Below are 72089 nucleotides of genomic sequence, written 5' to 3' on the forward strand. Positions count from 1 at the left end.
GCTACAAACTCTTGGATGGTGAGGTGCGGGAAGGTGTACACCATGCTCCGGGCTGAATCCTCTCTCTCCAAAAGTTCCATCAGGAACCCGGACAGGAACTGGGAAGGCTGCAGATTGTATTTGATCAAATCTCCATCTGTGAACACAATCTTCTTCTCATCCACTCCAGTGAAGGCCATCTGACCAACCCTCAGTAACACCTCACGGAGGTTCTCAATCTCACGGCCGTGGTTTTTCAGGATGTTGTAAATAAAGTAGCAATATAGTTGTGTGATGGTCTTGGGAACTCGATGCGGGCCCCGGTGAGTTTGTGTGAAGAAGGGGCCCAGTGTCAGGCCGAGGATCCAGCAGTAGGAGGGGTTGTAGCTCATGGTGTACAGGATCTCGTTCTCCTTCACGTGTTTGAAAACAGCTGCTGCCACCGACTGATCTTCAAAATACCTGGTGAAATATTCCTTCCGTTCCCCACCAACAAATCCCAGGATTTCAGCCCGGATACTGATCTCTGCCTTTTCCAGTAAATGTAACGCAGTGGGGCGGGTGGTCACTAACACTGAACACCCTGGGAGCAGCTTGTGCTGGATTAAACTGTACACAATGTCAGACACTTTACACCGGGATTCAGGATCTGGGCACTGGTGCTGAGGTTCTGTGTCTCTCCCACTGTCAGCAAAATCAATTCTGCCCTTGAATTCATCCAGACCGTCGAATATAAACAGCAATCCCTCTGGGTTCTTCCAGACTTCTCCTAGCATATTCCCAAAGTACGGATACTGATCCAGAATTAGTTGCCTCAGGTTTATACTGCAGTCAATCGTGTTTAAATCCCGGAATTTGAAACTGAAGACAAACTGGAAGCGTGGGTATATTTTCCCCGTGGCCCAGTCATGAACAATCTTCTGCACCATTGTTGTTTTTCCAATCCCCGGGACGCCAGCCACGGCTGCTGAACTCCCAGCTTTGTGCTCAGACCAAAATCTCAGAATTTTCTTGAGGAAACTTTTCTGGAACAACTGATCAATTCGTATTTTTTCCAGTTCTCTCCGCAGATGTTTCTCTTGCCATTCCTCGTGGTCCCGACCTCTTGCCAGCAGCTCATGTTCCACCTGTGTCCGATCTCGAACGGTGGAGATGATTGTGAGCTCAGCGTATCGATCAAGCAGCAGGAAATTCTTAACCTTCTCCTTCATCAGGATGGTGTTCCCTGTGCTCAGTGTTTCAGTCTGTTCCCGCAGAGTCTCCTTGTGTTGCCGTTGAACATCTGTGGACATAGAGACAGCATGTCTGTATCTATTCTGGTGAAGGTGGAACAGCCAACATGTGTTCAGCAAAAATAGTAGGGGGATGTTTTAACTGAACCTTTGAGAACTCAAAATTAGAGAGGTTGAAAATTAACAATGGCCGGGAATACGGGGCCTGAATATGGGCACTTGCCTTCACTGATCAACTGAACTGGGAAACACAGCGGAGGGTAACAGTGGACGGGATCAATTACAATGTGTTGGGCTTCATATGGATTCATTTAATTTAGTTTTACTTTAGTTTAGAGGAAACAGGCCATTCGCCCAACCAATCCCACACAGATCATCGACACCTGCACGACTACGTTTCTTCGCACTCGAGACAATTTGCCAGAAGTGAATTGGGAGGAAACCGAAGCACCTGGAGAAAACCCACGTGGTCACAGGGAGAAGGTACAACCTCCATACAGACAGCACAGATAGTTAGTATCGAGCTGGGGTCTCTGGCGCTATAAGTCAGCAACTCTGCGGCACTGGTAAATCCCAGGGGGGCCGGGGTGGAGGGTGTCTGTCCCCCAATGTTTTGAGAGGTGGGGAACAATGCCCCCCATGTTTTGTGAAACATGTTGTAGTAAAATCGCCTTGGAATTTTACAATTTTAAAAAGCTCGAGTTTAATGAGAACTACAGAAAGATTGTAGTCATTTATCACTTAATTCCTCTGAGACAAAAATGATTTGTTAACTACTACTGTGAGCACTAGTTAACAGCCAGTAGTTAACAAGCAATTATACAATGTGTCATCAATACATCGATATGCATTCCTCAGTAAATGTAATTGTCTTGTGACCTTCAAGTATTACTGACGCCGCGTTCCTTTGAATAAAATTCGCGGGAGAATTTCTTAAAACTGTCACTAACGGCTCTGGACCGCGAGCATGGGCTTCTTCCTAGCGTGCATGTACAGTTCCTCATTCAGCTACGTTATTTAGTAATTTTTACCCATCATTTAGGGATGTTTTATGAATTTAAAACATTTATGTTTTTCTCACCTCAGTCTTAAATTGCTTCCACAATCTTAGAAATAAGGGGAGGCCATTTAAGACTGAGGTGAGAAAAAACTGTTTCACTCAGAGTGTTATGAATTAGTGGAATTCCCTGCCACAGAGGGCAGTGGAGGCCGTCACGATGGATTTAAGAGTGTTAGATAGAGCTCTAGGGGCTGGTGGAGTCAAGGGATATGGGGAGAAGGCAAGAACGGGTTATTGATTGGGGACGATCAGCCATGATCACAATGAATGACTGTGCTGGCTCGAAGGACCGAATGGCCTCCTCCTGCACCTATTTTCCATGTTTCTATGCATGTTTATTTTTGTTAGTTTATCAAAATTTTCTTTATGTTAGTTTTATTCATTTATGAAAAGTTTGTGTTATTTTTTTTCTCTCTCTCTCTCTCTCTCTCTCTCTCTCTCTCTCTCTCTCTCTCTCTCTCTGTTCTTCTGTTTGCTTTTATTTGCTTCAGTTTTATTTGGTGTTATTTATCACGTTGTGGTTGTAGAAAGATTTAAATGGGTATCGGATATTTTAAATTCATATAACATCCCTAATTATCTAAATGGCGTCGTTGGGAAAAGGGGAAGTACAACGGGATCTGGGGATCCTTGTACATCAGTCTATAAAAGTAAGCATGCAGGTACAGCAGGCAGTGAAGAAAGCCAATGGCATGTTGGCCTTTATAACAAGAGGAATCAAATATTGGGGCAAAGAGGTCCTTCTGCAGTTGTACAGAGCCCTAGTGAGACCACACCTGGAGTATTGTGTGCAGTTTTGATCCCCTAATTTAAGGAAGGACATTCTTGCTATTGAGGGAGTGCAGCATAGGTTTACAAGGTTAATTCCTGGGATGGCGGGACTGTCATATGCTGAGAGAATGGAGCGGCTGGGCTCGTACACTCTGGAGTTTAGAAGGATGAGATTATTGAAACATATAAGATTATTAAGGGCTTGGACACGCTGGAGGCAGGAAACATGTTCCTGATGTTGGGGGAGTCCAGAACCAGGGGCCACAGTTTAAGAATAAGGGATAAGCCATTTAGAACAGAGGCGAGGAAACACTTTTTCTCACAGAGAGTGGTGAGTCTGTGGAATTCTCTGCCTCACTTGACACCACTGCTAAAATGGCACTGTTAAATGCGCAAAGTTCAAAAAAACAAATGAACTGTAGACTTAAATTGTACATTGGATGCTTATTTGGATAGATCATCAACTCAAAGAAAACTAAAATCCCAATCAAGTGAATTTCTAAACTCATATATTAATACTACCAACATTAAGGATGTTTGGAGAATTGAAAACCCATCGGGTCGAGAATATTCATTTTACTCACCAGTACATAAAACCTACTGAAGTCAGTTGTGAGAAGGCAGCTTGTGAATGGACCGATTCTAACCAATAGCTCATGACATCATGGTGTTCACCAGTCCATTTCCTGGAATATCTGGACTGGAGACGGGATTGGATTTATTGTACCTGCTCCGTGTGTTCCAATAACAAGGCCACATGACATTCACCTCTGAGTTTCTCCAGCATTTTTGTGTACCCTGACATTCACCTCTGCCCAACCCCTCAGCTCATTGTCCATGCTGGTCTAATTCTGTATTCATCTCCTAATGTACTTTAGGGCCTTTATCCAGTCCGTGTCCACCACACCATCATGTAAATATTTTATGCAAAACCCAACTATTCAATTATATTCACTTTATCACCTTGTTACAGGTTCTCCCGTCGATCCATATAGTAGGTATGTTGCAAAGCCTACCTGAAGCGTTGAAAATCTGCCGCTGCGGGTGTGCGCGATTTTGGCGCCGTTTAGAGGGGGGCGGGTTTAAAACGCGATTTTCTCTAGGCTGTTCAAATCGAAGATGTTCAGCCTAGTTAATTATTAACGAAAAATCGCTGGAAGACCCCGTCGCAAAAGCTATTATTAGTTTTAAAGGCCTTGTATAATAGTTATAGTAGTTTAAAAATCAATCTCTAAACCCGCGACCACCAGCAACCGCAGGGTCTCATAGAGCAAATAAGTGAAGGTATGCTGTATATTTTTACAATAAAAAGGGCTTCTTAAGATCCCTTTATACAAAGTTTAATATTGCGAGGAGCTCATTTTGAGCCCATTATATCCCGCAGTATTTTTCTGGGCATTTGGGGCACAAATCTACCGCAATGTGAACGTTCTAAACCAGCGCGTTCCACAGGGACCCACTGGAAAGCTGATTTAAAATGGGCATTTATTTACAGCAATTGAACACTAAATTCCTTCCATTTGGCCTATAAATTAATGTTAATGAGATTTAAAAATCATGTTTTATTGTGAATTATTTGTGAATATTATTTGGACATTTAGGCTATTTAAAAATGTTAATCATTTATTAAGAAATGGATAGATGTTTAGATCTAGTAATTGAAGTCTGAAATTAGCTACAATTAGGTAACTAACTAATTATATGCTTTAATTTCAGGTCATCCAAGTAAGATTATTTTATATTTGTTTCAGAATGCTTCAATCTATGATAACTGAAAATTTCATTCAGTTCTCTTAATTTTTAAGAAAGTTATGGGCTTTTGACTGTTCACGGTCACAGCTTTTTTGTTATGTCCATAGAAAATCAATAGGGAACAAGATGCTCATTTCCGAGTATGAAAATGGCCATAACTTTTTAAATACTTGAGATATGAAAGTGAATTAGGTGTCAAATTAAACTTATTTTTATGCTTTATCTGATGGGATAAATTACAGACTTGATTTTTAAAATCTCAAAATTTTGTAACATTGCTACATATAGAGCCAGCGCCATTGAACACAGTCTCTTTCCTTCTCTAGGCTGAGCCAGTGTTGACTCTACAAACCCCCATCACATTCCTAATCTGCATCACTGCGGTCTGCTCTGTACATGGCAACCATCATCTGAACGCAGGCAATTCCCCAGGAACTCCAAGCAAGTCCGGGTTCTGCTGTAGAACTCCACATTGCAACACTTCTACGCTGCAGTTGGAGGTTCCGATGTTTCCTTCGGTCGAGTACGTTTTGGGAATTGTCAGGATTCTCCGGCAGTGCTGCCGAGAGTGGAATTCGGTGACTTGCTGACTGACAGACAGCAGCCGGTCACTGGATTCCCCATGGAGGAGTCTGATTAAACATCGAGACTCCACAAAATGACCGAGGATTGTGACAAAAACAAATAGTTCCCCATCCACCAGACCCAGCAAGGAAGGCCCAGCGCCCAAGGTCTGACAGATTGTGATCAGGCAGCTGAAGGCAGACATTCAGTTTCAGAGTGAAAGACAGGCGGCTGTGGGAGTCCCATCCCATCACTTACCTTTCAGGTGAGTGGGCACTTCAGATAAACCCTGCACCGTGTCCATGTAGGTGAACTGGTCTTGACCTGTTTAAACAGATTAACCTATTAACTTGTGAGCTTACACCCCAGTGGTATGAATATTGACTTCTCTAACTTCAAGTAACTCTTGCTTTCCCTCTCTCTCCATCCCTCACACATTCACAGTTCTCCCACCAGTCTGACTGTCCTTCATTACATTTTATCTGTTTGTTTTGTTGTTCCCTTCTCCTCGCTAACAATGATCTATTCCAGTGCTTCTTAAACTAGTTCAGTATCATTCACCCTTGAATCTTTATCACAACATTTCATTCACCCTCCACTAAATATTCTTATGTTTTTTGGTAATTTTCGTCTTATTCTCCCTTGTATATAAATAGCTGAATAAATTAAGTCATTCACCCCTCTAGTTTCATTCATCGTGAAACAATTTCATTCACCCTTGGGTGAACCATTCACCAGTTTAACAAGCACTGATCTATTGTACAATTTCATTGATCTCATTCCTCTTTGTCCGTTTTCACACCATACACTTCCTTATCTCTGTATCTTCCACTCCCCTGACTCAGTCTGAAGAAGGGTCTCGATACGAAACGTCACCCAGTCTTTCTATTCTGAGACGCTGCCTGTCCCGCTGTTACTCCAACATATCTTGTGCTTAACTTGCATGGTCCTTTTTGTTCAATACTGTAAGATCAGCAGCATTTACAGCTGAAGTTTCATAGTCTAATGTTGCCGTACCTTGAGCCAGTATCTCTTTCAATAATCTGCTCAGCTTCGGTAGTGTTTGACGTATTTCCGCAAGGAATTGCCACATCACCCTTCGTGCCCCAGAACCCTTCTCCATCACCAGATTCAGGAGCAGTTTGGAGCCGGCTGCTTGGTTTCCCTTCTCTGCGAGTTCAGTCACACTCTGTAATGAACAATGGTGAACATATTGAGGAGCGGAGGAAGGCAAGCAGCAAGCGGGAGGAAAGGGCCAACTCCGAGACAGGGCCTTGAGCGGCAATGTCAACATGCAATCATTAGGCTGACAATGACCCACCCTGAACACTGACTGACCCAGCACAGTCTGACTACCACAGGGTCAGTGTTGAGCTTCCCCAGGGTAAGTGCTGATTAACTACAGGAAGAGCACACTTCACTACTGGGCCCAATGAGGGGTCTGGTGTCAGCTGGGGAACCGGTAGCGAGGAGAAGCCAGTGACCACAGGACATGTGCGCAGGGAGAGAGTCGTGCTGAAGCAGCAGTGAGGTAGTGAAACATGTTTGAAGTGGAACAATCACATGGGGAATGTTATGGTTAGGTTGGGTTTGTATTTTTGGGGTCATACAGTTTGGGATCATACATAAGGACCGTGATCACCAGTCATTAATTATCTCCGCAGCTGCCTTCCTGGTATGTATTGTTAATAATTATTCAATAATGTTAACCTTCCCACCGCTGTAATTATAAAACTGCTTTGTGGTGTTTGATCCACATGTGCCCCTGATATTTCATTCTCCAGCCGTCCCTTTACATTGGTTCTCTCATTCTGTGTTAAATGTATAAACAACACAAGATCTGCATCTCTTCCACTTACATGATACTCTTGCCCAGTGAAGTGATCCGCGCCAGTTAGCTTCAAGCCAAGTCCATCCACAACCTCTTCAATCGCCTGCTCCAGTCGGTCCCAGTAGAATCTCGTCAACTGTAAGAGCTGGTGATCGTCACAGTTTGACAGGAAAGTGGAGATTGCGGAGTTTATATCTGTGAACACAGGAGGGGAAGGAAAACATCATCTGAGAAATCGTTCACCATTGGCCCTCAGTTCACACTTCAATGAGTACATTCGAAAAAACTGCAGTTTTAACATCACGTATTCACAGTGAACGGTTCCCGCTCCCACACCATTCATCACACCTGAAAATGCTCTCTAGCTGGGTCACGGGAAATAGATAGAAGGATAGTCTCATCATCACCACTGTGCAATAGCCCAGGAAACCAGAATTAAATCATCACATGGCCTTCTAATCTGATATTGAAAATACATGTCTTTCTGAAAATACTCCAATCCTTCACAATTTAATAGATTTAACATCTGTTTTCCTCAGTGGCTGTTGCAGGCATTTTCCACATTGGGGCCTGGCTCGGGCACAAAAGGGCACTTCCTGTTCCCTGAACTGTCAGTTTGGAATTTTTGTGCAGTTCAGATCCCCTAATGACAGTAAGCATATAGAACTTTGGAAATGGTGCAAAAGATGTTGGCCAAATTGTCCCCTGGATTAGAGGGTGTTAGCTATAAGAACAGGTTGGACAAACCTGGATTGCTTTTTGTGGAGTGTGAGAGGTTGAGGGCAGAATTGATAAACATTGTAATACCTGGAATTTGCTGCCAAACTTGGTGGTGGAGGCAAATATGATCGTTCCATTTAAGCAGCTTTTAGGTGGCCACATGGATAGGGTGGGATACGAATCACATGCAAACATAGGTGATTAGTGGTGTAATGTATTCATGTAACCAGGGGCCACAGTTTAAGAATAAGGAGTAAGCCATTTAGAACAGAGACAAGGAAACACTTTTTCTCACAGAGAGTTGTGAGTCTGTGGAATTCTCTGCCTCAGAGGGCGGTGGAGGCAGGTTCTCTGGATACTTTCAAGTGAGAGCTAGATAGGGCTCTTAAAAATAGTGGAGTCAGGGGATATGGGGAGAAGGCAGGAACGGGGGTACTGATTGGGGATGATCAGCCATGATCACATTGAATGGTGGTGCTGGCTCGAAGGGCCGAATGGCCTCTACTCCTGCACCTATTGTCTATTGTCCTTTTATTGAATTTCTTCAACAACATAATGGTTGAACATAAACTCAAAACGGACGCTAGTGTCGGGTTGGCGGGCGTAGGGAAGGGTAGTGGGATATATCTCCGCTTCTCGTTAGTTCAGGGGGGTTTCTCTTTTCTTTTTCATGTCTTTTTCAAAATTCTTGCTTTTCTATATCTTTTCTTCTTTCTTTCCCTTTTTTTCCTTTTTCCCTATTTAGTTATTAGTTTATAAAATGTTAAAATAGCAGCAGTACAAATATTGTATAATTGTTATGTCGATTACTTTCTCCTTGTACAATTGGTTCTAATAAAATAAATATATTTTGTTAAAACTTTGGCGGCAACTCAAATCATTTGTATCCAAAAGGAGTGCTGATTTATCAGACAATTCCTGCATCTGTGACGTTGCTGTCTCTGTAGATGTCAACTCTCTGTGCTCAGCCCCTTCCCTATTCTCACTGCCGTGTGAACCTCATTGCTGGCATCAGGTGTACATGCAATGTCAGGGCAACATCTATATTTCACTGAAGGCTCACAAACCTTTTTGTTCCTTTGATGTACAGGCAACTGAATCACCTCCCCTGTCACCACCTTCAGCCATGGTGTCGACAGATGTTCCCAAATTCTGTAGCTCTGAATACACAATATTAATAGAACCATCAGGTGACAATTGAATGTGAAGGAAGACAATGCCTTGTGAACCAACAAACAGCATTACAGTGCAGCGGAGATGTGGAAAACATCACATCCAAACAAGGTATACCCCTAAAAGCAGTAGACCACATTGCTCTTCATGTCTGCATTTGTGTAAATTTCATACTTCCACTCATATACTCAATAGTCCCGACTCGTTAGGTCTCATTTCATTATTCAAATATGTACAAAATGCAATCTATATTGCAAATGCGAAATGCCGAAATTATCCTTTCCTCTAACAATCATTCTGCTGCAACTTCTCCTGTGATCACAGTCCCCGCTGTGACCAGAGGGTGATAAACGTGCAACTCTCCATACAGGAGGCTCAGAAAGGCCTTTACTCTGGCAATTGAGGACATTGCTCACAAAAAATAACTGAAAACGGAAATAACAAGCTATGCTGTGCCTGCATTTAGGAGGGGCTGCATTGTAAACCATGGGAAGTGTAGAGCGGTGAATCTAACGGCTGTGGTATACAAATTATTGGAGGATATTGAGGGGAACGATATATCTATATGTGTTGGATTGGGCCGTTTATGGATAGTTAGCATAGTGTTGACTCTACAAACCCCCATCACATTCCTAATCTGCATCACTGCGGTCTGCTCTGTACATGGCAACCATCATCTGAACGCAGGCAATTCCCCAGGAACTCCAAGCAAGTCCGGGTTCTGCTGTAGAACTCCACATTGCAACACTTCTACGCTGCAGTTGGAGGTTCCGATGTTTCCTTCGGTCGAGTACGTTTTGGGAATTGTCAGGATTCTCCGGCAGTGCTGCCGAGAGTGGAATTCGGTGACTTGCTGACTGACAGACAGCAGCCGGTCACTGGATTCCCCATGGAGGAGTCTGATTAAACATCGAGACTCCACAAAATGACCGAGGATTGTGACAAAAACAAATAGTTCCCCATCCACCAGACCCAGCAAGGAAGGCCCAGCGCCCAAGGTCTGACAGATTGTGATCAGGCAGCTGAAGGCAGACATTCAGTTTCAGAGTGAAAGACAGGCGGCTGTGGGAGTCCCATCCCATCACTTACCTTTCAGGTGAGTGGGCACTTCAGATAAACCCTGCACCGTGTCCATGTAGGTGAACTGGTCTTGACCTGTTTAAACAGATTAACCTATTAACTTGTGAGCTTACACCCCAGTGGTATGAATATTGACTTCTCTAACTTCAAGTAACTCTTGCTTTCCCTCTCTCTCCATCCCTCACACATTCACAGTTCTCCCACCAGTCTGACTGTCCTTCATTACATTTTATCTGTTTGTTTTGTTGTTCCCTTCTCCTCGCTAACAATGATCTATTCCAGTGCTTCTTAAACTAGTTCAGTATCATTCACCCTTGAATCTTTATCACAACATTTCATTCACCCTCCACTAAATATTCTTATGTTTTTTGGTAATTTTCGTCTTATTCTCCCTTGTATATAAATAGCTGAATAAATTAAGTCATTCACCCCTCTAGTTTCATTCATCGTGAAACAATTTCATTCACCCTTGGGTGAACCATTCACCAGTTTAACAAGCACTGATCTATTGTACAATTTCATTGATCTCATTCCTCTTTGTCCGTTTTCACACCATACACTTCCTTATCTCTGTATCTTCCACTCCCCTGACTCAGTCTGAAGAAGGGTCTCGATACGAAACGTCACCCAGTCTTTCTATTCTGAGACGCTGCCTGTCCCGCTGTTACTCCAACATATCTTGTGCTTAACTTGCATGGTCCTTTTTGTTCAATACTGTAAGATCAGCAGCATTTACAGCTGAAGTTTCATAGTCTAATGTTGCCGTACCTTGAGCCAGTATCTCTTTCAATAATCTGCTCAGCTTCAGTAGTGTTTGACGTATTTCCGCAAGGAATTGCCACATCACCCTTCGTGCCCCAGAACCCTTCTCCATCACCAGATTCAGGAGCAGTTTGGAGCCGGCTGCTTGGTTTCCCTTCTCTGCGAGTTCAGTCACACTCTGTAATGAACAATGGTGAACATATTGAGGAGCGGAGGAAGGCAAGCAGCAAGCGGGAGGAAAGGGCCAACTCCGAGACAGGGCCTTGAGCGGCAATGTCAACATGCAATCATTAGGCTGACAATGACCCACCCTGAACACTGACTGACCCAGCACAGTCTGACTACCACAGGGTCAGTGTTGAGCTTCCCCAGGGTAAGTGCTGATTAACTACAGGAAGAGCACACTTCACTACTGGGCCCAATGAGGGGTCTGGTGTCAGCTGGGGAACCGGTAGCGAGGAGAAGCCAGTGACCACAGGACATGTGCGCAGGGAGAGAGTCGTGCTGAAGCAGCAGTGAGGTAGTGAAACATGTTTGAAGTGGAACAATCACATGGGGAATGTTATGGTTAGGTTGGGTTTGTATTTTTGGGGTCATACAGTTTGGGATCATACATAAGGACCGTGATCACCAGTTATTAATTATCTCCGCAGCTGCCTTCCTGGTATGTGTTGTTAATAATTATTCAATAATGTTAACCTTCCCACCGCTGTAATTATAAAACTGCTTTGTGGTGTTTGATCCACATGTGCCCCTGATATTTCATTCTCCAGCCGTCCCTTTACATTGGTTCTCTCATTCTGTGTTAAATGTATAAACAACACAAGATCTGCATCTCTTCCACTTACATGATACTCTTGCCCAGTGAAGTGATCCGCGCCAGTTAGCTTCAAGCCAAGTCCATCCACAACCTCTTCAATCGCCTGCTCCAGTCGGTCCCAGTAGAATCTCGTCAACTGTAAGAGCTGGTGATCGTCACAGTTTGACAGGAAAGTGGAGATTGCGGAGTTTATATCTGTGAACACAGGAGGGGAAGGAAAACATCATCTGAGAAATCGTTCACCATTGGCCCTCAGTTCACACTTCAATGAGTACATTCGAAAAAACTGCAGTTTTAACATCACGTATTCACAGTGAACGGTTCCCGCTCCCACACCATTCATCACACCTGAAAATGCTCTCTAGCTGGGTCACGGGAAATAGATAGAAGGATAGTCTCATCATCACCACTGTGCAATAGCCCAGGAAACCAGAATTAAATCATCACATGGCCTTCTAATCTGATATCGAAAATACATGTCTTTCTGAAAATACTCCAATCCTTCACAATTTAATAGATTTAACATCTGTTTTCCTCAGTGGCTGTTGCAGGCATTTTCCACATTGGGGCCTGGCTCGGGCACAAAAGGGCACTTCCTGTTCCCTGAACTGTCAGTTTGGAATTTTTGTGCAGTTCAGATCCCCTAATGACAGTAAGCATATAGAACTTTGGAAATGGTGCAAAAGATGTTGGCCAAATTGTCCCCTGGATTAGAGGGTGTTAGCTATAAGAAGAGGTTGGACAAACCTGGATTGCTTTTTGTGGAGTGTGAGAGGTTGAGGGCAGAATTGATAAACATTGTAATACCTGGAATTTGCTGCCAAACTTGGTGGTGGAGGCAAATATGATCGTTCCATTTAAGCAGCTTTTAGGTGGCCACATGGATAGGGTGGGATACGAATCACATGCAAACATAGGTGATTAGTGGTGTAATGTATTCATGTAACCAGGGGCCACAGTTTAAGAATAAGGAGTAAGCCATTTAGAACAGAGACAAGGAAACACTTTTTCTCACAGAGAGTTGTGAGTCTGTGGAATTCTCTGCCTCAGAGGGCGGTGGAGGCAGGTTCTCTGGATACTTTCAAGTGAGAGCTAGATAGGGCTCTTAAAAATAGTGGAGTCAGGGGATATGGGGAGAAGGCAGGAACGGGGTACTGATTGGGGATGATCAGCCATGATCACATTGAATGGTGGTGCTGGCTCGAAGGGCCGAATGGCCTCTACTCCTGCACCTATTGTCTATTGTCCTTTTATTGAATTTCTTCAACAACATAATGGTTGAACATAAACTCAAAACGGACGCTAGTGTCGGGTTGGCGGGCGTAGGGAAGGGTAGTGGGATATATCTCCGCTTCTCGTTAGTTCAGGGGGGTTTCTCTTTTCTTTTTCATGTCTTTTTCAAAATTCTTGCTTTTCTATATCTTTTCTTCTTTCTTTCCCTTTTTTCCTTTTTCCCTATTTAGTTATTAGTTTATAAAATGTTAAAATAGCAGCAGTACAAATATTGTATAATTGTTATGTCGATTACTTTCTCCTTGTACAATTGGTTCTAATAAAATAAATATATTTTGTTAAAACTTTGGCGGCAACTCAAATCATTTGTATCCAAAAGGAGTGCTGATTTATCAGACAATTCCTGCATCTGTGACGTTGCTGTCTCTGTAGATGTCAACTCTCTGTGCTCAGCCCCTTCCCTATTCTCACTGCCGTGTGAACCTCATTGCTGGCATCAGGTGTACATGCAATGTCAGGGCAACATCTATATTTCACTGAAGGCTCACAAACCTTTTTGTTCCTTTGATGTACAGGCAACTGAATCACCTCCCCTGTCACCACCTTCAGCCATGGTGTCGACAGATGTTCCCAAATTCTGTAGCTCTGAATACACAATATTAATAGAACCATCAGGTGACAATTGAATGTGAAGGAAGACAATGCCTTGTGAACCAACAAACAGCATTACAGTGCAGCGGAGATGTGGAAAACATCACATCCAAACAAGGTATACCCCTAAAAGCAGTAGACCACATTGCTCTTCATGTCTGCATTTGTGTAAATTTCATACTTCCACTCATATACTCAATAGTCCCGACTCGTTAGGTCTCATTTCATTATTCAAATATGTACAAAATGCAATCTATATTGCAAATGCGAAATGCCGAAATTATCCTTTCCTCTAACAATCATTCTGCTGCAACTTCTCCTGTGATCACAGTCCCCGCTGTGACCAGAGGGTGATAAACGTGCAACTCTCCATACAGGAGGCTCAGAAAGGCCTTTACTCTGGCAATTGAGGACATTGCTCACAAAAAATAACTGAAAACGGAAATAACAAGCTATGCTGTGCCTGCATTTAGGAGGGGCTGCATTGTAAACCATGGGAAGTGTAGAGCAGTGAATCTAACGGCTGTGGTATACAAATTACTGGAGGATATTGAGGGGAACGATATATCTATATGTGTTGGATTGGGCCGTTTATGGATAGTTAGCATAGTTAGCATAGCATATCTCACAAATGTGATTACATTTTCTGAGTAACAAAAGATTGATGGGACAAGCTGTAGATTTAACTTATATGGACTTCAGTGTATTTGGTAATGTTCCACATGATAGGCTGCTTTGGAAGGTTTTATCACAAGTGATCCAGGGAGAACTAACTGACTGGATAGAGAATTGACGATGAAAGGAAGCAGAGGGTGAGGGTGGAAGTTTGTTTTACAGACTGCAGGCCTGTGACTAGTGGTGTTCCCCAGGGATCATTGCTGGCCCCATTGCTGTTTGTGGTTGATATCAAAGATGTGGATGAGAACACAAGGCATGATTATCAAATGATGCAAATGGATCTTCATCTGTTGGGCTGAGGAATGTGGAATGGAGTTTAATACAGATAAGCTCAACGTGTTGCATTCTGTGAAGACAAAGCAGGACAGGCCCTTAGTGAATGACAGGCCTCATCATTCACAATATTGAGTGTAGAAGTCAGGCCGTTATGTAACTGGTGTACAAGACTTTGGCCAAGTCACATTTAGAGTAGTGTGTTCCGTTGTAGACACCCTGTTAGAAACATAGAAACATAGAAAATAGGTGCAGGAGTAGAGGCCATTCGGCCTTTCGAGCCTGCACCGCCATTCAATATTATCATGGCTGATCATCCAACTCAGTATCCTGTACCTGCCTTCTCTCCATACCCCCTGATCCCTTTAGCCACAAGGGCCACATCTAACTCCCTCTTAAATATAGCCAATGAACTGTGGCCTCAACTACCTTCTGTGGCAGAGAGTTCCACAGATTCACCACTCTCTGTATGAAAAATGTTTTTCTCATCTCGGTCCTAAAGGATTTCCCCTTTATCCTTAAACTGTGACCCCTTGTCCTGGACTTCCCCAACATCGGGAACAATCTTCCTGTATCTAGCCTGTCCAACCCCTTAAGAATTTTGTAAGTTTCTGTAAGATCCCCCCTCAATCTTCTAAATTTTAGCGAGTACAAGCCGGGTCTATCCAGTCTTTCTTCATATGAAAGTCCTGACATTCCAGGAATCAGTCTGGTGAACCTTCTCTGTACTACCTCTATGGCAAGAATGTCTTTCCTCAGATTAGGAGACCAAAACTGTAGGCAATATTCCAGGTGTGGTCTCACCAAGACCCCGTGCAACTGCAGTAGAACCTCCCTGCACTTATACTCAAATCCTTTTGCTATGAATGCTAACATACCATTCGCTTTCTTCACTGCCTGCTGCACCTGCATGCCTACTTTCAATGACTGGTGTACCATGACACCCAGTTCTCGTTGCATCTCCCCTTTTCCTAATCGGCCACCATTTAGATAATAGTCTGCTTTCCTGTTTTTGCCACCAAAGTGGATAACCTCACATTTATCCACATTATACTGCATCTGCCATGCATTTGCCCACTCACCCAGCCTATCCAAGTCACCTTGCAGCCTCCTAGCATCCTCCTCACAGCTAAAACTGCCCCCCAGCTTCGTGTCATCCGCAAACTTGGAGATGTTGCATTCAATTCCCTCGTCCAAATCATTAATATATATTGTAAATAGCTGGGGTCCCAGCACTGAACCTTGCGGTACCCCACTAGTCACAGCCTGCCATTGCGAAAAGGACCCGTTTACTCCTACTCTTTGCTTCCTGTTTGCTAGCCAGTTCTCTATCCACATCAATACTGAACCCCCAATACCGTGTGCTTTAAGTTTGTATACTAATCTCTTATGTGGGACCTTGTCGAAAGCCTTCTGAAAGTTCAGATATAACACATCCACTGGTTCTCTCCTATCCACTCTACTAGTTACATTCTCAAAAAATTCTATAAGATTCGTCAGACATGATTTACCTTTCATAAATCCATGCTAACTTTGTCCAATGATTTCACCACTTTCCAAATGTGCTGCTATCCCATCTTTAATAACTGACTCTAGCAGTTTCCCCACTACCGATGTTAGACTAATTGGTCTGTAATTCCCCGTTTAATCTCTCCCTCCCTTTTTAAAAAGTGGGGTTACATTAGCTACCCTCCAATCCTCAGGAACTACTCCAGAATCTAACGAGTTTTGAAAAATTATCACTAATCCTGTTATAGGAAAGATGTTACCAAACTGGAAAGGGTGTGGAGAAGACTTAAGAGCATGTAAGAGCATGTTGCCAGGATTCGAGGGCCTGAATTACATGGAGAGGTTGAGCATGCAAGCACTTTATTCTTTGTAGCGCAGGAGGATGAGGGATGATCTTATTGAGGTAGAATAGTTTGTTGATGGGAGCGGATAGTGTCTTACACCCAGAGGAGGAGAATGAAGAACCAGAGAACATAGACTTAAGGTTAGAGGAGAAAGACTTAGGAATCAGGCAGAGACCATATTAACACAGAGCGTGTTGGACATATGGATCGAGCTACCAGAGGAGGTAGTTGAGGCAGGAGCTTCCACACATGTAAAATATATTTGCATAGGTGCACGGATCAGGAAGATTCAGAAGGGTAAGGACCAGATGCAAGCAGGTGAGACCAGTATAGATGGGGCATCTTGAACCAGCAAGCCTGTTTCATTGCTGTACGAGTCTATGACTTTATGATTTGGATTAATGAAGCCAAACCTGGAGCTGATACATAGAACATAGAATAGTGCAGCACGGGAACTGGCCCTTCGATGCCCCATATCTGCACCAACAATATCATGCCAATTTGAACTAATCCCATCTACCTGTTCATGGACTGGATCCTCTGTTCCCTGACTGTGTCAGACATGTGTCAGTCTAAACAGCGTTTCCACCACCTCCTCATGCAGGACCATCCAGGAACCGACCAAAATCTGCATAAAATACTAGTCCAGCCTGTCCGCATTAAACATTCCTCTCTCCAGTGAGAGATATCCACACCCTGGGAACAAGACTGACAATATCTATGCCCCTTATATTCTATACATCCATTGGGCCTCCACTCAGCCTTCATTACTCAGATAAAACAATCCAGTCTTTGTCTGCCTGAACTCAGACCATATTTCCAACTGTTGTGTATTCTAGTGGATCATTTGACAGCTTTCCTCATGATCAACAATTCTGCAAATAGTTCTGTTGTTTTAATTACTAACTCATCCACCAACGTGTTTGTCCAATTGTGGACATGATCAGAAATTCCATCGGTTCCAGAACTGATCCTTGCAGAATACTACTGGTCACGAACATAGTCAGTATAACACTCCTCCACCACTATTCCTCTCTCCTGTTTCCCCTCGCCCGAACCCCTTTGTTTTTATTCTCTTCCCAGCCCCTATAGTCTTCACCATTCTGCTGCATCCACTCCCCTCCCATTTCACTCACCTGCTCCTTGGATGAGACTCGATGATTCCTTGTTTGATGAATCTCGGTCATGATGGATTTCACCACTTGGGTCAGTTCCAGGGCCGTGACCCACGTCTCCTATTCCTTGCCCTCGGGACTGACATTGTTCCCTTTCCTCTTCGGCAGCTTTACATTCCATCGACATTCTGCTCTTAATCCCACTTTGTTTTTCTGTCGTTGTTCCTGTGTTCTCGCCATCTTTCTTTGATGAGGTGCCTGGCTGAAGTCTTTTGAAGAATTTGCCCACTTTACTTAATTTCCCACCTGAATAAAACATTAATTACAGATTGCAGAGCGAGCAATTTCAAATTGAGAAAACCACAGGTTGGGAATATCCGGCAGCAATCTGCTGACATTCTGGGGCAAGTGGAAGTTAATGGTCGTCTTAGCAACAGAGCAGGAATACAGGCCCTTCGGCCCAACCAAACCAAAATGCCTCATCAAAGCTAGTCTCATCAGCCCACGGATGGCCCATAATTCCTCTAAACCGCTCTGTACAAATGTCTTTTGGGGACAAGATTTAATAGGAATCTGAGGGGTAACTTTTTAACACAGAGGATGGTGGGTGTATGGAACAAGCTTCCAGAGAAGGTAGTTGAGGCTGGGACTATCGCAACGTTTAAGAAACAGTTGGACAGGTCGATGGATAGGACAGGTTTGGAGGGATATGGGCCAAATGCAGGCAGGTGGGACTAGTGTAACTGGGACATGTTGGCCAGTATGGGTAGGTTGGGCTGAAGGGCCTGTTTCCACACTGTATCACTCTATGACATGTATTATTGTATCTGCTTCAATTACCAGGGCGTTTCCGTTCAACGTGAAGGTCCTATCCTGTTTCGACTTCACAAACTTACATCCAAACTTACTAATCATACCTGAACATCCCCACTGAATTAATTTCTTCAGATGAGACAGCAGTGGGCCCAACATTGACCCCAAGTGGCGCACCACTCACAGGCCTCCAGTCTTATGGACAATAGACAATAGGTGCAGGAGTAGGCCATTCGGCCCTTTGAACCAGCACCATCATTCAATGTGATCATGGCTGATCATCCACAATCAGTACCCCAAGATACAAGATATATTTATTTGTCACATGTACCAGTTGGCACAGTGAAATGTGATCACCATACAGCCATACAGTAAAATAAAGAACACCACACACGATAGAGTTCAACACAAAACATCCCTACACAGCAGAATCAAAGTTTCCCACTGTGAGGGAAGGCATCAAAGTCAGTCATCTTCCTCCGATGTTCCTGATGTTCACCCGTGGTTGGGGCCTCCCCGAGCCCTCCGCAGTCGCCGCTACGGGCGGCCCGATGTCCAGGCCCGCTCGCCGGTGTGATGTAAGTCCGACGTCGGGACTGGGGGACGTCCTCAGCGACCTGGACATCAGAGTCGGCCTCCTCCTACCGGAGTCCACAGCTCCCAAAGTCCGCAGGCCGCGCCGGGCGGAGATGCAACGCTGGCGGCCCTCGGCAAAGGGCCCCAGGACTCCACGATGATGGTCGGCCCCGCCTGCGCTGGAAGCTCTCCCAAACCGCAGCTCCATGATGTTGGAGCAGCGACCCAACGCTCCGGAGCTCCAAACGGCGATCCAGGTCGGCATCGCCCGCTCCGTGGTGAATCCAGCGCTGCGCCGCCGCTGTTGTAGCTCTGTTCCGGATCCCAGTTCCCGGTCCCCGGCAGGAAAGGCCTCTCCGATCCAGCTGGTTGGCCGCGAGGTGGGGGGCGAGGACACGACTCAGAGAAATAGTCGCGTCCCCTCCAGGAAGTGACTGGGAAACAGTTTCCCCCTTACCCTGCTCCCCTCCCCCACATAGAAAAGTTAAAGTTTCCCCCCAAAACAGACATTAAACTCACTAAAAATAAAATAAAGATTGAAAAGACGAATAGGCAGAGGCTGCCGTCAGTGCGGCACCCCTAGTGGCGCCCCGTTCCTGCCTTCTCCCCATATCCCCTGACTCCGCTATTTTTAAGAGCCCTATCTAGCTCTCTCTTGAAAACATCCAGAGAACCGGCCTCCACCGCCCTCTGAGGCAGAGAATTCCACAGACTCACCACTCTCTGTGTGAAAAAGTGTTTCCTCGTCTCCGTTCTAAATGGCTTACTCCTTATTCTTAAACTGTGGCCCCTGGTTCTGGACTCCCCCAACATTGGGAACATGTTTACTGCCTCTAGCTTGTCCAAACCCTTAACAATGTTATATGCTTCAATGAGATATCCTCTCATCCTTCTAAATTCCAGAGTGTACAAGCCCAGCCGCTCCATTCTCTCAGCATATGACAGTCCTGCCATCTTTGTGGATTCCAACTCCAACTTTGTGTGGCTATCTTCGGTTTTAACCAACATCTGCAGTTCCTTCTTACAAAACCATGCTGTTATGCATCTTGATAAATGTTTACTGCGGCCCATGTGCAGACGTTGGTGAGAGTGTAGAGGGATTGGTGGCTGGCAGACCCATCGTGGGTCAAAGGCCCATTTCTCCGCAGTATGACCCATGATTCTGGGCATTGATATTTTGACAACTTTTGTGATAACATAAACCAAATTACAGCGATTTATCCCACAGTTCCTGCATCCGTCCACATGTGACTGTGCTGTCCCTGCAGATGTAAATTGTCTCTGCTCAGCCCCTTCCCTATTGCCACTTCTTTTGTGAACCTCGGTATTTGCAACAGCTCCATTGTCAAAGCAACATTTATATTTCACAGACGGCTCTACAAACCTTTCTGTTTCCTGGATGTAGATGTCACTGCATCACCTCCCCAATCGCCACCTTCAGCCATGATGGTGACAAGCGATCCAAACTTCCGTGGTTCTGGAATGAACAATATTAAGATAATCATCAAACAACAATTGAATGTGAAGGAAAACGTTCCCTCGTGAACCAACACACACAATATCTGATCCAATCAACCCGTCCTCCCAAGGTCATAGACTATCTGGCCTCAAACAACGTACGATAAACCATCTGAAAGTCCACATTGAACACACTAACTAATTCCCTCTTTTGTATTCTAAACGTTATCTCCTCAAGAGAACTGGAAGATGATTGCATCATAATACCTGAAAACCGACAGCAAGTGATTGTTTAATTCCTCTGCCAATTATTCACGGAGCTTTTCAAACTCTTCATTGTTTGTCTGTTTTACGTTATGTTAGAGGGATCCAGGTTTTAGGCTGGAGCGGGAACTTACTGTGAGGAAATAGTAAAATAATTTCATTATCGGAGGCTTCAGAAGTGGAAAAATGAAGTGAGATCTGCATCCACTTTGGATACATTATTAACTGACGGAGTATATGATATAATTGAATCGTGACTCCCAAAACACTTTCCAATGTTCCCACTTTGTTACAAACATCGACTTCTTTACTATAAACTGCAAACCCTTCTATTCTCCGAGGGAATTTAACTCCTTTATTCTCGCTGGAGTTTACATTCCCCCACAAGCCTGCGTACGTGAGGCACAAACGGAACTCGCTGACCAGATAATGAGGGTAGAGAGTGACTTCCCAGGCTCCATGGTCATTGTTTTGGGGGACTTTAACAAGGCTAACCTCAGCTGTGACCTTACAAAATGCAGACATCACGTTACCTGCCCCACCAGAGGGGAGAGAACACTCGATCACAATTATACAGCAAACATGAACGCATATCGCTCTGTTCCCCGGGCGGGTCTGGGTCTCTCTGATCATTGTCTAGTTCACCTTATGCTGACCTACAGGCAGAAACTAAAAGCAGCTAAACCTGTGGACAGAACAATGAACAGGTGGACAAGCTAGGGAGGGCATTGAGAACCTACAGTCCTGCTTTGACTGCACGGATTGGAATGTGTTCATGGAAGCAACCACAAGCCTCGATGAGCATACAGCCACTGTATCATCATATGTCAGCTTTTGTGAGAACAGTTACATTCCAACTAGGACCCGGACCTGGTTCACTGCAGAACTCAGACAGCTCCGACAGTCTAAAGAGGAGGCCTACAGGAGCAGGGATGCAGACCTCTACAGGCAGGCCAAGTACAAGCTGAGAAGAGGAATCAGAGCTGCCAAGGAAAGGTACTCTGAGAAGTTGAGGAGCAAGTTCTCAGCTAGTGACTCATCTTCAGTTTGGAAGGCCTTGGAAATCACCAGCTACAAGAGGAAAGCCCCCCCGCTCTTTGGACAGTCGTCAGATGACCAACAACCTGAATGAGTTTTACTGCAGGTTTGACAAGCAGAAACATAAGCCCGGTACCCCCTCCCCAACCAACACAGCCAGACCCCAGTCTGCAAAGCCAACCACAGCCAGACCCCTTCTGCACCCAGTCCTCCCATATCACCACTTCACAATACTTAAAGCAAGACTCCAGTCTGTAAAGACTGGACCCTTTCCCACCCACCCCCCTCCAATCACCACTTCACACCCAATTACCCACACCCTCCGAGATGAACAACATCACTTCTCCATCACCAACAGTAGCAATAGAGGAGGTGGAGAGGCTTGTCAGAAGACAGAAACGCTGGAAATCTCCAGGACTGGACAATGTTTCCCCCTCTACTCTCAAGTTCTGTGCGTACAACTGGCATCGGTCTACACAGACATTTTTAACCAGTCCCTGCAAACCTGTACTGTCCCTGTCTGCTTCAAAGTCTCCACTATTGTCCCTGTATCCAAAAAGGCAAGGTTTACTGGTCTTAAAGACTACAGGCCTGTCGCACTGACCTCTGTTGTAATGAAGACCCTTGAAAGGCTTGTGCTTTTCCAAGCAGAAAAATATCACAAACCCCCTGCTGGACCCTCTGCAGGTTGCATACTGGGCCAATAGATCTGTGGATGATGCAGTCAACCTGGGCCTGCACTTCATCCTCCAGTCCCTAGACCGCCAGGGGACCTATGCGAGGATTTTGTTGTAGATTTTAGCTCTGCATTCAACACCATTGTGCCAGAGCTACTACACTCCAAGCTTTCCGAGTTGACTGTGCCTGAACCCCTCTGTTGGCGGATCACCAGCTTCCTGACAGACAGGAAGCAGCATGTGAGGCTGGGAAAGCACATCTCGGACCCGCAAACACTAAGCATAGGAGCACCGCACGGCTGCGTACTCTCTCCTCTCCTCTACTCTCGCTACACCAATGACTGCACCTCCACAGACTCCTCTGTCAAGCTTCTCAAGCTTCTGCGGACGACACAACCCTGGACTGATCCAGGATGGGGAGGAATCTGTCTACAGACAGGAAGTGTCACAGCTGGCGTCCTGGTGCCATCGCAACAACCTAGAGCTCAATGCTCTTAAGACAGTGGAATTGATTGTAGACTTTAGGAGAGCTCCCCCTCCCCTCACCCCACTCACCATCAACAACACCACAGTCACATCTGTGGAGTCTTTTATGTTCCTGGGAACCATCATCTCCAAGGACCTTAAGTGGGGGGGCGACCATCGACTCCACAGTCAAAAAGGCACAACATAGGATGTACTTCCTGCGGCAGCTGAGGAAGCACAATCTGCCACAGGCAATGATGGTCCAATTCTACATGGCCATCGTAGAGTCTGTCCTCACCTTCTCCATCATGGTCTGGTTTGGCTCAGCCACCAAGCACGACACCTGGAGGCTGCAGCGAATTGTCCGATCAGCAGAGAAGGTTATTGGCTGCAACCTTCCCTCCATTGATGAACTGTACACTGCAAGGGCCAGGAAGTGAGCGGGCAAGATCACCTCTGACCCCTCTCAACCTGGCCACAAACTCTTTGAATCGCTTCCCTCTGGAAGGCGACTCCAGATTGTCAAAGCTGCCACAGCCAGACATAAAAACAGCTTTTATCCACGAGTAGTAGCTCTACTCAACAGCCAAAAATCTGTAGCCTCCCTTTGGCTCTGGTATTTTGTTTGGTTCACATGTTTAATCGATAATGTTTTATTATTATTGTTTAATGTTTTATGTGTCATTCGTAACTGTCTCTGTATGTCATACTGTCACTTGTGTGCGGAGCACCAAGGCAAATTCCTTGTATGTGAATACTTGGCCAATATACTTATTCATTCACTCATTCATTCATTTATTCATTCATTCCACTGACCTATCCACGTAAACCTCTCACCTTTCCCACCCACAGTGCCCTGTCCTTAACCCAGAGTGAAGGTGCGAGGAATCATACCGTTGTAACAGACAACAGCAGCAACACACACGTCACCAGTGCAAGCACAATTTTAACCCCACACTACTGATCCCTGGGCCGCTGATATGGATGTCATTTTACGTTTTAAATATTGATTGGAATCAAAGACCAGCAATAAATCTTGAGCTGCAATAGTCTAACCCAGGGGTGGGGAACCTGCGGCCTTAAGGCCATTAAGTGCGGCCTTTTGAATGAATCCAAATTTTGTAGAACAAATCCTGTTATTTTTATTAATATGTTTTTGTTCGTCTTATATTATTTTTATTTTTATCTTAAAATGAACGTATTTAAAATACCAAAGAGGGACTTCCGGTTGCGCCATGCTGGACTAGCAGTCGCAACCTTTAGCTCCGCTGCTGTAAAAACGCGATTTTTCGCGTTAAAATCGGGTCTGGAGGTCGGGACCAATTCAAAAACTCACCGGAGCCCCGGGACGTCGCGTTGATGACGTCATCAGTAAGCGCTGCGATTTTAAAACAGAGGAAAAAGGACTTTAAATGAAAAATAACGTCTCCAGCTCAGAGCCCTCAGAGAAACATCTCAAAACTGCTGAAAACACAGAAAACTGAAGAACAGACCTCTGAGGTGGATTCTGGAATGGCTACAAGATCCAAGACTGAGATGGCTACTAAGGAGAAAAATGAAATGGAGGAGATAAAGAACTCGGTAAGAGAATTGAGAAAGGATATTGTCAAGTCTTCTAATGTTTTTGCAGATTCCCCGCTTGAAAGGGATTTGATTTATCTACCCCGAAATGATGAACTGGATTCACTCAGACCAAACACTTCTTTTCCACCTTTTATTTTCTCCTTCTTTTATTTTGGCAGATGGGGCCTTTAGCAGTTTTTTAGCAGTTTTAGTCTTTACCAGTTTTGGTCTTTATCAGTTTTGGTCTTTATCAGTGTTGGTCTTTATCAGGTGAAAAACCGTCTCTTGTGTCTTCTCCACTGGCTTCTGGTGCTATGTGCCCTTTTGACCCCCAGGCAGAACTCGGCAGGCTGGGGTTCCGCCCACTTTAATCACTGTCTCGTGATTTCAATGTAGCATTTCACTGCACCTGTTCTTTCATTTCAGTTTGACTTGACACCTCCCACTCGATCTTCCAATGGAACCACTTGGGAGATCGACGCTTTAAAGTCAAACTTTGAAGTCTAGGTTTGAACTTGGTCTTTATAGGCTACCAGTCGATCTGTTGTGGTGCTTGGGAAAGTTGTGCCCCATTGCGCAGCACAAAAAATGTATTTTAGAGCATTTTCTTGTTTTCTTATTGTAATGACTCCTGTCAAAGAGATGGCCTCCCACTTTGGATTGTCTAGGGCTTTGTTCTTGCCAAGAAACCTCTTTGCTGCTCTCCAAATCCATGCGACTGTCTTGATCAGTCGAGTTAGAATGCTGAACCGCTTGACATCAACAAGGTTCTGAATAGCTGACCCTGCAGGTGGTCTCTTTGGGTTTGTTGGTTCCGGTTCTTGGTTCTCTACTTTGGCTCTTGATAGTGCTGCAACAAAAGCTTTCTTCTGTAACTTGTTGATGTTCTCTCTGGCAGTGGCAGCCAGTTCTTTAGCTGATTTTATTGGCCACTCACTCACAGGCAATACCAGGAACTTCGGTCCATTTTGCCACTCCGAATCCTGATCAAGGTCTTGAGGGCTAGCACCTCTGGTGATTACATCAGCGATGTTTTGTGGGCCAGGAATCCACCGCCAGTCCTGAATGTTGGTGCTTGTTTGAATCTCTCCAATCCGATTGGCGAAGAATGTCTGAAATCCGTAGCTTTCTCGCTGTATTGCACCAAGGATTGTTTGGCTATCCACAAGATGATACCACTTCTCCACTTGAATTTGACTGTGTAGCTCAAAATACTTCTTTAAGCGTGAGGCGAACACTGCTCCGCACATCTCTGCTTTAACAGCGTCTCCTCTGTGGTCCAAGGGAGTTAACTTGGCCTTGGATTCCACAAGTCTGACAATTGGGCCATGGTCTGAATCCCATCTCAGGTACATCACTGCCCCGTAGGTGTGCTCACTTCCGTCAGAAAAGATGATTCCCAAGGGTTCAGTTGCGGAGCAAGAGGGAGTCAGTGCCCTGACGAACTTGACTTTTCCAAGTTGTACGTACTCTTCAAAGAGCTTAATTGCATCCTCCCTGAGTCCATCTGAGAGTGCCATGTCCCATGTGTCTCTGACCGAACAGCTTCCCTCTTTTGCTTCTTGGAAAGCTCTGCGTACTAGAATCGCTCCCTTTTGCTTAACAGGAGCCACTATGCCGATGGGGTCATATAGCCCTGCTACCTGGCTGAGAAGCTCTCTTCTTGTTAGGGGATTTGGCGTCTGAGTTTTGATTTGCTCTTGTAGAAGGCTTTGACCAAGCCTGCATCTTTTTCTTTCTCTTGGAGAAATTGATTCCCACCATAACGTGGAGCATGTCCTCTTCAACAATGTAGCCCAGACCAAGTGCCTTGCTATCATCATCATGCATTTGGTTTGGTAGGATCATGCTTTTTGTTTTGCTTTTCTTTAAAGCATCATTGTCCTCCTTCCTCCCACTTTGGCCAGACAGAACCCAAGGCTTGAGCTCAAACCCACCAGCTTTTAGGATTCGTTCCACATTTGCTGTGATGATTCTCAACTGGTCAAGGCTGTTGTGAGATGTGAGGATGTCGTCAACATAGCTGTCTTTCTGGAGTACTTGCTGCTCATCCTTGAGGTGGGTAAAAGAAGGAAGATTAGCAGTCTCACGCATTGCCAACTGTGCAATGCACCCCGCAGGTTTGTCTCCGATGTTCACTCTTGTGATAGCATACTCTCCCAGCTCCTCGTCCTCGGAATCTCGCCAGAGGAATCTGTGTAAGTGTACTTCACGGTCCTCCAACCAGACTGAGTTATACATCTTCTTTATGTCTCCCAGAGCAGCATAGATTCCGCCTCTGAATCTGAGGAGGACGGCGCGAATTTGGTTGAGGACGTCTGGACCTTTCATCAGCAAATCATTTAAGGTGACACCATTGCACTTTTGGCTGCTGTTCCACACTAGTCTCACTGGGGTTGTGACAGAGTGGGGGTTTGGAGCAATAAGGTGACTCACATACCACACTGGTCCCTTCCAGTTTGCAATCATGTCTTCGGACAATTTGATTGCAGCCTATCAGTCCACCATGTCGTGCACCTGAGCTGTGTAGGCACTTTTCCATTCAGGTTCTCTGGATAGCTGCCTCTCCGTCCTGAGAAATGTGGCTTCCACTGTCCTTTTATTATTTGGTAGAGAAGCTGGGTCTTCCAACCAAGGATAGCTAGCATGCCAATGTGGGTCTTTACTGTGACGGTCTCCTGTTACGTAGGTGAGGCCTTCCCTTACCACTTCGAGCTCTCTCTCTTCAGCAAGAGTCATTTCTTTTCCGCCTGGCTGGCAGTTTCCACAGCGGCAACCCCCGCACTTTGGCTCACATGCTGCTCCAATGCTATCCCACTTCCACCAATCCAAGAAGTCCCGATTGGCGGTTGATGTACGTGACTTCTGAACTTTGACGGCGACCTGTCCGTTTGGTGAAAGTTCCTCAGGGACTGGGGCAGTGAGCTCCTCATACTTTAAAGCAGCTGCTCTCATTGATCTTGCGAAGTGTGTTTTGGACATGTGGGCTGACATGGTAAGCTTCTCAAACAGCTCAGGATGACAACCTCCAACAGTCTTTCCCAGTGGTCCATCCCACAGAATGAGATCTCCAACAGTTCTAATCCTCTGAGGCGCTAGCTGACCTTCTCTATGGCTTATGAGCAAATGTATCTCTTTTGGTCTCACAAGTTCCTCAAGTGGGACGTCTGGAAATAACTTTTGCAGCTGCTGTGGTGTCACATGTTTGTGAACATCTGCAATGCTGTCCAATCCATAACAAACTAACTGGTGCGACTTGAGTGTGCCCTTGGGAGTCTTCATTCGGATCTTTAGAAGGTAGCGCATCGTCTCTACGTGGACCTTCATCCCCCCAACTCCATGGACGATAAGCGTGATGTCTTCACTCCTAAGGTTCAGTCTACTCGCAGCCTTGTGAGTTATGTAGTTGGTATCTGAAGCCAAGTCAATTAATGTCCCAACCTTTTGTCCAGCATTTGCTATGACCTCCAAAAGCATCATAATCACTGGATGCTCTTGCAGTCCACCTTCCTTTAGGAGGCTTGGCTGATGCTTTGCAGTGTTGAAGGCTCTTGATGCAGTGTTCGAGAACACATCTCGGCATTGTTTTGCCAACTCTGGTGGAAGTTTGCTGAAAAACTCCTCTTGGTCCACTGTATATTTCTTCTTGCCTTTATCTTCCTCTGGACCAAATTTACTCCTTCTCTGATCCACACTGCTTTTCCTCATCTCATAATTGGGGCACAGATAAAAATGATGCTCAGGATTCTGTTCATCCTTGCAGATTTGATTTTTACACAGATATGCAGGTTTGCAGTATGAACCATCATCATGAACTTCAAGACACTTTTTGCATGCTCCCAACTTCTTTACTGCAGCTCTTTTCTCTGTCAGCTTTAGCCCTCGAAACTGCTTGCAGAAGTACAGCTTCCTTTTATGCTTTATGTCACCACAGACTACACAACTTGTGTGGTCATTTTCTGACTTAGTAGACTTGGTTCTGGCATGTCTTGGTTCAGTCCGAGTTTCCTTTCTACTCGGCTCCTCGTCCCTCAGTTGCTCGAGCTGTTCGTATATGCTCTCCTGCTCTTTGAGAAATGACAAGAGACTGTCAAACCGTTTCTCTGGTGCCACAGCATTCCTTTTGTCAGCTACATAAACCAGCCATTCCTTCTTAAGGGTTTCTGGAAGCTTGGTTTCAATTGATTTTGTCATCAGTGGATTTTTAATAGCGCCTGTGTCTCCGAGATCGCTCAAGTCATTAAGCGCCTTTTCCACAGCTTGAATTAATTCCACTATTTTACGTGGCTGATGTCCTCTGACAGGTGGGATTCCCTGAAGCTCCTCCACTATCTCAATAGCAATAGCTGTTTGATTTCCAAACCGGTTCTCTAGGACACGAAAGATATCATCTGCAGTGTTATAACTTGTGAGGCGGAGGTCTCTTGTAATTTTGTCCTCCAGACTGTCCAGCAATTGAACCTCCTTGACCTCATTTGATCCAGTGGGTTCACCTTGCTTTTGCAGTGCTTCCCAATCCTTCCTCCATCTATAAAAGTCACGCTTGTTTCCAGTAAACTTAGGAAGGGCCGTGGGTCTCAGTCTGATGGCTGGTGAAGGATAATTGAAAGCATTCGTCGCTTGTGCTAATCCTTCAGCGTTCTTCTTTATTCTTGCCTGCATGAAGTCAGCCTTCCTGGAAACCAGCTTGGGGACGAGAAGCTCGAGTGTTCTTAGGTGTTTCTGGAAGCTTTCTTGCTCATCCAGAGGGACCCAACGTTTCCACCGACTGTACGTCTCCTTTGCAGTCTCTACCAGTTTCTGCAGGTGGTTAAGCATGAATTCATATGCTTCTTGGTTGTTATTTGATGGTGCGGTGGCAGCAGCAAGTTCACATGCACCATCTGCTGTCTGTAGTGAGGTGGATAATTCAACATTTCCAAAGTTTGCCCATAGAGTGTCCTGGATGAGCCCTTTGACCTCTTTTAGTTTCGACTCACACTCCTTTGCAGTCTTTGCCAGGTCGGCATTTTGCTGTTCAGTTAACACAGTTTCTTCATCTGCGTCCAGCTCCGCCTCCAGCTCTGCAATGAGTCCAGCCTCCACATCGTCATTGGCTTCCATGACTTTTTCGGCCTCCTGCATGAGTTTGTTGAAATTGTTCCTGAGCTCCTCTTCAGACATTTCTTCATGGTTTCTAATGATGCTGTTAACAAGACAAGAGAATGCCCGTTTTGCTGTTGTCCTCTTCAGCTTGAGCTGCTCAGCTGACTTTCCAGCAACTTCATCAGCCATGTTTTATCTTGACTTAACTGTCTCTTTTCCAGGTTTCCAGATCTCCTGGCCCCGCCCGGTTTTTCACTGTCAAGTCTTTTACTGTTTCCAGATCTCCTGGTCACAGCGGTTTTTCACTGTCAAGTCTTCTAATGTTTTAAATGAAAAAAAACGTCTCCAGCTCAGAGCCCTCAGAGAAACATCTCAAAACTGCTGAAAACACAGAAAACTGAAGAACAGACCTCTGAGGTGGATTCTGGAATGGCTACAAGATCCAAGACTGAGATGGCTAAGGAGAAAAATGAAATGGAGGAGATAAAGAACTCGGTAAGAGAATTGAGAAAGGATATTGTCAAGTCTTCTAATGTTTTTGCAGATTCCCCGCTTGAAAGGGATTTGATTTATCTACCCCGAAATGATGAACTGGATTCACTCAGACCAAACACTTCTTTTCCACCTTTTATTTTCTCCTTCTTTTATTTTGGCAGATGGGGCCTTTAGCAGTTTTTTTAGCAGTTTTAGTCTTTACCAGTTTTGGTCTTTATCAGTTTTGGTCTTTATCAGTGTTGGTCTTTATCAGGTGAAAAACCGGCTGCCAATCGGGTCTGTAGAAAATCAGTCCTGCTTGCCTTTTCTGGCTATCGCGGCAGTCTTTTTGGACAGTCTTTTTGATTTACTGTTCAAGTTCTCTGCTCGCAAGTCTCTTGTGTCTTCTTCCCTGGCTTCTGGTGCTATGTGCCCTTTTGACCCCCAGGCAGAACTCGGCAGGCTGGGGTTCCGCCCACTTTAATCACTGTCTCGTGATTTCAATGTAGCATTTCACTGCACCTGTTCTTTCATTTCAGTTTGACTTGACAGATATTGAGGCTGGAAACTCAAAAATGATGGAAAATATTAATGTTAAATCGATGGAAAATATGTCAAACATTAATGCTGGTAATCAAAAAATTATTGACTGCATTGGCATTATACAAAAACGAATTGAGGATGTGCATGAAGAGCTAATGGGGAGAATTAATAAAGGGGATGAAGAATCTAAGAAGAAGTTTGAGGCTGTGCATGTAATTGTTTCTTCACATGTAACTGAAATAAAAGACATGGAAACAGTGGTTGAACAAATGGCTGAAGATATGCAGGGAATGAAGCTAGAACTAGACAGCCTCAAGAGTCAACTGGCGAAAGTTTCAGATAAATGCCTTGATCTCGAAGCTCGCTCACGACGCCAAAATCTACGAATATTGGGAGTAACAGAAGGGGCAGAGGGGAACAACGCTCGTGAGTTCACTGCCAACCTAATCAAACACGTACTCAATCTACCTGTGGAACCGGAAATTGAAGTGGCACATCGAATACCTAGATTTAAGCCAAGATCACAAGCAGATCCAGGCCACCCACGACAGATCATAGTCAAACTTCGGGACATTTCAGCACTTGAAGAGCTGATGAAAAAAATCAAATATAGAGTGAAGATGACCTTTGGAAAAGACACTATCAAACTCCTCCGGGATTATCCCTATGAGATCGTTCAAAAGAGAAGAAAGTTCGAACAGACAAGACAGATTCTCTATGGAGTTAAAGATGTCAGATGTGGCGTTTTTTATCCGGCCAGAATGCGCATTACTTTCAAGGGAAAAGAGAAAACTTTCACTAATTCGGACGCATCTTATAAATATGCCCAAGAGATTGTGGCATAAACAGAGGATTAATCACGGCAGCGGGATGATATGGACAGTTTCTTGCCTTTTATTACATCACAGAGAACACCTGAAGACAAGGGAAGAAACACCACTCTCTAAAAGTTTAAAATGGTAGAGAATTTCCACGTGCGATGGTCTAGACACCTTATGTCCTTTGGACGCTTTGGAATTCAACTCAAGGACATTCTTTGTTCAAAATGAAGGAAAGACTGATAAGCAAACCAGAGATGAACAGCAGAGCCGAATGTGGAAAACATCACAAGGACAAATGGCGATTTAAGATCTTAAAACAGCTTTACAAAATATAGAGAATTAATAATAATTAACAATACTAATATAAAAATATAAATGGAAACTAACCTGAACTATATAATGGGCAAAATGTAATAATCTGCTAATAAGACTGACTAGCTCATATATAGAGATGACAAATTTTAGAATTAAAGTAGATAATACTGAAAGGTTAAGTGTTATATAGTTTGTGTGAAGAAGGGAGGAGACTCAGGCACCTGGCATAATTCCAGGAGCCTGTTTCTGGTTAACCCTTATAGTTAATAGCTTACTATTATCAAAGATATAACTAATTATAAATAATTAGTAGCTGAAAGTGTTAGATAAATAAATAAAGTGTTAGATAAATAAATTTCACAGTAGCTGAACACAGATCGGATAAGTCTGAATGAAATATATATCTATATATATATATATATATATAGTGTAATTGGGTGAAATATAACTGATTTTGAAATGGCACCGCCTTCTTAGGGTTAGAGTAATAAAAGGAGCGGAGCTAATTGTACAACATCAACTTCGGAAGTCGAATAGATGTCGGACCCCACAGACGTGTGGGACACGCACTACAGTGTCGAATACTTCAGACACTGTAATTTTACTTGTTCAATTTTTTTTTTTATCACAATATGTCACTATTATGTGGGGTTTTTTCAAGGACAATCGCAAAAGGGATCTACCAAGGAAGTTAATAATATAAACGCCCCCCCCCCCCAAATATCCAGAGTCCTGAGGTATGGATGCACCGTAATAAATAAGGGTACTAAAATCAGAGAAAATGCAAGATGATAAACAAAAGAAAATGGGAGGAATCACACTGTGTAGCTGGAATATAAGGGGTATTAATGAACCAATTAAAAGGGGCAAAATACTAGCTCAGTTGAAATCATATAACACGGACATTTCTTTTCTACAAGAAACGCACCTTAAACATCAAGATCAGATGAGATTGAGGGCGAATTGGATAGGCCAAACATTTCACTCCTCATATACTTCGAAATCCAGAGGCACCGCAATTATTATTCGCAAAAGAATACCATTCAAATCAAAGAACATTATATCAGATAAGGAAGGGAGATACCTTATAGTTACAGGAGAGATTCATGCTACGCCAATCACTTTGGTAAACATATATGCGCCCAATTTTGATAATCCTCAATTTTTTAATAAAATCCTGAATACAATCGCAGAATTTAACTACCAAAATGTTATAATTGGAGGAGACTTCAACTGTGCTTTAGATCCGTACTTAGATAAATCGATGCAAAAACAAAGAGGTAATATGAAAACTATAACTAGTGAACTCTTAAATACATATATAAAAAATACAAATATAGCAGACGTTTGGAGGATCGCGAATCCGACTGGAAGGGAATACTCGTTTTATTCAATGGTACATAAAACATACTCATGTATAGACTACTTCCTAGTGGATACAAAACTTATCCCTTATACTATGAACCCTAAATATCACACCAATACGATTTCAGATCACTCCCCGCTAACTTTTGTTTTAAAATTGGAAGGAATCTCTACGAACAAATCGTTCTGGAGGTTTAACTCGCAAATTCTGAAAGACCCACAAGGGAGTATATATCTAAAAAAACAGATGGATCTATTTTTTGAGATAAATGATACACCAGATATATCGCCCACTTTATTATGGGAATCCTTCAAAGCATTTATTAGAGGAGTCATTTTCTCGTATCAAGCTTTTCAAAACAAAAAGAATAAAAATGAACAAAGACAATTAGAAGAACAAATCAGACAACTAGATATAGATAATGCTAAAGATCCAACTATGGATAAACATAATAAAAATTTAATACTGAAATTTAAGCTAAATAAATTATTATCAGAGAAGATAATAAGATTATTCCAAATTACAAAACAAGAACATTTTGAATTTGGGGATAAACCCCATAAACCTTTGGCACGCCAACTGAAAAAACGGGAAAAAGATCATGCAATTTTAAAGATCAAATCAGATAGAGGGGAATTATTAACACTACCTAATGATATCAATAAAAGATTTGCTCAATATTATAAGAATTTATACACATCGAAAACGCTAATAGACAATAATAAAGTTTCAGAATTTTTGGACGATTGTAACCTTCCAAAACTAGAATTGAAGGAACAAGAGGAACTGGGAGCACAAATTACAGCTAAGGAAATAGAAGACACAATAAACACACTTAAGAATGGAAAAACATGAGGACCAGACGGATTCAGTAATGAATTTTATAAATGTTTTTACGACATAGTGACCGCACGTCTACAGAAAATGTATACATACGCTTTTAAAGAACAAACCTTACCTGAAACACTAGCAGAATCAACGATCACATTAATACTTTAAAAAGATAAAGATATAGAAGAACCAGGCTCATATAGAGCTATTGCTTTGTTAAATACGGATCAAAAAATATTAGCGAAAACACTAGCTAGAAGACTAAGTCAATATGTCAGTAAATTAATAACTAAGGATCAAACGGGATTTATACCTAAGATACATTCATTTAATAACCTGAGACGTCTGTTTAACATAATGCACTCTCACAAACCTCAAGAACAAGAGTTATCTATCATTTCATTGGACGCAGAAAAAGCGTTTGATCAAGTAGGATGGGATTATATGATTAAAGTATTGCAAAAATTTCAAATGGGAGAGAGCTTCATCGCATGGATAAAATTATTATATAACAAACCCACGGCTAGAATATTAACTAATAATATACTATCCACAAAATTCCAATTAACAAGGGGTAATAGACAAGGATGTTCATTATCACCGCTGTTATTCACTCTGGTAATTGAACCTTTAGCTGAAAAAATTAGACCACACCCAGACATTTACGGTTATAATACAAAATATTCAAATAACAAAATATCCTTATACGCAGACGATGTATTACTGTATATCACAAAACCCCAAATCAGTATACCAAACATATTAAATCTAATTGAGGACTTTGGATCTTTCTCAGGATACAGAATAAACTGGAACAAAAGTGAAATTATGTCGATAAAACCGAAAGACTCAACACATCTCTTGAAATTCCCCTTTAAAATAGCCACAGAAAAATTTAAATATTTAGGAATTGAAATCACTAGAAATTATCACGGTATGTTTAATGCCAATTATAGCCCCTTACTTAAGAAACTAAATAATCTAATTAAATTCTGGAAAACGCTTCCGATGTCTTTAATAGGTCGAATAAATGCTATAAAAATGATCTTTTTACCACAAATCCTATATTTATTTCAATCAATTCCAATATATCTTCCAAAAAAGTTTTTCAAAAAACTAGACTCAGACATTACAAATTTTATATGGGATTACAAATCCCACAGAATACAAAGAGCACACCTTAGTAAACCAAAAGAGATGGGTGGTCTAGCGCTCCCTAACTTTATGTACTATAATTGGGCAGTAAATATTAAAAATATGATTCACCTGCTGGACAACTCTGCCCAGCAGGTGGATTGGATTGTAATGGAGAGAGAGGACTGCGCTCCGTGTAATACAGGAGCGACTCTCCTCTCACCAATGAATTTGAATAACAAAAATTATAATAAAAATCCAATGATACATAGTACAATTAGAACTTGGAAACAAATAAAACAGAATTTAAAATTAAGAAATCTATCTCTTTTAATGCCAATAGTCAATAACCCGTCGTTTAAACGCTCAATTATAGATAAATCATTTACACAATGGGAAAGAACGGGAATCAAAACGCTCGGAGACTTGTATGAATTAGGAAAATTATTATCATTTCAACAATTACAACTGAAATATAATTTGAAAAATAATCAATATTTTAAATATCTTCAAATCCGTGACCATCTGAAAAAATACACAAAAGACTATCATAACATGCCCCCAGACTTATTGGATGAGGCCATGAAGACAAAGGCATGAATCAGCAAATCTAATATCATACTTATATAACATTATTTTGAATATAGAAATACCTACAATCGATGGTATTAGAAGAGACTGGGAACAAGAACTAGCTATAAAAATTTCAAAAGAGAGCTGGGATAAACACTTACTATATGTGCATAAATGCTCGATCAACGTACGACATACTCTAATCCAATATAAAACATTACATAGACTATATTATTCAAAAACTAAAATAAATAAACTTTTCCCCAATGTCTCACCCATTTGTGATAAATGTCAGTCACAAGAAGCTAACATAGCGCACTCGTTTGTTTTCTGTATAAAAATTCAAAAATTCTGGAACGAAATATTTGAAATCTTCACAAAATTATTTAAAATAAAACTTGTACCAAAAGCAGAATGGATCATTTTTGGAATATCGGAAGGTAACCCCGAATTAAACGTGTTTCAAAAGAACTTACTTAATTACGGGCTAATAATGGGGAAAAAAGCTTATACTCAAATTTTGGAAAAATGCTCCAATACCAACAATAAAAATGTGGATTTCAAACATGTTCAAAACACTACACTTGGAAGAGATGAGACTCCTCCTAGCAGGCAAAGCAGACCACTTCCAAAAGACGTGGTCTGCATTTACGGAACTATTACAAGCATAAGGTGCAATAGTAATTTAAAATATAAATGGTACCAGGATCTGGTAACGGGGGGTATAAAATATTTTTTTTATAAAAACACGGTTGGTATATCCTTTTTTGCGGAGTTTTGTGTTACAATAGAGCGATTGTTTTTCCTTTTTTTTCTTTTCTTTCTAGGGTCTTATTTCCTTTCTTTACTTCCTTCTCTAATTTCTTCCCTAAGGGGCTTTCTTCTCCCAACACTTTCCTGCACCTTCACGACCCTTGCTCACTTTCCTTACTTCTTTTATTTCTACCTTTTTTAAAGCTCAAAAAACGAAGTGGTACAACAAAATGTAATAAGATATATGTGATGTGTATTAATGTAATTTACTGTACTTCTAATTAAAAAAATAACCAAAAAAAAAAACCAAAGAGTAAAATAAGATTCAACGAAATAATCCTCCCCGACTGACGGCCCCAATTAAAACATCAGTAAGTCATGAGGGTTATTTTAACACCTGCTCATCATTTAGTTCTAATGCGACTCTAGAATGTACGTTAACCTCCCTGCCTGACTGGTGCCACCACCGCATGAGGCTGGTTGACGAGAGGGAAAATGTCGGGGAGAGTCTGCTGGGCGTCCAGTCTTCAGTATAATCAACTGTTGATAGCGGTGCATGTGGCTTTCCGTTTGAAGTTCAATTGGAGAATACTTAAACAGCGTATTTGTTTGACTATTTTTTATAATTATTTATAAAAGGAAACCACTTAGATGTAGAAATCGTAAAAGAATGCATTGTCGAAGTTGTAGGTTGCGTAGACGCCGATTCTTGGTTCGATGGAAATGATTGAGCTCTCAGAAGATGACATTTTAAAACCTTAATTGACGTTAAGAAAGTTCCGATTGAAATATGGAAAAATGCAATGGAATACCCACGTCTTAGGCAACATGCATGAGAAATGCTTTCTTGCTTTTCAACCACTTATTGCTGCAAATCTACATTCTCCAACCTAACCCAAATCAAGACGCCCTTAAGGTCACAAATGACGGATACCCATCTAGAAGATCAGCTGAAACTGCGTACCTCCATGTTACAACCAAATATTCAAATGCTTTCCCACAAAAAGAAGTCACAACAAAGTCATTAGAAGGTTAGTTAACTTTAGAATTAACAAAATGTTTTCATTTTCTTAAAGTTAGTACATAGTAGTTATATTTTTACAAAATAAAGTACATTTTGAAGTATATCTAATTGACGTTTCATGGATGCGGCCTTGTTAGATTACAGCTAACTTAATGCGGCATTCCAACATGAAAAGGTTCCCCACCCCTGATGTGTTCAAAAGGGAACTGCAGATGCTGGAATATCGAAGGTACACAAAATTGCTGGAGGAACTCAGCGGGTGCAGCAGCATCTATGGAGCGAAGGAAATAGGCGACGTTTCGGGCCGAAACCCTTCTTCAGACTGATGGGGGGTGGGGAAAGAAAGAAGGAAAAAGGGAGGAGGAGGAGGAGCCCGCTAATTTACATCGGTGAGACCAAGCGGAGGTTGGGCGACCGTTTCGCCGAACACCTCCGCTCAGTCCGCCTTAACCTACTTGACCTCCCGGTGGCTCAGCACTTCAACTCCCCCTCCCATTCCCAATCCGACCTCTCTGTCCTGGGTCTCCTCCATTGCCAGAGTGAGCAACAGCGGAAATTGGAGGAACAGCACCTCATATTCCGTCTGGGGTCCTTGCGCCCTTATGGCATCAACATTGAATTCCCCCAATTTGGCTAGCCTGTGCTGTCCCCTCCCCTTCCTTCACCCTCTAGCTGTCTCCTCCCACCCTCCCATCCGCCCGCCCTCGGGCTCCTCCTCCTCCCTTTTTCCTTCTTTCTTTCCCCACCCCCCATCAGTCTGAAGAAGGGTTTCGGCCCGAAACGTCGCCTATTTCCTTCGCTCCATAGATGCTGCTGCACCCGCTGAGTTCCTCCAGCAATTTTGTGTACCCACCCCTGATGTACCTCATTCAGGTGAATATTGATTTGCGAGGGGCAGCTGTAGTTCTTTCTGTGAGCTGCAACACTCAGTATCTGTGTGCAAGTTGCTGCCTGTCTACAGCATGGATTCCAATCCTCACATTCCTCAGAACAGAACAGGGAGCGTTCTCGCCAAAGATCCCATAGCAAGCTGTAGGATCGTTGGTTCTCGCTGCTGAAACCAAGACCAACCGGTTTGACAATCTACCACTATACACTGTGAATAAAGTTGTTTTTATTTCCTGTTAACTCTTTCTGCTGATAGCGATACAGTAACATGGATATGATTTGAATATAACCTGCAGGAATTCTGTCTGCGGCAATGCTGGAAAAGTCTGTCGTCCTCCTGCCCCTGTTACTCACTGCGGTTATTTATTATATAAAGACTGGTGACAGAACTCTCCTCTCCAGAGGTCAGTTCAGATGTCTCGACCCCCCCCCCCCCCCCCCCCCCCCCCCGCGTGAGGGATTATTTCAACATGGATACAATCTGAAACCAGCTAAAGCCACATACATGAACTGTTGTGTTGAAACGGAGAACACGTCTCTCTTGGTGGGTTGTTTTAGTTTTGGTCGGATAATCTCGGGCTGATTTCTCGGGTGCGGGATGAAGACGGACAATCGACCAACGTAGAGTGTTTCACCCGGCAATGAGCTGAAGAGTTCACTCTCCACTCATCGTCCAGGAACTGTTGGAACCGGATCACAAACCCGCTTAGCTGGGATTACAGTGTAACTGGAAAATGCCAGTGGATTAGAATGGGTTAAATCCAATGATCCAAGTCTCACTTGGTTCCCAGTGACTACTCAGTAATGTGTCTGTGGGACCGGCCAACACCCGGCCTTGGCAGCTACTGGGGGCAACAGCGGGCAGAACGACTGGGAAATATGTTTGGCGGGATGCCGCAAACAGAATTCCGACAGGTTGTGTTAAAATCCGGATCTGTTCCTGCATTCCCAGCAGCAGAAAGGGTTAACTAGAATTGACTCCAGCCCGAGGTTGTGGAATACAGCAATCCCGGTTCCACCCACTCTCACAGAGGGACCGGGCCACTGGTCCAGGACAGGTCAGGTCAGGTTAAAAAGCGGCAAGAAGTGGAGTGGGCCAAATGGAGGAAACGTAGGCAGCAACATCAAAGCAAACCTTACCTCACCATCACATGTATGTTCTGCCTGGATTTCCGTGTAGATCTCACAACTTCTTCCTTTACTATTCTATTCGGACCAATGGGGAGGGTGTTTTTTGTTTTAATTCAACAAATCCCAAGCTGTGAATCTGATCACCCCATTCATTGGGAGTTTCCCAGCTCCACCCTGTGTGTAAATGATGCTGCCTAAAGATATGATCTGTGGTGCTGGCCGGCCGGCCGCCCGCAGCAGCACGAGTTTCAGCTCAAACATCCCTCCCTCTTCTAAGGAATGCAGGTGTTGGAATCCATCCCGAGTACAAGCAGGCAGAGAGAGACACACCCACACCCATACCTCTGAGTCTCACACATCGACCGCCCGCATCTCCTAAATCAATCACAGATGCGTCAGCTTATTAATTGTAAGCATTAAACGCTGTGAGACTGTTTAAACGTAGGCAGAACCATCACGTTGATTATTGCAATGTCTTTCTGTCTTTATTTCAAATCCACCCAGGTCATTTCTATCTGAGGTACATGCCCACACTGGTATATAGGTGAATGGAACAGCACACTAGCTTATAGTTATCCAGCTATTTTCACATTTAGCTATCAAGGTAGCTATTTGCTATATATCTTATTGTTTAAGAAGGAACTGCAGATGCTGGAAAATCAAAGGTAGACAAAAATGCTGGAGAAACTCAGCGGGTGCAGCAGCATCTATGGAGCGAAGGAAATAGGTAACGTTTCGGGCCGAAACCCTTCTTCAGACTGATGGGGCAGGGAGAAGAAAGGAAAAAGGGAGGAGGAGGAGCCCGAGGACTGAGGGAGCGGTAGGAAGGGGAGGAATTGTGAGAATTCAATGTTCATGCCCGCAGGATGCAGACTCCCCAAGCGGAATACGAGGTGTTGTTCCTCCAATTTCCGGTGTTGCTCGCTCTGGCCGTGGAGGAGACCCAGGACAGAGAGGTCGGACTAGGAATGGGAGGGGGAGTACCGACCGTCCGCCCAATGGGACCTCCCACGCATCGCCCGCTGACCCGGACTCTACTGCCTGCAGACTCCCACCATCGGGTCCACGGACCCTCGCCACTTCACCGCCCTCCAGCAGCCCGCAGCCGTCGACTTACCTGCAGCCTGGACCCAGCACCGGGCTTGAAGCCTCCATGCTGCTAACTCCCACTCCCTCGGGTTTGACTGCACTGGGTCCTAGTGCTAGACACCCCCAAACCTGGTAACCTCAATGGCTGTTTCACTGGGTCTTCCCCATCCCCCTTTAACTATGTGACCCCAGCTCTTCCCCACCCACACCACAGCCCTCTCACTCCCCCACCCCCTGACCACCCAACACCCCCCATCACACACCACCCCCCCCCCCACCACACATTGCCCCCCCACCACCCCCTCCACCACACATCGCCTCGTCCCCAGTCCACCCACCTGCCTTCCTCCAGCCCCAACCCCCATCCCTGTCGGGTGTTCACTATCCCCCCCCGACCTCCCCCTCTCCCACACCGAACGGTCTGTCCTCAGCAGAGGTCTCACCTTTGTCCCCCTCCGTCCCCATCTCAATGAGTTCCGCTCCCACTGCGACTTGGAGCTCTTCTACCGTCGCCTCCGCCTCACAGCGCACTTCCATGGGAAGGAGTCCTCGCCCCCTAATGATGACCCCTTTTCCCGTCTCCAACGCACCCCCTCCTCGTGGAACCCCCCTCGTGACCTCCCGGCTCCGGAACTCTTTATCCAAAACTGCCGACATGACATCAACCGCCTCAACTTCTCCACTCCCCCGTCTCACTCCAATCTCTCCCCCCCCTGAACGTTCTGCCATCGACTCACTCCGCAACAACCCAGATTGGGTTATCAAACCAGCCGACAAGGGAGGTGCCGTGGTAGTCTGGCGCGCCGATCTCTACAAAGCTGAGGCCACGCGCTAACTATCGGACACCTCCTCCTCCTGCCCGACCAAGCTTCCAACCTCATCGTTCCCCAGCCCCGCATGGCTCGATTTTACCTTCGCCCCAAAATCCACAAACCTGACTGTCCCGGTAGACCCATTGTCTCTGCCTGTTCGTGCCCCACCGAACTCATTTCCACATACCTGACTCCATCCTATCCCCTTTGGTTAAATCCCTTCCTACCTATGTTCAAGACACCTCAGACACTCTCCGCCGTCTCCGCGCATTCCATTCTCTAGGTCCCCATCCTCTCATCTTCACCATGGACGTCCAGTCACTCTACACCTCCATCCCCCACCAGGATGGTCTCAAAGCCCTCCAGTTCTTCCTCGACCAGAGAAGCAACCTATACCCAGCCACTGACACTCTCCTCCGCCTAGCGGAGCTGGTCCTTACCCTCAGTAACTTCACATTCAACTCCTCCCATTTCCTCCAAATTCAAGGCGTAGCTATGGGCACACGCATGGGCCCCAGCTATGCCTGCCTCTTTGTCGGGTACGTTGAACAATCCTTGTTCAATACGTACCAGGGCCCCATCCCCGACCTCTACCTCTGCTACATCGATGACTGCTTTGGGGCCACCTCCTGCACCCACACACAACTCACTGACTTCATCCACTTCACCACTAACTTCCATCCGGCACTCAAACACACCTGGACCATTACCAACATCTACCTACCATTCCTTGACCTCACTATCTCCATTGCAGGTGATAGACTTCTGACCGACATCCACTATAAACCCACTGACTCCCATGGCTATCTGGACTACACTTCTTCCCACCCTGCTTCCTGTAAGGACTCCATCCCCTACTCCCAATTCCTCCGTCTACGCCGCAACTGCTCCACGGATGAGGTGTTCCAAACCAGGACATCTGAAATGTCCTCATTATTCAGGGAAGGGGGGTTCCCCTCCTCCACCATAGATGAGGCTCGCACCAGGGTCTCTTCCATACCTCGCAACACTGCTCTCTCTCCCCATCCCCCACTCGCAACAAGGGCAGAGTTCCCCTAGTCCTCACCTTTCACCCCACCAGCCGTCACATACAACAAGTAATCCTCCGTCAGTTTCGCCACCTCCAACGTGACCCCACCACTCGCCACATCTGCCCATCTCGCCCCATATCTGCGTTCCGCAAAGACCGCTCCCTCCATAACTCCCTTGTGAATTCTTCCCTTCCACCTCGTACTACCCCCTCCCCGGGCACTTTCCCTTGCAACCGCAAGATATGCAACACTTGTCCCTTTACCTCCCCCCTGGACTCCGTTCAAGGACCCAAGCAGTCGTTCCAGGTGCGACAGAGGTTTACCTGCATCTCCTCCAAACTCATCTATTGCATCCGCTGCTCTAGATGTCAGCAGATCTATATCGGTGAGACCAAGCGGAGGTTGGGCGATCGTTTCGCCGAACACCTCCGCTCAGTCCGCAATAACCAAGCTGACCTCCCGGTGGCTCAGCACTTCAACTCCCCCTCCCACTCCGTCTCCGACCACCCTGCCCTCCATCTGTGAAGCCCTCTCAGCTATGTTGTGTGCTAGCCTGAAGCAAAGCGCGTGATTGGCCAACTGGCAGACAACTCAATGTTAAACGTGCTTTGATTGGACTAAAAATTACCCAAACTTTTTCCGGGTTTTTCTCTAATTTAATAAAAATGTGCAAGTCTTGTTCATGGCGAGTTTCAGGAGTGATTTATATGATTTTTTTAACACAATATGTGAAAATTTCATGTAGTTTGGTCACTGCAGAATAAAGCTCCTCGGCCCACAGCCTAAGACTGATTCCTGGTATGTCAGGACTTTCATATGAAGAAAGACTAGATAGACTCGGCTTGTACTCGCTAGAATTTAGAAGATTGAGGGAGGATCTTATAGAAACTTACAAAATTCTTTGGGGGTTGGACAGGCTAGATGCAGGAAGATTGTTCCCGATGTTGGGGAAGTCCAGAACAAGGGGCCACAGTTTAAGGATAAGGGCAAAATCTTTTAGGACCGAGATGAGGAAAACATTTTTCACACAGAGAGGTGAATCTGTGGAATTCTCTGCCGCAGATGGTGGTTGAGGCCAGTTCATTGGCTATATTTAAGAGGGAGTTAGATGTGGCCCTTGTGGCTAAAGGGATTAGGGGGTATGGAGAGAAGGCAGGTACGGGATACTGAGTTGGATGATCAGCCATGATCATATTGAATGGCGGTGCAGGCTCGAAGGGCCGAATGGCCTCTACTCCTGCACCTATTGTCTATGTTTCTGTTTCTATCAGTTTGAAGAAGGGTTTCGGCCCGAAACATTACCTATTTCCTTCGCTCCATAGATGCTGCTGCACCCGCTGAGTTTCTCCAGCTTTTTTGTCTACCTTTGATTTTCCAGCATCTGCAGTTCCTTCTTAAACTCTCCTGTTATTCCCTGGTCAACACTCCCCCCCAGTGGTGTCCCGCCGCAATTACAAGTCTGGTTAATTTGTGGACAACACTCCCACCTAATGGGGCTCTTAAAGATAGCGGAGTCAGGGGATATGGGCGAAGGCAGGAACGGGGTACTGATTAGGGATGATCAATACAATACAATACAATTTATTTGTTGTCATTTGAACCTCATTAAAGTTCAAACGAAATTTGGTTTGAACTTCAGCCATGATCACATTGAATGGCGGTGCTGGCTCGAAGGGCCGAATGGCCTACTCCTGCACCTATTGTCTATTGTTTATTAACTTTTTGGGAATCCTGCACCAATACTCCCAAGTCCCATTGTATCTCCGATTTCTGGATTTTCACCCTATTTAGAAACGGGTGAAATTCTCTGCCCACTCTACCAACCTGTCCAAGTCTTTCTGCAGAGTTCCTGCTTTCTCTACACACACACACACAACTATTTTCGTATCATCCACAAACGTTGCCTCAAAGCCTTCAAACCCTCATCCAAATCATGAATATACAACGTGAAGAGTAGCGGCCCCAGCACCGAGCCCTGCGGAACTCCACTAGTCACTGGCAGCCAACCCGGAAAAGCCCCCTTTATTGCCACTCTTTGCCTTCTGTCATCCTGCCTGCCTGCCAACCTGCTGTCCATGCTAGTATCTGGGATAGAAAGGCGGGGGAAAGGAGGGGAGAGTGTGGGGGGAGATGGAGGTGGAAAGAGAAAGGGAATGAGGGGGAGGTGAGGGCAGCACGAAGGCAGAACAGGAGGGGGGTTGAGACCTAGGACGTGAGGGGGGGGGGGGGGGGGCTGAGTAGGAGGTGAAGAGGGGGGAGCAGGAGGGGGGGGGGGCAGCAGGAGGATGGAGGAGACTGATGGTTGATCAGGAAGGTGGTAACGATGGGGGGAGAATACTGGAGGGTAAACTGAGAGAGAAAGCAGTGGAGAAAGGTTTGGGAGGAGAGGGGTAGAATGGAGTGAAGTAAATATTGGGGAGATTGGGACGGTCACATATTTGTGATCAAATTTGCAATGATCCGAGCGGGAGTGAGTCTGGAATTGACAAGTGGTTATTGACTTATGCATATATGCCCTAAAGGAGATTGTAAACAAATATAGAGGCAACAACTCTTCAATCCTTATGTGCTTTATTGATGCTTCCAAAGCCTTTGATCGTGTTAATCACAGAAAGCTGTTTGTTAAAATGAGTCAAAGAGGGGTGGCTCAATACATTGTGAGAATTCTGGCCTACTGGTATGCCCACCAGACTATGCAAATAAAATGGGGCAATAGGTTCTCAGCCCCATATGGGGTTAGCAATGGTGTTAGACAAGGGGGAATTTTGTCCCCAATCCTTTTTAATCTTTAAATTGACTATCTGTCCAAACAATTGAAAGCCTGTAACACTGGGTGCATGATTGGTAATATTTTAGTGAACCATATTATGTATGCAGATGATCTTGTGTTCTTTAGTCCATCTAGCGCTGGTCTCCAGCAGCTCCTTACTATATGTTCTGTGTATGGTGTGGAACATGACATTAAATATAATGCTTGTAAGAGTGCTGTTATGATCTGTAGAACCAAAGAGGATAAATGTCTAAAATATCCTGATTGTAAATTGTCTGACAATCTTAGTGTCTGTAATAAGGTAAAGTATCCAGGGCATTTTATTATAGAACAAATGACAGATGATGAGGATATTAACGACGCATGCTGTATGTACAGGCGAATACTCTCTGGCGTAAATTTGGTGCGTGTGCAGTTGTGGTGAAGATGTCGCTATTTAGAGCATACTGCACAACACTCTACACTGAGCACCTGTGGTCAAACTACGGAAAGACAAGTGTGCAGAGACTGAAGGTGGCATATAACGATGCCATGAGAACACTGCTAAGGCAACCTAGATGGTGTAGTGCCAGTAATATGTTTGTGGCTGCAGGAGTCAGTACTTTAGAAGCTATCATAAGAAATCACATGTATAAATTCATCTGCAGGATAAATGACTCTAAAAATGTGCTTATTGTGGCCTTGTCAAACATAAGGTTTAGCACTACATGCTATGAATCCCAGTTGTGGAGACACTGGTATCATTGTCTCGTTGTACGACATCGATCATTCTTTTATTCTGGATTTTAATTCATGTATTGTGTTTTTTTAAATATATAATTTATGATGCTTTTATAAGTGATTTACTAAGATTTTATATGTACTTTATGATGTTTTTAATATGCAATGCATTTTTATGTAATGTTGCCCCTTGTCTGGACCTTGAGTCTGAAATAAAGTCTATTATTATAGTTCTGTAAATATTATTCATCTGGACATCCACTAACTTTCAATGTTATTTAGTCATTAACTATTTACATGTGATTTACAGCAGTAACAGACATTGTTGTGTGAATGAACAGTTTGAATAATGTTGCTGCTGCAGTTGTCACCATCAATCCACAGCAGGAAGGAGCTGATGATAAAGTCACATCCCGGATCCTGCAGGTCCCCCCCGCTGTAATTCCCCCGTCCCCCACTGGGGGCAGCACCGGATATCCGGCATCATCATCATCAGCGCCGCGTACCCGGGTCACGTGACAGCGGGCATGGTCGCCTCTGATGTCACCGCCCGCCCGGCCCGGGAAGTGTTGGGGTTTAAAGGGGAGGGCGGCTGTTTAAAGGGGAGGGCGGGGAATCGGCCAACAATATTCCGGTACCAAGGGCAGTGACGTTTACACCACGAGATGTTCACATGTCTACACGCAGTCCGGGTCTGGGTTCCTGCAGTGACCTCAGTTCCTTCTCCCCGGTCGGGCTGAACTTATTCCCCGCCAGCCTGAAACAGTTCGCGGAATAAAGAGGAAATAAACAGATGAAACAACAGTGTCAATAACAGGGACTGGGGTTAATATTTCAACAACATTTACAGAACAACATCACAGGAGAAAGAAGCCCGCGGATGGATGGATCCCCTGATATTTTATCACATTAAACATTAACACAAACACTCACCAGATCCGCTTCAGTCTCGGGAGGTTCAGTATGAGGCGGCGGAGAGCGGGGACACATCGGTTTGTGAGAGAGTTGAATCCCAGGTCCAGCCACGTCAGTGAGAGGTTTGTACTGAGAGCGGAGACGAGATCCTCGGCTCCAGAATCTGTGAGACCGACATTGTCCAGCCTGGAGATGAGAGAGAGTGAGGGTGAGGGACACACAGAGAGACAGGAGACGGTGCAAATCCCCAGTGTTTATCAGTGATACATTTACTGGTCATATTATTGTTCAGTGTCAGACACCCAGTGAGTGTAAACACAATCTCTCACAGTCTGGGACTTACCCCAGTATCTGTATTTTACAGTCCGGTTTCCTCAGAGCCATAGACACCAGTTTCACTCCAGAATCTCCCAGGTTGTTGTCTCCCAGTCTAAACACAAACAGACAGAGTAAGAAACAAACTGATACAAACCCCGGGGCTGAGATCGATAACTTCTCCCAAAGGGATATTTATGGAAACACCACAGCACTTTATTGAACAAATCTCTGTGGATGTGGTGTTTGGTGACTTTCACCATTTATGTTCACACATGTTCCCTGTGTAGAGAACGGCGGCAGACGGGCGGGCAACACGCGTGATCCGTGGGGGGGAGGGGGAGGGGAGGGTGGAGACGACCACCGGTAACCCGGGGGAGGGAGGGGGGGTAAAATAGGAGGGGTGCCCCCCCCCCGTGCACAGTGACGGGCGCTCGGCCCCATAGAAGGGGTGCTGGATGGAAGAACAAAATAGTGAAACAATTTTACACTTCAGTGTTAGCGACAAATGGACAGTTACCTCAACACCTGACACTTGTGCAGAGCCGGTCCCAGCCGCTGGAGACCTTCACACTGAATGCGGCAGTTCTCCAGATCGAGGCATTTGATTGTATCACAGAACCTGATGACATGAGACAGGACCGCACAGTCAATCGGGGTCAGTCCCAGTCCATAGAATGAAAGTGTTTCCACAGATCCCAGTGTCTGCTGAGCCAGTCCAGGATTCTCAGACTCAAACAGGTAGTGCAGCGTGTTCAGGAGCCTCCGTTTATCAGCTTCACTCTCTGTGTTTCCAGCCTGGCGTTTAACCTCCTCCTTCACCCAGTCAATCACTCGGCAGATTGTTTCATTAGGAAATGGACCCAGAAACTCCTCCAGGACCCGAGCTGACCGTGGGGAGGAGAGACCAGCGACAAAACGGAGAAATACTTCAAATCGCCCATCTGTCGTGCTGTGAGCTTTAGACAGGGTTTTCACGATATTCCTGGGATCTACAGTCAGGAATTGTGCAAGTGCGGCTACAAACTCTTGGATGGTGAGGTGCGGGAAGGTGTACACCACGCTCCGGGCTGAATCCTCTCTCTCCAAAAGTTCCATCAGGAACCCGGACAGGAACTGGGAAGGCTGCAGATTGTATTTGATCAAATCTCCATCTGTGAACACAATGTTCTTCTTGGACACTCCAGTGAAGGCCATCTGACCAAGCTTCAGTAACACCTCACGGAGGTTCTTAATCTCACGGCCGTGGTTTTTCAGGATGTTGTAAATAAAGTAGCAATATAGTTGTGTGATGGTCTTGGGAACTCGCTGCAGGTCCCGGTGTGTTTGTGTGAAGAAGGGGCCCAGTGTCAGGCCGAGGATCCAGCAGTAGGAGGGGTTGTAGCTCATGGTGTACAGGATCTCGTTGTCCTTCACGTGTTTGAAAACAGCTGCTGCCACCGACTGATCTTCAAAATACCTGGTGAAATATTCCTTCCGTTCCTCACCAACAAATCCCAGGATTTCAGCCGAGACACTGATCTCTGCCTTTTCCAGTAAATGTAACGCAGTGGGGCGGGTGGTCACTAGCACTGAACACCCTGGGAGCAGCTTGCGCTGGATTAAACTGTACACAATGTCAGACACTTTACACCGGGATTCAGGATCTGGGCACTGGTGCTTAGGTTCTGTGTCTCTCCGACTGTCAGCAAAATCAATTCTGCCCTTGAATTCATCCAGACCGTCGAATATAAACAGCAATCCCTCTGGGTTCTTCCAGACTTCTCCTAGCATATTCCCAAAGTATGGATACTGATGCAGAATTAGTTGCCTCAGGTTTATACTGCAGTCAATTGTGTTTAAATCCCGGAATTTGAAACTGAAGACAAACTGGAAGCGTGGGTATATTTTCCCCATTGCCCAGTCATGAACAATCTTCTGCACCATTGTTGTTTTTCCGATCCCCGGGACGCCAGCCACGGCTGCTGAACTCCCAGCTTTGTGCACAGACCAAAATCTCAGAATTTTCTTGAGGAAACTTTTCTGGAACAATTGATCAATTCGTATTTTTTCCAGTTCTCTCCGCAGATGTTTCTCTTGCCATTCCTCATGGTCCCGACCTCTTGCCAGCAGCTCATGTTCCACTTGTGTCCGATCTCGAACGGTGGAGATGATTGTGAGCTCAGCGTATCGATCAAGCAGCAGGAAATTCTTAACCTTCTCCATCATCAGGATGGTGTTCCCTGTGCTCAGTGTTTCAGTCTGTTCCCGCAGAGTCTCCTTGTGTTGCCGTTGAACATCTGTGGACATAGAGACAGCATGTCTGTATCTATTCTGGTGAAGGTGGAACAGCCAACATGTGTTCAGCAAAAATAGTAGGGGGATGTTTTAACTGAACCTTTGAGAACTCAAAATTAGAGAGGTTGAAAATGAACAATGGCCGGGAATACGGGGCGTGAATATGGGCACTTGCCTTCACTGATCAACTGAACTGGGAAACACAGCGGAGGGTAACAGTGGACGGGATCAATTACAATGTGTTGGGCTTCATATGGATTCATTTAATTTAGTTTTACTTTAGTTTAGAGGAAACAGGCCATTCGCCCAGCCAATCCCACACAGATCATCGACACCTGCACGACTAAGTTTCTTCGCACTCGAGAAATTTTGCCAGAAGTGAATTGGGAGGAAACCGAAGCACCTGGAGAAAACCCACGTGGTCACAGGGAGAAGGTACAACCTCCATACAGACAGCACAGATAGTTAGTATCGAGCTGGGGTCTCTGGCGCTGTAAGTCAGCAACTCTGCGGCACTGGTAAATCCCGGGGGGGCCGGGGTGGAGGGTGTCTGTCCCCCAATGTTTTGAGAGGTGGGGAACAATCCCCCCCATGTTTTGTGAAACATGTTGTAGCAAAATCGCCTTGGAATTTTACAATTTTAAAAAGCTCGAGTTTAATGAGAACTACAGAAAGATTGTAGTCATTTATCACTTAATTCCTCTGAGACGAAAATGATTTGTTAACTACTACTGTGAGCACTAGTTAACAGCCAGTAGTTAACAAGCAGTTATACAATGTGTCATCAATACATCGATATGCATTCCTCAGTAAATGTAATTGTCTTGTGACCTTCAAGTATTACTGACGCCGCGTTCCTTTGAATAAAATTCACGGGAGAATTTCTTAAAACTGTCACTAACGGCTCTGGACTGCGAGCATGGGCTTCTTCCTAGCGTGCACGTACAGTTCCTCATTCAGCTACGTTATTTAGTAATTTTTACCCATCATTTAGGGATGTTTTATGAATTTAAAACATTTATGTTTTTCTCACCTCAGTCTTAAATTGCTTCCACAATCTTAGAAATAAGGGGAGGCCATTTATGACTGAGGTGAGAAAAAACTGTTTCACTCAGAGTGTTATGAATTAGTGGAATTCCCTGCCACAGAGGGCAGTGGAGGCCAAGTCACGATGGATTTAAGAGTGTTAGATAGAACTGCTGTAGCTGACTCAGAACTGCTGTAGCTTTGGGAGCAACAACAGCAGCAGCAGGAGGAGATTAGCAAGAGATACGACTGATTGGCTCTAGCCCAAGTGGGAGGAGAGAAGTTTGTAAATTGGTAAATCAGGCAATTTATCAGTCAATTTAAGTAAGACTGCTCTTAGGGAGCGGCAGTGAGTGAAGTGCCCTGTGAGAAAAGTGTGAGTCTTTGGCTCGAGAGTCTTCGGAGAGGAGGCTGAGGAGAAGAGACTACGCAAAACACTGCAGAGGGAGAGACGAAAGAAGGAGATGTCAGGCAAGCTGATTCAGTGTGATGCTTGCAGTATGTGGGAGGTCAAGGACACCGCTGGTGCCTCTGGCTGCTACAAATGCGAAAAGTGCATCCAGGTAGAGCTCCTGAAGGGCCGTGTTGGGGAACTGGAGAAGCAAGTGGATGACCTCCGGTTCGTCCGAGAAACGGAGTCGTTCCTCGACAAGTCCTACAGTACGATTGTTACACCTAAGGTACTGGAAGAGAGAAGGTGGCAGACAGTGAGAACGGGAGGGAAGCATGGAATGCCAACGTCCCCGGGGGTTGTACCTCTTGTGAACAGGTTCACCCACTTAGAAGCTGTCGGGACAGAAGAGGTGTTTACACTGGGCGGCGGACTGGCTTGTGATGCGAATAGGGCTGTTGAACCAAAACCAAAAAGGCCTAAAGCAGGCAACGCCATTGTAGTAGGAGACTCCATTGTGAGAGGTACGGACAGGGGTTTCTGCGGCAACAGACGGGATGCGAGGATGGTGTGCTGCCTTCCTGGTGCCAGGATCCAGGATGTCACGGACAGAGTGCAGAAAATCCTCAAGGGCGAAGGTGAACATCCGATGTCGGAAAGAAGGGAATGAATATTCTGCAGCGTGACTTTGGAGAGCTCGGAAAAATGCTGAAAAGCAGGACCTCCAGGGTTGTTATCACCGGTTTGCTTCCAGTTCCTCGTGCTGGCGAGAGCAGGAACAGGGAGATACAGGACCTGAACGTGTGGCTGAGGAACTGGTGCACGGGGCAGGGATTTAGATTCTTAGATCACTGGGATCTGTTTTGGGGTAAGGGGGAACTGTACAAAAGGGACGGATTGCATCTTAACAGGTGTGGGACCAGCATTCTGGCAGGCAGGTTTGCCACTGCTACACGGGTGGTTTTAAACTGAATAAGGGGGGTGGGGTGTCGAATGGGCTAGTGGAGGATGGAGTTAAAGGGAAAGGGTTTCTTAAATGTGTGAGCGTAGAGACAGAGGGGTGTAAAATGAGGGTAGAAGCAATAGGTAGCAAGGTGAAAAGTAAAGGTGGCACGCCGGAAAATCCAGGGCAAAAATCAAAAAGGGCCACTTTTCAACAAAATTGTATAAGGGGTAAGCGTGTTGTAAAAACAAGCCTGAAGGCTTTGTGTCTCAATGCAAGGAGCATTCGTAATAAGGTGGATGAGTTGAATGTGCAGATAGCTACTAATGACTATGATATAGTTGGGATCACGGAGACATGGCTCCAGGGTGACCAAGGCTGGGAGCTGAACATCCAGGGATATTCAATATTCAGGAGGGATAGAGAGAAAGGAAAAGGAGGTGGGGTAGCGTTGCTGATTAGAGAGGAGATTAACGCAATGGAAAGGAAGGACATTAGTTTGCAGGATGTGGAATCGGTATGGGTAGAGCTGCGAAACACTAAGGGGCAGAAAACGCTGGTGGGTGTTGTGTACAGGCCACCTAACAGTAGTAGTGAAGTTGGAGATGGTATCAAACAGGAAATTAGAAATGCGTGCGACAAAGGCAAAACCGTTATAATGGGTGACTTCAATCTACATATAGATTGGGTGAATCAAATTGGCACGGGTGCTGAGGAAGAGGATTTTTTGGAATGTATGCGGGATAGTTATCTAAATCAACATGTAGAGGAACCAACGAGAGAGCAGGCTATTTTAGACTGGGTATTGAGTAATGAGGAAGGGTTAGTTAGCAGTCTTGTTGTACGTGCCCCCTTGGGCAAGAGTGACCATAATATGATTGAGTTCTTCATTAGGATGGAGAGTGACATTGTTAATTCAGAAACAATGGTTCTGAACTTAAAGAAAGGTAACTTTGAGGGTATGAGACGTGAATTGGCCAAGATTGACTGGCAATTAATTCTAAAAGGGTTGACGGTGGATATGCAATGGAAGACATTTAAAGACTGCATGGATGAACTACAAAAATTGTTCATCCCAGTTTGGCAAAAGAATAAATCAGGGAAGGTAGTGCATCCGTGGATAACAAGGGAAATCAGGGATAGTATCAAAGCGAAGGATGATGCGTACAAATTAGCCCGAAAAAGCAGCATACCGGAGGACTGGGAGAAATTCAGAGACCAGCAGAGGAGGACAAAGGGCTTAATTAGGAAAGGAAAAATAGATTATGAAAGAAAACTGACAGGGAACATAAAAACTGACTGCAAAAGTTTTTATAGATATGTGAAAAGAAAGAGATTAGTTAAAACAAATGTAGGTCCCTTGCAGTCAGAAACGGGTGAGTTGATCATGGGGAACAAGGATATGGCGGACCAATTGAATAACTACTTTGGTTCCGTCTTCACTAAGGAAGACATAAATAATCTGCCGGAGATAGCAGGGGACCGCGGGTCAAAGGAGTTGGAGGAATTGAGTGAAATCCAGGTTAGCCGGGAAGTGGTGTTGGGTAAATTAAATGGATTAAAGGCCGATAAATCCCCAGGGCCAGATAGGCTGCATCCCAGAGTACTTAAGGAAGTAGCTCCAGAAATAGTGGATGCATTAGTAATAATCTTTCAAAACTCTTTAGACTCTGGAGTAGTTCCTGAGGATTGGCGGGTAGCAAACGTAACCCCACTTTTTAAGAAGGGAGGGAGAGAGAAAACGGGGAATTACAGACCAGTTAGTCTAACATCGGTAGTGGGGAAACTGCTAGAGTCAGTTATTAAAGATGGGATAGCAGCACATTTGGAAAGTGGTGAAATCATTGGACAAAGTCAGCATGGATTTACAAAAGGTAAATCATGTCTGACGAATCTTATAGAATTTTTCGAGGATGTAACTAGTAGCGTGGATAGGGGAGAACCAGTGGATGTGGTGTATCTGGACTTCCAGAAGGCTTTCGACAAGGTCCCACATAAGAGATTAGTTTACAAACTTAAAGCACACGGCATTGGGGGTTCAGTATTGATGTGGATAGAGAACTGGCTGGCAAACAGGAAGCAAAGAGTAGGAGTAAACGGGTCCTTTTCACAATGGCAGGCAGTGACTAGTGGGGTACCGCAAGGCTCAGTGCTGGGACCCCAGCTATTTACAATATATATTAATGATCTGGATGAGTGAATTGAAGGCAATATCTCCAAGTTTGCGGATGACACGAAGCTGGGGGGCAGTGTTAGCTGTGAGGAGGATGCTAGGAGACTGCAAGGTGACTTGGATAGGCTGGGTGAGTGGGCAAATGTTTGGCAGATGCAGTATAATGTGGATAAATGTGAGGTTATCCATTTTGGTGGCAAAAACAGGAAAGCAGACTATTATCTAAATGGTGGCCGACTAGGAAAAGGGGAGATGCAGCGAGACCTGGGTGTCATGGTACACCAGTCATTGAAAGTGGGCATGCAGGTGCAGCAGGCAGTAAAGAAAGCGAATGGTATGTTAGCTTTCATAGCAAAAGGATTTGAGTATAGGAGCAGGGAGGTTCTACTGCAGTTGTACAGGGTCTTGGTGAGACCACACCTGGAGTATTGCGTACAGTTTTGGTCTCCAAATCTGAGGAAGGACATTATTGCCATAGAGGGAGTGCAGAGAAGGTTCACCAGACTGATTCCTGGGATGTCAGGACTGTCTTATGAAGAAAGACTGGATAGACTTGGTTTATACTCTCTAGAATTTAGGAGATTGAGAGGGGATCTTATAGAAACTTACAAAATTCTTAAGGGGTTGGACAGGCTAGATGCAGGAAGATTGCTCCCGATGTTGGGGAAGTCCAGGACAAGGGGTCACAGCTTAAGGATAAGGGGGAAATCCTTTAAAACCGAGATGAGAAGAACTTTTTTCACACAGAGAGTGGTGAATCTCTGGAACTCCCTGCCACAGAGGGTAGTCGAGGCCAGTTCATTGGCTATATTTAAGAGGGAGTTAGATGTGGCCCTTGTGGCTAAGGGGATCAGAGGGCATGGAGAGAAGGCAGGTACGGGATACTGAGTTGGATGATCAGCCATGATCATATTGAATGGCGGTGCAGGCTCGAAGGGCCGAATGGCCTACTCCTGCACCTAATTTCTATGTTTCTATGTTTCTATAGAGCTCTAGGGGCTAGTGGAGTCAAGGGATATGGGGAGAAGGCAGGCACGGGTTATTGATAGGGGACGATCAGCCATGATCACAATGAATGACTGTGCTGGCTCGAAGGACCAAATGGCCTCCTCCTGCACTTATTTTCCATGTTTCTTTGCATGTTTATTTTTGTTAGTTTATCAAAAGTTTCTTTATGTTAGTTTTATTATTTTATGAAAAGTTTGTGTTGCTCTCTCTCTCTCTACGACTGAGAGATGAGACAGAAGATATAAGAGAGAGCAGAGAGCGAGAAGAGAAGAGAGTAGAGATAGAGAGCATAGGGAGATCGCGACGAGCTATAGCTATCGATCTGAGCTAGAGATATTAGCGAGAGATAGAGCGATGCTCTCGCTAGAGCTAGCTAGATCTCTCTACGCTCTCCTCTCTCTCTATATATACTATCCTACTCTAGTCTATATCTCTCTCTATTCTCTCCTCTCTCTCTCTCTCTCTCTCTCTCTCTCTCTCTCTCTCTCTCTCTCTCTCTCTCTCTCTCTCTCTGTCCTTGTACATCAGTCTATAAAAGTAAGCATGCAGGTACAGCAGGCAGTGAAGAAAGCCAATGGCATGTTGGCCTTTATAACAAGAGGAATCAAATATTGGGGCAAAGAGGTCCTTCTGCAGTTGTACAGAGCCCTAGTGAGACCACACCTGGAGTATTGTGTGCAGTTTTGATCCCCTAATTTAAGGAAGGACATTCTTGCTATTGAGGGAGTGCAGCATAGGTTTACAAGGTTAATTCCTGGGATGGCGGGACTGTCATATGCTGAGAGAATGGAGCGGCTGGGCTCGTACACTCTGGAGTTTAGAAGGACGAGAGGAAGTACGAATCACTTGACACCACTGCTAAAATGGCACTGTTAAATGCGCAAAGTTCAAAAAAACAAATGAACTGTAGACTTAAATTGTACATTGGATGCTTATTTGGATAGATCATCAACTCAAAGAAAACTAAAATCCCAATCAAGTGAATTTCTAAACTCATATATTAATACTACCAACATTAAGGATGTTTGGAGAATTGAAAACCCATCGGGTCGAGAATATTCATTTTACTCACCAGTACATAAAACCTACTGAAGGATAGATTATTTTTTAGTAGACTCAAAACTTATCCCATTTACCTATAACTCGCAATATCATAATATCATAATCTCAGACCATGCTCCACTAACATTTATGATTAAACTAAACGGAATGGTAGAGACACAGCCACAATGGAGACTTAATCCCCAAATCTTAAAAGAAAAGGTATGTAATGAATACCTCGTAAAACAGATTAATATGTTTTTTGAGGCTAATGATAGCCCTGAAATCTCTGCTTCCCTTCTTTGGGAAACATTTAAAGCATTTGTGCGAGGAGCATTAATCTCTTCTCAATCATTTCTTAACAAAGAGAATAGGGCCAAACAACAGAAATTGGAAATGGAAATAAGGCAATTAGACATAGAAAATGCAGCAGCACCATCCATGATAAAACACAATAAAATTGCAGGACTGAAATATAAATTGAACAAGATATACTCAGACCAAGTTATAAAACTTTATCAACATACAAAACAATTAAATTTTGAATTTGGTGATAAACCACAAAAACTATTAGCGCGACAACTTCGTAAACTGGACGGGGAAAAAACAATTTACAAAATTAGAACAGACAAGGGAGAAACACTAACACTGCCTAAAGATATTAATGATAGATTTTTACAATACTATCAAAAATTGTACTCATCTAAAATGACAGAACAATCAGCAGGAATGGAAACATTTCTACAGAAATGTAAGCTTGTGGGTTTAGATCAGAAAGAGAGAGAATCACTAGGTGCTGAAATTACTATAAAAGACATCGAAGAGTCAATTAAATCTTTAAAAAACGGAAAGGCTGCAGGTCCTGATCGTCTAAGTTCTGAATTTTATAAAAAAATTTATGATCTGGTTTCTCCACGCCTACAGACTCTGTACAAATATGCTTACACTCAACAGAAACTCCCAGAAACTCTAAATGAATCTACAATCATATTCATACCAAAAACGGATAAGGATCTTGAAGACCCAGGTTCATATAGAGCAATAGCCCTTTTAAATACTGATCAGAAAATATTTACTAAAATTCTATCTCATAGATTGAGCTTAGTGATTAACAAATTAATACACCCCGACCAAACAGGTTATATTCCAAAACAGTATTCATTTTATAATCTGAGAAGACTATTCAATATTATATACTCCAATAGAATTCCTAATGCAGAACTAGCAATTATTTCGTTAGATGCTGAAAAAGCATTTGACCAGGTTGAATGGCCATATTTATTTTCGGTGATGGAAAAATTTCAATTGGGAGAGAAGTACTGTACATGGGTTAAATTGTTAATATAGAATATTAACAAACCAAATGTTATCAACTAAATTTAACCTCTCTAGAGGTTGTAGACAAGGATGTTCACTATCCCCACTATTATTTGCTCTTGCAATCGAACCCTTAGCAGAAAGCGTTAGAACCCATACAGGAATATACGGATATAACACTAGAGAAACAAGGAATAACATTTCCTTATATGCAGATGATGTACTAATATAAATTACAAAGTTAGAAACTAGTATTCCAAATCTATTAAATTTAATAACTCAATTTGGTCAGATCTCAGGATATAGAATTAATTGGAATAAAAGTGAAATCATGTCAATAACAAAACTCAATTTACATACATTACAACAATCCCCTTTTAAAATAGTTAAAGATAAATTTAAATACTTAGGTATCTATGTAACTAAGACATATACCTCTTTATTTAAACAAAATTTTCCACCCTTACTGAATAAACTACACAAGAATATTCAATACTGGAAAACACTTCCCATTTCAATGCTTGGGAGAATTAATGCTATAAAAATGATCTTCTTACCGCAACTACTGTACCTATTTCAATTAATCCCGATATATATCCCAAAAACTTTTTTCAAAAAAGTCGACTCCATTGTTACAAGTTTTATCTGGGATTATAAGAATCATAGAATAAGTAAAAAACATTTATGTAAGTCAAAGATAAATGGAGGTTTGGCTTTGCCAAATTTCTTGTTTTATTTTTGGGCAGTCCATATTAAAAACATGAATTTCTGGCTGGAAGAAATGGATCAACAACCAGATTGGTTAAGGATGGAAAAGGAAGACTGTTTACCTTTTGAAATTGGACCGATCATATTTGCTACCACAAAACTGCACAAAAAAACCTATAAGGAAAACCCCATAATACATAGTGGAATACGAATTTGGAAACAATTAAAAAAACCAAATGAACTGCAAATAAACGTAAAAATACAGATTATCTGGTGTTTTGTGCGTGGGAGCTTGTTGTGTCAGTTACGCAGACAACCAGACGGTATTACTATGTTTAAACAATAAATATAATGCTCTTCTTGTGGGGGGAGGGGGGGGGGGGGGGGGAGGGGAGATAAAATTGTTTGTTGTCATTCATACTTGTCATCGGGCCGCCAGGAAATGTGTGTGTCCCCCATGTTTTAGAAGCGATTTCCACTCATGGGCACTGTAACACCACTGTGCCACATGTGTATCAGGACAATGATACTCACCTCGGATAGTCAGTTGTGAGAAGGCAGCTTGTGAATGGACCGATTCTAACCAATAGCTCATGACATCATGGTGTTTCCCAGTCCATTTCCTGGAATATCTGGACTGGAGACGGGATTGGATTCATTGTACCTGCTCCGTGTGTTCCAATAACAAGGCCACATGACATTCACCTCTGAGTTTCTCCAGCATTTTTGTGTACCCTGACATTCACCTCTGCCCAACCCCTCAGCTCATTGTCCATGCTGGTCTAATTCTGTATTCATCTCCTAATGTACTTTAGGGCCTTTATCCAGTCCGTGTCCACCACACCATCATGTAAATATTTTATCCAAAACCCAACTATTCAATTATATTCACTTTATCACCTTGTTACAGGTTCTCCCGTCGATCCATATAGATCACTGTTCTCAGGACAGAACCAGCGCCATTGAACACAATCTCTTTCCTTCTCTAGGCTGAGCCAGTGTTGACTCTACAAACCCCCATCACATTCCTACTCTGCATCACTGCGGTCTGCTCTGTACGTGGCAACCATCGTCTGAACGCAGGCAATTCCCCAGGAACTCCAAGCAAGTCCGGGTTCTGCTGTAGAACTCCACATTGCAACACTTCTACGCTGCAGTTGGAGGTTCCGATGTTTCTTTCGGTCGAGTACGTTTTGGGAATTGTCAGGATTCTCCGGCAGTGCTGCCGAGAGTGGAATTCGATGACTTGCTGACTGACAGACAGCAGCCGGTCACTGGATTCCCCATGGAGGAGTCTGATTAAACATCGAGACTCCACAAAATGACCGAGGATTGTAACAAAAACAAATAGTTCCCCATCCACCAGACCCAGCAAGGAAGGCCCGTTACAGGTTCTCCCGTCGATCCATATAGTAGGTAAATTGCAAAGCCTACCTGAAGCGTCGTTGAAAATCTGCTGCTGCGGGTGTGCGCGATTTTGGCGCCGTTTAGAGGGGGGCGGGTTTAAAACGCGATTTTCTCTAGGCTGTTCAAATCGAAGATGTTCAGCCTAGTTAATTATTAACGAAAAATCGCTGGAAGACCCCGTCGCAAAAGCTATTATTAGTTTTAAAGGCCTCGTATAATAGTTATAGTAGTTTAAAAATCAATCTCTAAACCCGCGACAACCAGCAACCGCAGGGTATCATAGTGCCAATCCATGAAGGTATGCTGTATATTTTTACATTAAAAAGGGCTTCTTAAGTTCCCTTTATACAAAGTTTAATATTGCGAGTAGCTCATTTTGGGCCCATTATATCCCGCAGTATTTTTCTGGGCATTTGGGGCACAAATCTACCGCAATGTGAACGTTCTAAACCAGCGCGTTCCACAGGGACCCACTGGAAAGCTGATTTAAAATGGGCATTTATTTACAGCAATTGAACACTAAATTCCTTCCATTTGGCCTATAAATTAATGTAAATGAGATTTAAAAATCATGTTTTATTGTGAATTATTTGTGAATATTATTTGGACATTTAGGCTATTTAAAAATGTTAATCATTTATTAAGAAATGGATAGATGTTTAGATCTAGTAATTGAAGTCTGAAATTAGCTACAATTAGGTAACTAACTAATTATATGCTTTAATTTCAGGTCATCCAAGTAAGATTATTTTATATTTGTTTCAGAATGCTTCAATCTATGATAACTGAAAATTTCATTCAGTTCTCTTAATTTTTAAGAAAGTTATGGGCTTTTGACTGTTCACGATCACAGCTTTTTTGTTATGTCCATAGAAAATCAATAGGGAACAAGATGCTCATTTCCGAGTATGAAAATGGCCATAACTTTTTAAATACTTGAGATATGAAAGTGAATTAGGTGTCAAATTAAACTTATTTTTATGCTTTATCTTATGGGCATAGACTAAATTACAGACTTGATTTTTAAAATCTCAAAATTTTGTAACATTGCTACATATAGATCACTGTTCTCAGGACAGAGCCAGCGCCATTGAACACAGTCTCTTTCCTTCTCTAGGCTGAGCCAGTGTTGACTCTACAAACCCCCATCACATTCCTACTCTGCATCACTGCGGTCTGCTCTGTACGTGGCAACCATCATCTGAACGCAGGCAATTCCCCAGGAACTCCAAGCAAGTCCGGGTTCTGCTGTAGAACCCCACATTGCAACACTTCTACGCTGCAGTTGGAGGTTCCGATGTTTCCTTCGGTCGAGTACGTTTTGGGAATTGTCGGGATTCTCCGGCAGTGCTGCCGAGTGTGGAATTCGGTGACTTGCTGACTGACAGACAGCAGCCGGTCACTGGATTCCCCATGGAGGAGTCTGATTAAACATCGAGACTCCACAAAATGACCAAGGATTGTGACAAAAACAAATAGTTCCCCATCCACCAGACCCAGCAAGGAAGGCCCAGCGCCCAAGGTCTGACAGATTCTGATCAGGCAGCTGAAGGCAGACATTCAGTTTCAGAGTGAAAGCCAGGCGGCTGTGGGAGTCCCATCCCATCACTTACCTTTCAGGTGAGTGGGCACTTCAGATAAACCCTGCACCGTGTCCATGTAGGTGAACTGGTCTTGACCTGTTTAAACAGATTAACCTATTAACTTGTGAGCTTACACCCCAGTGTATGAATATTGACTTCTCTAACTTCAAGTAACTCTTGCTTTCCCTCTCTCTCCATCCCTCACACATTCACAGTTCTCCCACCAGTCTGACTGTCCTTCATTACATTTTATCTGTTTGTTTTGTTGTTCCCTTCTCCTCGCTAACAATGATCTATTCCAGTGCTTCTTAAACTAGTTCAGTATCATTCACCCTTGAATCTTTATCACAACATTTCATTCACCCTCCACTAAATATTCTTATGTTTTTTGGTAATTTTCGTCTTATTCTCCCTTGTATATAAATAGCTGAATAAATTAAGTCATTCACCCCTCTAGTTTCATTCATCGTGAAACAATTTCATTCACCCTTGGGTGAACCATTCACCAGTTTAACAAGCACTGATCTATTGTACAATTTCATTGAACTCCTTCCTCTTTGTCCGTTTTCACACCTTACACTTCCTTATCTCTGTATCTTCCACTCCCCTGACTCAGTCTGAAGAAAGGTCTCGATACGAAACGTCACCCAGTCTTTCTATCCTGAGACGCTGCCTGTCTTGCTGTTACTCCAACATATCTTGTGCTTAACTTGCATGGTCCTTTTTGTTCAATACTGTAAGATCAGCAGCATTCACAGCTGAAATTTCATAGTCTAATGTTGCCGTACCTTGAGCCAGTATCTCTTTCAATAATCTGCTCAGTTTCGGTAGTGTTTGATGTATTTCCGCAAGGAATTCCCACATCACTCTTCGTGCCCCAGAACCCTTCTCCATCACCAGATTCAGGAGCAGTTTGGAGCCGGCTGCTTGGTTTCCCTTCTCTGCGAGTTCAGTCACACTCTGTAATGAACAATGGTGAACATATTGAGGAGCGGAGGAAGGCAAGCAGCAAGCGGGAGGATAGGGCCAACTCCGATACAGGGCCTTGAGCGGCAATGTCAACATGCAATCATTAGGTTGACAATGACCCACCCTGAACACTGACTGACCCAGTACAGTCTGACTACCACAGGGTCAGTGTTGAGCTTCCCCAGGGTAACTACAGGAAGAGCACACGTCACTACTGGGCCCAATGAGGAGTCTGGTGTCAGCTGGAGAACCGGTAGCGAGGAGAAGCCAGTGACCACAGGACATGTGTGCAGGGAGAGAGTCGGGGGTGAAGCAGCAGTGAGGTAGTGAAACATGTTTGAAGTGGAACAATCACATGGGGAATGTTATGGTTAGGTTGGGTTTGTATTTTTGGGGTCATACAGTTTGGGATCATACATAAGGACCGTGATCACCAGTTATTAATTATCTCCGCAGCTGCCTTCCTGGTATGTGTTGTTAATAATTATTCAATAATGTTAACCTTTCCACCGCTGTAATTATAAAACTGTGAAATACTCATAAGGAAAAGGCAAATACAACACAAGGCATGATGTAATTTGCCCAAACGCCGGGAATCACTGGGACTACACAGCCCCTTGTCAGGGCCTTTGGACCAAGTATATGAAACATCATGGAAGACAAGCTTAATACAATCTGCGCTCGCAATACCATGAGGTTTCATATCACCAGATGTCACGTGCCCATATGTAGCTAAACATGGGAATTCAGGACAATTGGTGACTTCTGTTGGTGCTGTGATCATGTGTTGGTCAAATACAGGCTCAGTGTTGCTGCATCTCCAGACTGCTTTGTGGTGTTTGATCCACATGTGCCCCTGATATTTCATTCTCCAGCCGTCCCTTTACATTGGTTCTCTCATTCTGTGTTAAATGTATAAACAACACAAGATCTGCATCTCTTCCACTTACATGATACTCTCGCCCAGTGAAGTGATCCGCGCCAGTTAGCTTCAAGCCAACTCCATCCACAACCTCTTCAATCGCCTGCTCCAGTCGGTCCCGGTAGAATCTCATCAACTGTAAGAGCTGGTGATCGTCACAGTTTGACAGGAAAGTGGAGATTGTGGAGTTTATATCTGTGAACACAGGAGGGGAAGGAAAACATCATCTGAGAAATCGTTCACCATTGGCCCTCAGTTCACACTTCCATGAGTACATTCGAAAAAACTGCAGTTTTAACATCAGGTATTCACAGTGAACGGTTCCCGCTCCCACACCATTCATCACACCTGAAAATGCTCTCTAGCTGGGTCACGGGAAATAGATAGAAGGATAGTCTCATCATCACCACTGTGCAATAGCCCAGGAAACCAGAATTAAATCGTCACCAGGCCTTCCAATCTGATATCGAAAATACATGCCTTTCTGAAAATACTCCAATCCTTCACAATTTAATAGATTTAACATCTGTTTTCCTCAGTGGCCGTTGCAGGCATTTTCCACATTGGGGCCTGGCTCGGGCACAAAAGGGCTCTTCCTGTTCCCTGAAGTGTCAGTTTGGAATTTTTGTGCAGTTCAGATCCCCTAATGACAGTAAGCATATAGAACTTTGGAAATGGTGCAAAAGATGTTGGCCAAATTGTCCCCTGGATTAGAGGGTGTTAGCTATAAGAAGAGGTTGGACAAACCTGGATTGCTTTTTGTGGAGTGTGAGAGGTTGAGGGCAGAATTGATAAACATTGTAATACCTGGAATTTGCTGCCAAACTTGGTGGTGGAGGCAAATATGATCGTTCCATTTAAGCAGCTTTTAGGTGGCCACATGGATAGGGTGGGATACGAATCACATGCAAACATAGGTGATTAGTGGTGTAATGTATTCATGTAACCAGGGGCCACAGTTTAAGAATAAGGAGTAAGCCATTTAGATCAGAGACAAGGAAACACTTTTTCTCACAGAGAGTTGTGAGTCTGTGGAATTCTCTGCCTCAGAGGGCGGTGGAGGCAGGTTCTCTGGATACTTTCAAGTGAGAGCTAGATAGGGCTCTTAAAATTAGTGGCATGGTTATCAAATGTTGCAAAGGGATCTTCATCTGTTGGGCTGAGGAATGTGGAATGGAGTTTAATACAGATAAGCTCAAGGTATTGCATTCTGTGAAGACAAAGCAGGACAGGCCCTTTGTGAATGACAGGCCTCATCATTCACAATATTGAGTGTAGAAGTCAGGCCGTTATGTAACTGGTGTACAAGACTTTGGCCAAGTCACATTTAGAGTAGTGTGTTCCGTTGTAGACACCCTGTTAGAAACATAGAAACATAGAAACATAGAAAATAGGTGCAGGAGTAGAGGCCATTCGGCCCTTCGAGCCTGCACCGCCATTCAATATTATCATGGCTGATCATCCAACTCAGTATCCCGTACCTGCCTTCTCTCCATACCCCCTGATCCCTTTAGCCACAAGGGCCACATCTAACTCCCTCTTAAATATACCCAATGAACTGTGGCCTCAACTACCTTCTGTGCCAGAGAGTTCCACAGATTCACCACTCTCTGTGTGAAAAATGTTTTTCTCATCTCGGTCCTAAAGGATTTCCCCTTTATCCTTAAACTGTGACCCCTTGTCCTGGACTTCCCCAACATCGGGAACAATCTTCCTGCATCTAGCCTGTCCAACCCCTTAAGAATTTTGTAAGTTTCTGTAAGATCCCCCCTCAATCTTCTAAATTTTAGCGAGTACAAGCCGAGTCTATCCAGTCTTTCTTCATATGAAAGTCCTGACATTCCAGGAATCAGTCTGGTGAACCTTCTCTGTACTACCTCTATGGCAAGAATGTCTTTCCTCAGATTAGGAGACCAAAACTGTAGGCAATATTCCAGGTGTGGGCTCACCAAGACCCCGTGCAACTGCAGTAGAACCTCCCTGCACTTATACTCAAATCCTTTTGCTATGAATGCTAACATACCATTCGCTTTCTTCACTGCCTGCTGCACCTGCATGCCTACTTTCAATGACTGGTGTACCATGACACCCAGATCTCGTTGCATCTCCCCTTTTCCTAATCGGCCACCATTTAGATAATAGTCTGCTTTCCTGTTTTTGCCACCAAAGTGGATAACCTCACATTTATCCACATTATACTGCATCTGCCATGCATTTGCCCACTCACCCAGCCTATCCAAGTCACCTTGCAGCCTCCTAGCATCCTCCTCACAGCTAAAACTGCCCCCCAGCTTCGTGTCATCCGCAAACTTGGAGATGTTGCATTCAATTCCCTCGTCCAAATCATTAATATATATTGTAAATAGCTGGGGTCCCAGCACTGAGCCTTGCGGTACCCCACTAGTCACTGCCTGCCATTGCGAAAAGGACCCGTTTACTCCTACTCTTTGCTTCCTGTTTGCTAGCCAGTTCTCTATCCACATCAATACTGAACCCCCAATACCGTGTGCTTTAAGTTTGTATACTAATCTCTTATGTGGGACCTTGTCGAAAGCCTTCTGAAAGTCCAGATATAACACATCCACTGGTTCTCTCCTATCCACTCTACTAGTTACATTCTCAAAAAATTCTATAAGATTCGTCAGACATGATTTACCTTTCATAAATCCATGCTAACTTTGTCCAATGATTTCACCACTTTCCAAATGTGCTGCTATCCCATCTTTAATAACTGACTCTAGCAGTTTCCCCACTACCGATGTTAGACTAATTGGTCTGTAATTCCCCGTTTTCTCTCTCCCTCCCTTTTTAAAAAGTGGGGTTACATTAGCTACCCTCAATCCTCAGGAACTACTCCAGAATCTAACGAGTTTTGAAAAATTATCACTAATCCTGTTATAGGAAAGATGTTACCAAACTGGAAAGGGTGTGGAGTAGACTTAAGAGCATGTAAGACGCGAATATATGCCTTAAAGGTTTCCCATAATAGCGGTGCAGAAATACCTGGCGTGTCATTTATTTCGAAAAAAAGTTTTATTTGTTATGAGTATATAAAAGAACAAATAAAACTTTTTTTCGAAATAAATGACACGCCAGGTATTTCTGCACCGCTATTATGGGAAACCTTTAAGGCATATATTCGAGGCGTCATAATTTCTTACCAAAGTTTTCAAAATAAGGAAAATAAAAGAGAACTTCAGCGGATAGAACAGAAAATAAAACTACTAGAACTGGACAATGCAACTGACCCAACCATAAATAAACATAATAAGATAACTTTATTGAAATATAAAGTCAATAGAATACTATCGGCTAGAGTAATAAAATTATTCCAAATTACAAAACAAGCACACTTCGAATTTGGGGATAAGCCACATAAACTACTTGCGAGGCAACTGAAGCAACGAGAAAAGGAAAAAACTATTACTAAAATTAAATCGGATAAGGGTGAGTTTTTTAACACTGCCTAAGGATATTAACAAGAGGTTTGCCCAATTTTATCACAATTTATATACATCTAAAATAAATACAGATGTAAGTAAAATTACAAATTTTTTAGATAATTGCAAGCTCCCAAAATTGGATAGTTTAGAACAAGAGCAATTAGGAGCACGGATTACTAGTGAAGAAATAAAACAAATAATAAACTCACTGAAAAATGGGAAGACCCCAGGACCAGACGGTTTTAGTAATGAATTTTATAAAAGATTTCAGGAGTCAATTATACCAAGATTATTCAATTTATACACGCAGGCTTATACCGAAAATAAACTACCAGAAACCCTAGCAGAAGCAACAATAACACTTATACCAAAAAAGATAAAGATTTAGATGAACCGGGTTCTTATAGAGCTATTTCACTACTAAATACGGATCAGAAAATTTTAGCAAAGATTCTAGCTAGAAGGCTAAATATTTATATTAACAATTTAATAAATACGGATCAAACGGGATTTATACCCAAAAGACAATCATTTAATAATTTGAGAAGGCTTTTCAATATAATGTACTCTCATAATGAGGACAATGAAGATATTTCAGTTATCACGCTGGATGCAGAGAAGGCATTTGACCAAGTAGAATGGCAGTATTTATACAAGGTACTCCAAAAATTCAATATGGGAGAGAATTTTATTAGATGGGTTAAACTACTTTACGATAGACCTACGGCAAGAATATTAACTAACAATACGCTATCTCCAAAATTTTACTTATCAAGGGGTAATAGGCAAGGGTGTGCCTTATCACCATTGCTATTTGCCCTTATGATAGAACCGTTGGCCGAAAAGATTAGAAATCACCCGAATATTCACGGATATAACACTAAGGATTCAAAGAATAAAATTTCACTATATGCTGATGATATTCTTTTATATATTACTAATACACAAACGAGTATACCCACCTTATTAACACTAATTGAGGAATTCGGCTCTTTTTCAGGATATAGAATAAATTGGGATAAATGCGAAATTATGTCTTTAAAACCACAGGATTCGAGACACTTACTAAAATTCCCCTTCAAAATTGCAACAGAAAAATTCAAGTATCTGGGTATTCAAATTACAAGAAGACACAAATCATTATTTAGTGCCAATTTTATACCACTATTAAATAAACTGAATGATATGATTAAATTTTGGAAAACACTTCCGCTCTCATTGATAGGTAGAATCAACGCTATAAAAATGACTTTCTTACCACAATTAATATATTTGTTTCAAGCGATCCCAATATATATTCCAAAATATTTTTTCAAAAAACTAGATTCCACTGTTACTAATTTTATATGGGATTACAGAACACATAGAATTCAACGAAAGCATTTGTGCAAATCTAAAGAAGTTGGGGGTTTATCATTACCTAACTTTATGTATTACTACTGGGCAGTGCATATTAAGAACATAATGTACTGGCTGGATAGTTCCAGTCAGCAGTTGGAGTGGATAAGAATGGAGAAAGAGGAGTGCTATCCGCACGATATAGGAACGATCCTGCTCTCACCGATAAAATTGAATAGTATAATATACAAGAAGAACCCAATTATTCACAATATAATAAGAATTTGGAAACAAATAAAAGTATCCTTGAAATTAAATAATTTATCAATACTAACCCCACTATTGAACAACCCCGCATTCAAACCTTCTCTCATCGACAACACATATCAACAATGGGATAGACTGGGGATTAGGAAAGTAGGGGATATGTATGAATTGGGTAAACTGTTATCATTTCAACAATTAAAATTAAAATTTAAATTGAAGGATAATCAATATTTTAAATATATACAGGTATGTGACTTTATGAAGAAATATATACATAGATTTCAAACTATATTTTTAGACCCTTTAGAAGAAGCAATGAATATTAAGGCTGATTCACAAAAATTAATTTCATACTTTTATAATAATATATTAGATAGAGAATCACCCTCAACAGAAGCACTAAGGGAAGATTGGGAACATGAGCTAATGATAAAGATCTCGAAGGATAGATGGGAAAAGTATTTGATGAATACACATAACTGTTCTATTAATACAAGACATAATTTAATTCAATTCAAATTATTACATAGACTATATTATTCAAAAACGAGGTTGAATAAATTTTATCCAAACGTCTCTCCCAGATGCGATAAATGTTTGTTTCAAAACGCTAATTTAACACATTCATTTGTAGGATGTACAAAGTTGAATAAATTTTGGAGTGATATATTTGATATATTTACAAAGCTCTTCAAGTCAAGAATAGAACCCAAAATGGAATGGATTATATTTGGAATAATAGGAGAAGATACCAATTTAAATAAAGACCAAAATGTTTTTTTCAATTATGGGTTAATAATTGGAAAGAAATTGATACTTAAATTTTGGAAAAATACAACCATACCAACTGTTAAAATGTGGATTAGGAATATGATGGACATAGCACGCCTTGAAGAAATGAGACTCCGACTAATAGATAAATATGACCAATTCTTAAGGAGTTGGTCTCCTTTTATCGACTTTTTGGAATCATGTGATGCAGCGGTACCATAAGGATTGCTGATTTCAGTTCATGACGTGGATAGATCTACATCTCCGAATATAGATTTGAAAAATTCTCTTTTAAGGGGCCTTTTCTTCTATTTCTACTTTCCACCTTTTCTTTTTTATTTTATTTTTTTATTTTTATTTTTTATATCCACACTTCACATTTTTCTACTCTCTACCATCTATTTTTCCACTCTTTCCCCTTTCTATTGTTTTCTTTTTCTTGTCTTGCCTACTCATAACATAAAACTAGAGGTTGTACATGGAATGGATTACGGTATGACATAGTTGGCACCTAAAATTAGTTGCCACTGTATTGTTTTGTATTGTATTAACTTCTAATAAAATTTAAAAAAAAAAAAGAGCATGTAAGAGCATGTTGCCAGGATTCGAGGGCCTGAATTACATGGAGAGGTTGAGCATGCAAGCACTTTATTCTTTGTAGCGCAGGAGGATGAGGGATGATCTTATTGAGGTAGATAAGTTTGTTGATGGGAGCGGATAGTGTCTTACACCCAGAGGAGGAGAATGAAGAACCAGAGAACATAGACTTAAGGTTAGAGGAGAAAGACTTAGGAATCAGGCAGAGACCATATTAACACAGAGCGTGTTGGACATATGGATCGAGCTACCAGAGGAGGTAGTTGAGGCAGGAGCTACCACACATGTAAAATATATTTGCATAGGTGCACGGATCAGGAAGATTCAGAAGGGTAAGGACCAGATGCAAGCAGGTGGGACCAGTATAGATGGGGCATCTTGAACCAGCAAGCCTGTTTCATTGCTGTACGAGTCTATGACTTTATGATTTGGATTAATGAAGCCAAACCTGGTGATGATACATAGAACATAGAATAGTGCAGCACGGGTACTGGCCCTTCGATGCCCCATATCTGCACCAACAATATCATGCCAATTTGAACTAATCCCATCTACCTGCTCATGGACTGGATCATCTGTTCCCTGACTGTGTCAGACATGTGTCAGTCTAAACAGTGTTTCCACCGCCTCCTCATGCAGGACCATCCAGGAACCGACCAAAGTCTGTGTAAAATACTAGTCCAGCCTGTCCGCTTTAAACATTCCTCTCTCCAGTGAGAGATATCCACACCCTGGGAACAAGACTGACAATATCTATGCCCCTTATATTCTATACATCCATTGGGCCTCCACTCAGCCTTCGTTACTCAGATAAAACAAACTAATATTTGTCTGCCTGAACTCAGACCCTATTTCCAACTGTTCAAAAGGGAACTGCAGATGCTGGAATATCGAAGGTACACAAAATTGCTGGAGGAACTCAGCGGGTGCAGCAGCATCTATGGAGCGAAGGAAATAGGTGACGTTTCGGGCCGAAACCCTTCTTCACACCTGAATAAAACATTAATTACAGATTGCAGAACAATTTCAAATTGAGAAAACCACAGGTTGGGAATATCCAGCAGCAATCTGCTGACATTCTGGGGCAAGTGGAAGTTAATGGTCATCTTAGCAACAGAGCAGGAATACAGGCCCTTCGGCCCAACCAAACCAAAATGCCTCATCAAAGCTAGTCTCATCAGTCCACGGATGGCCCATAATTCCTCTAAACCGCTCTGTACAAGTGTCTTTTGGGGAAAAGATTTAATAGGAATCTGAGGGGTAACTTTTTAACACAGTGGGTGGGTATATGGAACAAGCTTCCAGAGAAGGTAGTTGAGGCTGGGCAATCACAACGTTTAAGAAACAGTTGGACAGGTCGATGGATAGGACAGGTTTGTAGGGATATGGGCCAAATGCGGGCAGGTGGGACTAGTTTAACTGGGACATGTTGGCCAGTATGGGTAGGTTGGGCTGAAGGGCCTGTTTCCACACTGTATCACTCTATGACATGTATTATTGTATCTGCTTCAATTACCAAGGCATTTCCGTTCAACGTGAAGGTCCTATCCTGTTTCGACTTCACAAACTTACATCCAAACTTACTAATCATACCTGAACATCCCCACTGAATTCATTCCTTCAGATGAGACAGCAGTGGGCCCAACATTGACCCCAAGTGGCGCACCACTCACAGGCCTCCAGTCTTATGGACAATAGACAATAGGTGCAGAAGTAGGCCATTCGGCCCTTTGAACCAGCACCATCATTCAATGTGATCATGGCTGATCATCCACAATCAGTACCCCAAGATACAAGATATATTTATTTGTCACATGTACCAGTTGGCACAGTGAAATGTGATCACCATACAGCCATACAGTAAAATAAAGAACATCACACATGATAGAGTTCAACATAAAACATCCCCACACAGCAGAATCAAAGTTTCCCACTGTGAGGGAAGGCATCAAAGTCAGTCATCTTCCTCCGATGTTCCTGATGTTCACCCGTGGTTGGGGCCTCCCCGAGCCCTCCGCAGTCGCCGCTACGGGCGGCCCGATGTCCAGGCCCGCTCGCCGGTGTGATGTAAGTCCGACGTCGGGACTCGGGGACGTCCTCAGCGGCCTGGACATCAGAGTCAGCCACCTCCTACCGGAGTCCACGGCTCCCAAAGTCTGCAGGCCGCGCCGGGCGGAGATGCAATGCTGGCGGCCTTCGGCAAAGGGCCCCAGGACTCCACGATGATGGTCAGCGCCGCACGCGCTGGAAACTCTCCCAAACCGCAGCTCCATGATGTTGGAGCAGCGGCCCAACGCTCCGGAGCTCCAAACGCCGATCCAGGTCGGCATCACCCGCTCCGCGGTGAATCCAGCGCTGCACCGCCGCTGTTGTAGCTCTGGTCCGGATCCCAGTTCCCGGTCCCCGGCAGGAAAGGCCGCTCCGATCCAGCTGGTAGGCCACAAGGTGAGGGGCGAGGACGCGACTCAGAGAAATAGTCACGTCCCCTCCAGGAAGCGACTGGGAAACAGTTTCCCCCATACCCTGCCCGCCTTCCCCACATAGAAAAGTTAAAGTTTCCCCCCAAAACAGACATTAAACTCACTAAAAATAAAAAAAAGATTGAAAAGACGAATAGGCAGAGGCTTCCGTCAGTGCGGCACCCCGAGTGGCGCCCCGTTCCTGCCTTCTCCCCATATCCCCTGACTCCGCTATTTTTAAGAGCCCTATCTAGCTCTCTCTTGAAAACATCCAGAGAACCGGCCTCCACCGCCCTCTGAGGCAGAGAATTCCACAGACTCACCACTCTCTGTGTGAAAAAGTGTTTCCTCATCTCCGTTCTAAATGGCTTACCCCTTATTCTTAAACTGTGACCCCTGGTTCTGGACTCCCCCCAACATCGGGAACATGTTTCCTGCCTCTAGCGTGTCCAAACCCT

At 43.7% G+C, this 72089-nt stretch overlaps 2 protein-coding genes and 1 long non-coding RNA gene across 3 annotated transcripts; all 3 read right to left on the minus strand.

Moving 5' to 3' along the window:
* Positions 1-10038: 10038 nt before the first annotated feature.
* LOC116973723 lies at positions 10039-39367 on the minus strand. Its single transcript, XM_033022032.1, has 7 exons — positions 39349-39367; positions 20321-20413; positions 17569-17853; positions 13530-13622; positions 11773-11939; positions 10931-11102; positions 10039-10237 (listed from the first exon to the last, which is right to left on the minus strand). The coding sequence occupies exons 2-7, from the start codon at positions 20379-20381 to the stop codon at positions 10164-10166; spliced, it is 852 nt and encodes a 283-aa protein (XP_032877923.1). The 5' UTR covers positions 20382-20413; positions 39349-39367; the 3' UTR covers positions 10039-10163.
* A 6656-nt stretch (positions 39368-46023) lies between these two features.
* LOC116973724 lies at positions 46024-47058 on the minus strand. Its single transcript, XR_004412117.1, has 3 exons — positions 47020-47058; positions 46695-46862; positions 46024-46518 (listed from the first exon to the last, which is right to left on the minus strand). It is a non-coding gene; the product is annotated as an uncharacterized LOC116973724 (long non-coding RNA).
* A 546-nt stretch (positions 47059-47604) lies between these two features.
* LOC116973799 (NACHT, LRR and PYD domains-containing protein 12-like) lies at positions 47605-63028 on the minus strand. Its single transcript, XM_033022105.1, has 6 exons — positions 62785-63028; positions 61654-61825; positions 60896-60961; positions 48623-49270; positions 47706-47878; positions 47605-47613 (listed from the first exon to the last, which is right to left on the minus strand). Exons 1-6 carry the CDS (start codon positions 62887-62889, stop codon positions 47605-47607), a joined length of 1173 nt encoding a protein of 390 aa, XP_032877996.1. The 5' UTR covers positions 62890-63028.
* Between the last annotated feature and the right edge of the window lie 9061 nt (positions 63029-72089).

The sequence above is a fragment of the Amblyraja radiata genome, chromosome 5 (genome assembly GCF_010909765.2).
Source record: "Amblyraja radiata isolate CabotCenter1 chromosome 5, sAmbRad1.1.pri, whole genome shotgun sequence".
In the NCBI taxonomy this organism is placed as follows: domain Eukaryota; kingdom Metazoa; phylum Chordata; class Chondrichthyes; order Rajiformes; family Rajidae; genus Amblyraja; species Amblyraja radiata.

Excerpts from the sequence above, each read along its gene's own strand:
- LOC116973723 (XM_033022032.1), bottom strand. The coding sequence starts at position 20,381 with ATGGCTGAAGGTGGCGATTGGGGAGGTGATGCAGTGACATCTACATCC. Across the intron at positions 17,854-20,320 it reads TACATCCAGGAAACAGAAAG|GTGGGAAATTAAGTAAAGTG; the intron begins GTTTGTAGAGCC and ends TGTTTTATTCAG. Across the intron at positions 11,103-11,772 it reads TCACTGGGCAAGAGTATCAT|AGTGTGACTGAACTCGCAGA; the intron begins GTAAGTGGAAGA and ends TGTTCATTACAG.
- LOC116973799 (XM_033022105.1), bottom strand. The coding sequence starts at position 62,889 with ATGAGATTCTACCGGGACCGACTGGAGCAGGCGATTGAAGAGGTTGTG. Across the intron at positions 49,271-60,895 it reads AGTGCCCACTCACCTGAAAG|ATGTTCAACGGCAACACAAG; the intron begins GTAAGTGATGGG and ends CTATGTCCACAG. Across the intron at positions 47,879-48,622 it reads CCCAGATCCTGAATCCCGGT|CTCGGGTCCTGGAGGAGTTT; the intron begins GTAAAGTGTCTG and ends CCCCACGGTCAG.